Below are 57396 nucleotides of genomic sequence, written 5' to 3' on the forward strand. Positions count from 1 at the left end.
TCATTTTGTTGCATGTGGATTTCCAGTTTTCCCAGCATTATTTGTTGAAGAAACTATTCTCTAATGTATACTTTTGGTGCCTTTGTCTAATATAACTGTAGTTATGTGGGTTTGTCTCTGTGTCCTTTATTGCGTACCATTAGTTATTTATTTTTTATGTGGTGCTGAGGATTGAACCCAGTGCCTCATATATGCCAGGCAAGCATCACTGAGCCACAACTCCAGTCCCATATTTTATTTACTTATATGTGGTGCTAAGAATCCAACCCAGTGCCTCACACATGCTAGGCAAGTGCTCTACCACTGAGTTATAACCCCAGCCCTAGTAACACATTTTATTAATAAATCTGAAAGAACTTCAAAAGTGAAAGGCTTCCTCCCGCCTAGCAGTCACCAGGCTGGGTGAATAGCACCCTCATGTGGGAATAGCACACACTACTTTGCAATATTGTGGTTTTAAGCAGTACTAGAATTGAGAGCCCAGCTCTACACCGAGCTAGATCTACAGCCTTTTTTTGTGTGTGTGTGCTGGGGATTGTACCCAGGGCCTTGTGCTCGCGAGACAAGCACTCTACCAACTAAGCTATACCCCCAGCCCCACTTTTTTAAAATTTTTGAGACAGGATCTTGCTCAATTGCTGAGGCTGGCCTCTAATTTTCATCTTCCTCTTGCCTCATCCTCTGGGGTCACTGGAATTAAAGGCCTACACCACCACGTTCAGCTGTGCCCTGAGTTCTTTTTAAGATTTTAAGTTCCTTGATGGCAGAAGTATTGTCCCCTACAACTTTACTGCGCTAGGCTTAGGATATTTTGTAGAAAGAATAGACCCACTTCCACCCTAATGAGGTTCCCTCCCTCACCGGACCGAGAGTCATAGAGATGTCTGGCGCAGAGAGGCCTCCTAGCGCAGCCATAGAGAGGCTCAGAGGAAGGCTAGAGCGCTGTTCGCCCAGCCGGCTTCCTCGTCCGTAGTCCTCCTTTCCAACATGGCGCAGTCAATTAACATCACGGAGCTGAATCTGCCACAGCTAGAAATGCTCAAGAACCAGCTGGACCAGGTGGGGACGGGCCCCAGACACACCTTTCTCCCGCTTCACATCCCCGTTGCCCGCGAACTCCCTTGCCCCCAACTCCTTCCTAGTTTTAGGAGGCTTCCTTTTCCAGGCGAAAGCCCTATCAGGTCCCAGGACCCGCCCCCTCTCTGGCTGCCCCTCTTCCCCCACCCTCCACACTGACCCTCTTTCCCGTCCTGTATAGGAAGTGGAGTTCTTGTCCACGTCCATTGCCCAGCTCAAGGTGGTACAGACTAAATATGTGGAAGCCAAGGACTGTCTGAACGTGCTGAACAAGAGCAACGAGGGTATGGGGTAGGCGGGAGAGGGCAACTGGGCATGTGGCGAGTCCGCTCCTCTAGACCCACTTCCTAATCCAATTTTTCTTAGAGAAAAAAAAAAAAATCCATTACTCCGTCACGAGCCCTTTGCATGTTGTCTGCGGAGAGTTGAAATTACAGAACATTTTTCTCTTGTGGCCCCTTTTTCTGTTCTTTTACACGAACTGTGGGCGCTGTGCCCTGTTGGAGCTGCCAACCTTCCCCCAGGTGTTTGTGTTTGCTTTCACAGGGAAAGAATTACTTGTTCCACTGACGAGTTCTGTATCCTTTCCATAGGAAATGCTACCATATCTTCTCTCTCTCTCTCTCTCTCTCATGGGGGTTAGGGGTAGTTTAGATTATAGTTACCCCATGATTTTGAAAATACTCTTACTATACACACTTCGAAGCTCTTCTGTCTAACCTTATTTCAATATCCAGGTAATGTCAGTACCAAAGAGTATGAAGAGTTTGAGTGATGGGGCTGGGGTTGTAGTTCAGTGGTAGAGCGCTTGCCTCGCATGCATGAGGCACTGGGTTTGATCCTCAGTACCACATAAAAAATAAAGATATTGTATCCATCTACAACTAAAAAAAGTATAAAAAAAAGAGTTGAAGTGATAGTTCCCTTTCTTGTATGACAATATTAATCTAATACTTATGCTAATAACTTAGAAGATATAGCAATAGAAGAGTGGGAAAATATAGAAACGGGTTGGCTCTGTTTTTTAATCATCAATTTCAGCTTAATTGTCCTGCATTCCTAAAATACTTTAAGAAACCTGGATTGTGGGGGCTAGGGATATAGCTCAGTTGATAGCATGCTTGCCTTGCATGCACAAGGCCCTGGGTTTGATCCCCAGCACCAAAAGAAAGAAAAAGAAATCTGGATTGTGGCCATCTGTTTTATCATGAGCGAGCAAGTTATGGCAATAGAGCACCTACAATCTGTAGTCTGAGAACTGACAGGTTAAAAGAGAAGTACAGGCCCAGCCCAGTGGCACACATCTGTAATTCCAGTTGCTCTGGAAGCTACAGCAGTAGGATCATAAGTTCATAGGTCATCCTGGGCAACTTAGGGAGACCCTGTATCAAATAAATTTAAAGTGTTGGGGTTGTAGCTCAGTAATAGAGCGTTTGCCTCTATTACTGTGAAAGGCCCTGGGTTAGATCTCTAGTACTGAAAAATAAGACAAGAAACCATACAGAAATCGCAGTATAGTGGGGAGTGGTTAAATAGTAGAGATTAAATCCATCAGGAGTTAGCTACTTCATGGCTGAGAGTGTTGAGGGGAAATGAAGCTAGCCTTTGACTTGTACTAGAGCTGTAGGAAAACACTGTATTTGGTATTTGTGGAGGGGTTAATGGGAAGAATTACAAGAAGTGCCTGCAGAGCAAAAGATGGGATCAGCACAAGAGTGTCCCAGCATATATAATTTTCTGCATACAGAACCAACCTGTCTCTCCCTCTGTGAAGTTACAAGTATAGTTCTGAGGCTTCCAGCAATCTTCATGCTTGATAGCTTTTTAGAAAAGGAAGGTCTTAGATCTGTCAGACTGCTTAACAAGGAATCATGGCTCATGCGGAGCTAGTCTTTCCCTTAATCCTGGCTTCTCAGATGTATGTTCCTGGGAAGCTACACGATGTAGAACATGTGCTCATCGATGTGGGAACTGGCTACTATGTGGAGAAGGTGAGTAGGAGGAAGCATGTGGATGTCCCTTTAAATAAAGAAGGGGAGTTTAAGGGAAAATCTAGAGTATAGAATAGGGTCTCCTTTTACCCCTTCATTCACCTCTGATCTTGCAGACAGCTGAGGATGCCAAGGATTTCTTCAAAAGGAAGATAGACTTCCTCACCAAGCAGATGGAGAAAATCCAGCCAGCTCTGCAGGAGAAGCATGCCATGAAACAAGGTGAGTGCTGCCTAGAGCACCTCTTGATCTTTTCTTCCTGCATAGTAAAAGTACATAGAGAGCTGGGCATGGTGGCACATGCCTATAATCCCAGCTACTCTGGACGCTGAGACAGGAGGATCACAAGTTTGAGGCCAGCCAGGTCAACTTAGTGAGATCCTGTCTCAAAAAATAAAAAAGGGCTGGGAATATGACTGAGTGGTTAAACACCCCTGGGTTCAATCCCCAGTACAAAAAAAAAAAAGAATAGCCTGGGCCCACTCCAGATCAACTACTAAATCAATCTGAAAGTTGGGGGAGGCATAGTTGTCCCAGGGGTCAGTGTATTTTTAAAAGCTACTGGGTGGGGCTGGGGTGGGGCTCAGGTAGAGCACTGGCCTAGGATCTGTGAGGCACTGGGTTCAATCCTCAGCACCACATAAATATAAAGATATTGTGTCCATCTATAACTAAAAAATAAATATAAAAAAAGTCTCATCTGAAAATATTTTTAAAAGAAAATTAAAAAATAAAAAGCTACTAGGTGACTATGTTAGGGAGGATTGAGGACCACTATTGTAAAAGCAAAAAAATATATATATTTTTTTGGTGGGGTCTAATCCAGGGCCCTACCCATACTAGGCATGTGCTCTACCACTGAGCTATGCTCCCAGCCCTCAAAAGACTTCCATATTACAATTTTCTGGATGTGTCAGACTAATACAGTACTGTATTTTGTCTCAACGTTTAGCATATTGACTGACACATGGTAGACTCTAAATTCGTGTTAGTGTGTGTCCCCTACAGTAGATTGCTTATTAAAAGTTTTAAACAGGGGCTAGGGTTGTGGCTCAGCGGTAGAGCTCTCACCTAGCATTTTCGAGGCCCTGGTTCAATCCTCAGCACCACATATAAATAAATAAAGTTATTGTGTCCAACTACAACTAAAACAAATATTTTTTTAAAAAAGTTTTAAACAAACTGATTTGGGAGTCTGAGGCAGGAGGATGGCAAGTTTGAGGCTAGCCTCAGCAATTTAGTAAGGCCCTAAGCAAGGTGATGAGACGTTGTCTCAAAATAAAAAGGGCTGGTGATGTAGCTCAGTGATAAAGTGCCTCTGGGTCAGTTTTCCAGTACAAAACAACTGTAGTTGGTAGTTCACCTGTTTCTTTTCCTTTAGCTCCTGACAAGGATGTGACTCTTCCTTTTTTCCCCCGTAGCTGTCATGGAAATGATGAGCCAGAAGATTCAGCAGCTCACAGCTCTAGGGGCAGCTCAGGCTACAGCCAAGGCCTGAGAGTATGTTGCAGAAATGGAGCAGAGGGACCCTGCTTCAGGGGATTGGGACTTTGTGGGAGTGACCTCCTGGTGTCCGGGGAGGGGAAGGATCTTGTGTTTAATGCTAATAAATGTGCCAGCTGGGTAGAGTGTTGGTCTGTTCTTGCATTAAGCAAGGGCCTGGTGATGAGATGGGAGAGGGTGATCGAGAGGGTGACCCCCTTCCCAGAGTCTGATAAACAAAGGTAATGAGAGCTGCAGAGAAACTGCTAAATTGAGTGCTCCGCCAGAGGGCCGGTTGCCATAGGAACAGTACGCAAGCGGAAGTGGAGCTGCGTGGGCGCTTTCCCCTTCCGGGTCGGCCCTTCCGACTCCCGCCGGAGTAGGGGAGCCACATGAGACGCACGTTCTTGCACTGTTTCTTAACGCTGTTGCTTCCGAGATCAACCCTCCAAACCCGGCGCTGTATGCTAAGCCCAGAGTCCGGCCCGCCCCCAAAAAGGTCCCGCGGCAATATGGTACCACCACGAATCGGGACACACAACGGCACCTTCCACTGCGACGAGGCGCTGGCATGCGCTTTACTTCGCCTGCTGCCTGAATACCGGGTACGGTCTGCGAAAACTGACCCTGGGACTGCTTGCGGACCCGACGGGGTCCCTCTGGTGGCTCCAACAGTCCGAGCACTGCCCTAGGCCTGATGGAAAACCTGCATTAATCCTCTACCCGCACGACCGCGTCCTGATAGCCTCTTTGCCTGCTGTGTCCCCTGTAGGATGCAGAAATTGTGCGGACTCGGGACCCCGAGAAACTGGCTTCGTGTGACATCGTGGTGGATGTGGGTGGAGAGTACGATCCTCAGAGACATCGATATGACCATCATCAGAGGTGAGTCCTTAGATACCACTTGGTTTTTGGGTTTTTGTTATTGGTTTTGGCGGTGCTGGGAGTAGAACCCTGGACTTGCTCAGCAAGTGAGCGCTTTGCTACTGAGCTACACCCTCAGTCCTAACTTACTTAACTTACCCCTGTGCTCCATTTCAACCTTTCACTGCTCAGGTCCATGTTAGGGAACAGTTCGACTGGAATCGAACTTGCAAGGCTTTTTGGAACTATACAGCCTTACATCCCTCCTGTTCTCTGCCTGCCTTGTACCCATCTTCCTGGCCTTGGACCTCCCTTGGCTCCTAATAACTCCCTCCAGCTCCTCCTAACTCGACTTGTTTGGCTTATTTAGGCTTCTATTCACCATTGCTGTCATCAGCCCAGCCAATACCCCATCTGGGATTAATGTGTCCTGTGCCCTTGGTGCCCCACCTCTGACTACTGGGCTTACTTGATTTTGGCAGTTAATTACAGTTCAAATATGTGTAGTGTTTATTTCGTTTATACTCTTCCACTGGGAATTCCTCTTGTTCAAGGGTAATCCATTATCCACAGTACCATTCCCATCCTTTTCCCTCACCTCAAACCCCTGTTCACATCCCAGTGGGCTCTTCCAGTGAGCATTTCTTCAGTTTTCAACCTGGAAACATCCTCAACCCCTTTTATCAGTAGAGGAAATATTGTTTCCTTCTATTGGGAGGTTATTTCTCTGTCCTATTCCAATCTGTAACTTTCTCTTTTGGAACTTCACATCACAATTCTGCCACCAACCTTTCTATTTTTCCTTCATTAAAGCCAAAACTCTGCTCAAGCATCTTCCATCTTGAAAACAAACAAAGGAAGAAAAACAAAACACTATCAGTGATACTGTAATATAAAAGTAGTTATTGCTGAGGGATTATAAAGATGTTCGGGGGTTGCTGAGGATGGAACCTAGGACCTTGAGCATGCTAAGGTAGTGTTCTACCTCTAAAATTTTTAAAAGACTTTAAAACCATCTGAATCAAACATGTACAGAATTTTTTTTTCTTTATTCCCTAAACAATACAGTATAACAACTATTTACATAGCATTTACATTGTATTGGTATTATAGGTAACGTAGAGGTGATTTAAGGTACACAGGACAAAATGTTTATTTAAATAAGGTACTGATGATCTGAGGTTTGGTTCAGGGGTAGAAAGCTCACCTAGCATGCGTGAGGCACTGGGTTCGATCCTCAGCACCACATAAAGTAAAATAAAGACATTGTGTTCACCTATAATTAAAAAAAATATATTAAAAATAAATAAATAAGGGCTGGGATTGTGGCTCAGTGGTAGAGCGCCCGCTTAGCATGGGCAGGACCCGGGTTCGGTCCTCAGCACCATATGAAAATAAAGGCATTGTGTTGTGTCCATCTACACCTAAAAAATAAATATATTTTAAATAAATAAATAAGATATTTGAGCATCAGTGGAATTTGTTATCCATAGGGTGTCCTGGAGCCAGTCTTGCACAGATTCTCAAGGACAGTTGTACTTGTTTGGTTGCTTGTATTTGTCTTCTTGCAGCAAATAAAACACAAAACCCGAGATATGGTAAACATTGAGTTTTAGTCATTGTTCAGTGAATGCATGAATGGAGACTCTAAGCCGAGGTCTATGTTAATCTCTGAGGAATAGCCAAGCCCCTCCCGGCTGGGCTTTCTCCTCCCAACTTCTGCAGTGGCCCCCACCCTCCCATGTCTGCACAGGTGAGCACTCACACAGTATTCACTGGGGCTGGCTTCTTCACCTCAGCCCTACCTCCCTGTGCTCCTCAGGTCTTTCACAGATACCATGAGCTCCCTATGCCCTGGGAAGCCATGGAAGACCAAGCTGAGCAGTGCTGGACTCATCTATCTACACTTCGGGCACAAATTGCTGGCCCAGTTGCTGGGCACTAGTGAAGAAGACAGCATGGTGGACATCCTCTATGACAAGGTGGGGATCTGAGGACAGAAATGTCCCCAATATGCATCTCTACCAGGCCTTCTAGGCATGTTACCATGCAGCATTCAGGGCTGGGCCTCAGGGTTCCTGGACTATTTACCACTACCCCATATCCCACCCCATCCCCATCCATCTCATTTCACAAAGGGATGATCTCTCTCCATCTGCATCCTGGGGTGTCTGTGAGAAGTGGATGACATACCACGTGGAAAGGGCTTTGGTGTTTTTATTCTATGGTGATTTTGTTTTTCAGTCTGATCTCACTGTGATGCCCAGGCCAGCCTTGAATTCCTGGGCTCAAACCACCTTCCTGAGTAACTAGGACTAAAGGTGTATGCCACCATACCTATTATCGCAAAGCAGCATTTCCCAGTCCTAGTACACGTAAAAATAATTACTCAGAACTTGAGTACATAGAGGAAGCTGCTTATATTTGGAAGCATCAAGCTCAGAGGTTCTCCCTGCCCTGAAGTTTGAGGAGTTCATGTCTCGTCGCCACTCTAATTCACTTGTAACACGGGAGTTGGGAAGGGACTAATTTTGAAAATATCTTCAAGTTCCACCAGGTTCCCTACAAGCAGCTTTCTGCTCTTGGGGAAGGAATAGGACTCACAGCCCTGGGTTCATCAGATCAAACATATTTTAGTGTCAGAGATTGAACCCAGGGGTGCTTAATGACTGAATCATATCCCTAGCCTTTTTTATTTTTATTTGGAGACAGGGTTTCACTAAATTGCTAAGGCTGTCTTTAAACTTGGCAATCCTCCTCTCTCTGCTTCCTGAGTTGCTGGGATTACAGGCATGTGCTATGCCCAGCAGATAGCAGCTTTTTAGACTGCCAGGGTCAATTTTAATTTCCATTCCTGAGAGGTTACTAAGCAGCTTACTAATTTAAATGTTTTTTTGTTTCTTTCTTTTTGTAATGGCATTTGAACCCAGAGGTGTAGCTTTACCACTGAAATACATTCCCAGCCCCTTTTATTTTTTGAGATAGGGTCTTGCTACATTGCTTAAGGCCTAAGTTATGAGGCTGGCCTCAAACTTATGATCCTACTGCCTCCCCCAGTTGCTTGGATTACAGTCATGCACTGTGCTAGGCCAAACCTGTGTTGGGGATCCAAGCATCAGATTAGGGTCCTGTCTAGTCTAGGTCTCATTCTTCCCTACTCAATTTATGTGCTTACAGACCTTCTTGTAACTCATTTACTGCCATTGAATAGACTCTATAGCCCACTTAGAGCTCTACCCTCCACCAGTGATAGGAATCTACTCCCATAGTCCCCTTTAGGAACTGAGATCCTTCTTATTCAAAAGCCAGCAGTGCCCTCCCCACACATGCTGGCCATGGCTTGGGCTTGGTACAGTGAGCAAGCCCTGGGTTAGAGGTCAGGTAATTTGAAACCCCATCCCAGCATTATTAGCTCTCTGATCTTTGGGCAAACCCGGTTCCCCCCCTCTTCATCCAGTGAGTGGTAAGATCCTTAAAGGGGTATTGTGAGGATTAAGTGAAATAGTATGTATGGACATACTTTGAAACCTATGTGACTTTGCACAAATGGTAGGTATCCTCAAGAGCATTTCCCATGCTGCTGCCATAGATGTATGAGAACTTCGTGGAGGAGGTGGACGCAGTGGACAATGGGATCTCCCAGTGGGAGGAGGGGGAGCCTCGATATGCACTGACCACTACTCTGAGTGCCCGGGTTTCTCGACTTAATCCCACCTGGAACCATCCTAACCAAGACACAGAGGTAAAGAGGGCCCCTGGGAAAGAGACCCTGAGATGTAAAAACCTCAGAGGAAGTTGGAACATTTGCTCCTCTTTTTTTCTTTTGCACCAGGGATTGAACTCAGGCACTAAATCACTGAGCCACATCCCAGCCCTATTTTGTATTTTATTTAGAGATAGGGTCTCACTGAGTTGCTTAGCACCTCACTTTTGCTGAAGCTGGCAATCCTCCTGCCCCAGCCTCCCAAACCTCTGGGATTACAGCATGCACCACCACACCCAGCTACATTTGCTTCTCTTAAACTCTAGCAAAGTAAAGTTTGGGCCAGCACCATGGTTCCAATTCCTACCATTCCCAGGCAGGGTTCAGGCGTGCAATGGATCTGGTTCGAGAAGAGTTTTTGCAGAGACTTGACTTCTACCAACATAGCTGGCTACCAGCTCGGACCTTGGTGGAAGAAGCCCTGGCCCGGCGATTCCAGGTACAAGTCTAGGAGAAGGCATTGGGGATCAGTGGTGGCTGGCAGGCTGATGGTCATCTGAAACTCCCATTTTTATCTAAATATTCTAGCGTTACTTCTCTTTCAGGTGGACCCAAGTGGGAAGATAGTAGAACTGGCAAAAGGTGGATGCCCCTGGAAGGAACATCTCTATCACCTGGAATCTGGGCTGTCCCCCCCTGTGGCCATCATGTTTGTTATCTTCACTGACCAGGCTGGACAGTGGCGAGTTCAGTGTGTGCCCAAGGAGCCCCACTCATTCCAAAACCGGTGAGGCACCAGGGAATGACCCTGCACACCTTCAGGCCTGTTTTAACCCTATCAGGGAATGCTGCCAACCTTGGCCTCTGATCTTCTCCCCTTTCCCAGTTTCTCAGGTCTGTTTGCTCCCACAAACTCCCTTTTTCTCTTCATTTGTAGGCTTCCTCTACCAGAGCCGTGGCGGGGTCTTCGGGATGAGGCCCTGGACCAGGTCAGTGGGATTCCTGGCTGCATCTTTGTCCATGCCAGTGGTTTCATTGGTGGGCACCACACTCGAGAGGGTGCCTTGAGCATGGCCCGTGCCACTCTGGCCCAGCACTTAACACCTAGGCCTGCCTCAGATCCCCCAGTCCAATAAAACAACTTCTCTTATGGATCCAGTCCTTTATTCATTATTACCCTACATTATCCTGGGAACTTGCTCAAACCTGGCAAAAGCAAAACATCTAATATGTGCAACTCCTTATGCTACAAGTTTTCCTCAACACTAACTTCTTGGTTTTGATTTTCCAGTCATTTTTTAAAAGAATCTAGTTCCTAGGGTTAATAACTGAAGAATTCAAAAGTAGCAGATAAAAAGCAACAAAGCAGGAACTTATTCCCAAATCCTTGCCCCCTGCCCCACTGCAATTCCCCTAGAAAAGACAGTCCGATAACTGAATGGAAAACAAACCTTTAATTAGAGGTGGGGATGAGGAGAGTGGGGCTGAAGAGTTGGTGGCCCTGGGAGAGGGTCCCAAGGGGCAGAGCTTGGGGATGTCTCAGTAAATAGTGGCAGATCATGAATAGAGCCTCCACCAGCTAGGGGCTCTTGGCTCCGGCCAAGCACTGGACTAAAACGTGGAAACTGGGCATTTACAAAGTACAAAGGGATGTGGGCAATCCGGCCTGTGGACCAGCACTGCAGAATAAGGAAAAAAAATATTAAATCCTGGGTCCCAAGGCAGCCTCATGGCAGAGCCACACAGCAGCCAAGGGCCCTCAGCTTCTCTACCCCAGTCCCCAAAATCCCAGCAGCCTGGCCTACTCACCACACTTAGCAGGGCCCCTTTATTGAAGGAAGGATGGAAAGTGATGAGCTGGGCCTGGGCTCCTGGCTCACCCTGGATAATGCCACTAGGGGAAGCATAGAAATAGGTGAGAGGCAACAGGAGGTTGTGCCTGTAGTGGCTTGTGGGTTTAGTGTGTGAGAGTGGCCAGGAACCCAGACCTAAATGCCTGCCCAGCACTTACCAAGGAAGCAGCTCAAACACAGGGCTGTTTCGAGTGCGAAAAAGGAGGATGACTGGTTTCCCATCCTGTACCCGTGGGTTTCCTAGAAGAAATAGGTCCAGTGCTGGGGGTGTTGTTCAATGGCAGGGCACTTGCCTAGCATGCATGAAGCCCTGGATTTGTTCCCCAGGACCACAAAAAAAGAAATGGATCCACTGACAGAGGGAACTCGAGTAGCAGTGGAGTTCCAGAGCAGGGGCAGAAAACTAGAGGCTTGGACACACTTGATTAATAGGGAAAACTGACCTAAGCAAAGCCCTTCCCTCTGTCTCACCTTTCATAAGCACAGCAAGACGCTCCCCGCTGGGGTCCCAGACCATGGAGTGGGCCTCTCCCCCGAGCCTACAGGCCAGGACAAGAAGTGTTAAGTGTGGCCCTTGCCACCTTCCTTTTTCACACTCCCTCCTTTCCTCCCACACTCAGCTCACCTCTCCTCACCATCTGGTGTCTGTATTGTTGTTTCAGACAGATCTGCCACAATCGTTGCTGACTTTGCACCTCCAACGCGCCCTTTCCCCTCACCTGTAGATAATGGGAAAGGTTCTGAGAAGTACAGAAAACACCCTTCCCATTGATCCCCAGTCAGCTCATCAATATTTCTGAAGTCTCCTAAGCTTCTGTACTTCCCTTTACCCATCACGTTACCATCCTACAGGTTGCTGCCTCCCTCCGATTGTCCCAGACATTCTGCATTCTGAAGTGTTGCCCTAACTCACCACAATGTTCTGGGAATAACAAGGAGTAAATCAGTGGTTCCCCCAATACAGTGAACAGCAGTCGTTTTCCATCTGGGCTCCAGCAGCCAGTCTGGGGTCAGGAGGCAAAAGGCAGGGGAAGGGAAGTCTATAGGGTGATGCAGAAAGGAAAGTAGTATAGGAGGTAGGGAGCCAGGCTTGGGGAATTTAGAGTCTATTGGACATACCACCTCCCCAGCTTCTGTGAATCACAGCCTCCTTACCTGACAGCGCCCTGATAGAGTGGGCCATCTCTCACAAGTCCACATCTGGGCCTCCCAGACTCTGAACCAGAGAGATAAATTATAGCTTAGGGCCTCCAGGCTCCTACACCTGGACCCCCTCCCTCTGGCAGTCCCAGGGTCAGGTTCCAGGTACCAAGTGCCTTTCTCTAGGTCCTTACCCTTACCCTTCCCTCATACCGAAAGACAGCTGAAGGAGTGGTAGCCAGGACTTTGCTGCCATCTGGGGACCACAATAAGTTAGTAACTCCGCCTCCTCGAAACCATGGAAGTGGGACACAGATCTCTGTTGAGATGTCCCATACCTAGGTGAGGACGCAGGAGAGTGAGACAAAGGAAACTCAAGCACCCCATCAGCTTACAGTGGGCTACCCTCTTTAATGTACACAAAAGAGAATGTTAAACATGAGGACATGGATTTATGTTTACAATGAAAGCAGACACTTAAATCTGTGAGGGTGCCAATGGTAAAACTGCTTCCATGATAAGTTAAAGATTGGACAAGGATCCCACTCCCTCCCACATGATATTTTCCAACACCAGGAAAAAACTTCTTGCCTCAAGTCAAGAGTAGAAGCTGAGATGGCATGAGGGGTACAAGGTTGGGGATGTGGCTCAGTGGTATAGCATTTTTCTAGCATATGTAAGACCCTGGGTTCCATCCTCAGCATGGCAAAAAAAAAAAAAAAAAGCAGGGGTTAGGGAGAGGATAGGACCAACTCACCAGGATTGCAGCATCCACAGGTGAGGCTGAGAGCAGCCGCCCCCCACTGGGGGCCCAGGCCAAGCTGGTGACAGGTGTGTGTCCAGGATGAGACAATACCTGGGCACAGCCAGAAGAAGGTCTGACAAAATAGAAGATATGGGATCAGTAGATAGAAGAAAGCCCTGTGATTGCGTTTCTTTGCTTCTCCTAACACCTCCCAATCTCAATAGTACCTCCCAGCTCAAATCTAGGTTGGGGAAAAGGGGTAACAATCATGGAAATTAAAGGGGGAAAAAAGGCAAAGGAAGGAAATCATTGCCATTAATGGGTGATGTGTAATGTCAAGGCCAGAATGAAAAGAAGTAAGCTTTCACTCCTCACCCCAGGAGACAACTTCTGACCAGTAAAGGCAGACAGAATAACACTGAGTGTCATGCTCCCCCTAAAAGACAGCCCTGTCCCCCAGGCCATCCAGCCCAGTGTTAGGATCATTGATGACATTATCTAAAGGTTCCCAACACTTCTCAGAGTTACCTCACATTCCCCAAAGCTCCAAAACTGCTTTTCTGCCTATCTTTGTTAGGATGTCTCCTATATCTGTGCCACACAATGATTTTTGCTGGGAAATAAGTGATGGCACCTGCTGTCCCTTTTCTTTCTTTTTTTTTTTTTTTTGTACTAGGAATTAAACTCAAGGGCTCTCTACCAATCACATACCCAGCTCTTTTTATTTTTCATGAGACAGGGTCTCACTAAGCCAGCTGAGGCTGGCTTCAAACTTGCAATTCTCTTGCCTTAGCCTCCCTAGTTGCTCGGATTACAGGCATTCATCACCATGCCTGATTTTCTGCCCGGTCATTCATCTCTATTTTCAGAGCCATGTACTTGGCCTGACAGGGACAGGCTACTACCTAATTAATACCACAATACCACACTTTCCCCTTTCCACCAAACTACAATCACCTTTAATCCCAATGAGGCCATAGGCCACTGATGTACAACTATTTTCAACTTTAAAATTAATGTCACAGCTGGATGTGGTGGTACATACCTATGATCCCAGTAGTTTGGGAGGTGGTTACAGGGGGATCGCAAGTTAAAGGCCAGCCTCAGCAATTTAGTCTGGCCCTAAGCCAGTTAGCAAGAATATATCTCAAAATAAAAAATAAAAAGGGCAGGGATTGTGGTTCAGTAGTAAAGCCCCTATAGGTTCAATCCCTAGTACCAAAGAAATAAAATAAAGCATAGCAGCTGGGCACAGAGGCACACATGGCTGTAATCCCAGGGACTCAGGAGGCAGAGGCAGGAGGATCACAAGTTCAAGGCCAGCCTCAGCAACTTAGCAAAACCCTGTCTTGAAATTAATTTAAAAAGGGGAGAGGGGGAGCCTAGGGACTTCGCACAGTGAAAAAAGCACTTAAGTTCAATCCCCAGTATAAAGAAAAAAACATTTCAGAGCTATCTTTTCTAATCAGTTTATAGAGCTCTATTCTCATTCTTTTTAGGGCTCTGCTTTATACATCAAATATAATTTGTTTAGATGTGCTTCTACAAATGGACATTTCATTGTATAAAATATTATATAAAATATTTTCTATATTCAGCCTACTGCAGTTGTGCAAGCCTGTAACTCCAGCTACTCTGGAGACTGAGACAGGAGGATTCCAAGACAAGAGGATTCAAGGCCAGCCTCAGCAACTTAGTGAGACTCTGTCTCAGAATAAAAAATAAAAAAGGAAGGAGTAACTCAGTGATAAGAGCATCCTAGATTCCATCCCCAGTATCACAATTTTTTTCTTTATCCACATCTCTTGTATTGTCATTTGTGTAGAGCAGAGTTTTAACTATAATTCAGGAATAAAAAGCTTACAACTTTAAAAAAATAATTATAAATATTTTATTTAGAGAACTTAGGTTGCTTAGCACCTCACTTTTGCTGAGGCTGGCTTTGAACTTGCAATTCTCCTGCCTCAACCTCCTGAACCACTGGGATTACAGACATGCGCTACTGCACTCGGCTTCTTTTCTTTCTTGAGACTGAGTCTTGCTAAATTGTTCAGGTTAGGGTTGGGATGTAGCTCAGCGGTAGCACACCTTTACCTAGCAAACATGAGGCCCTGAGTTCAATCCCCATTATTACTGGGGAAAAAAATTGCCAAGATTATACCTGAACTCAAAATCCTCCTGCCTCAGTCTTCTGAATGTGTGATTACTTATACATGCCATGTAATCATTTGAGACAGGGTTAAACTTCTTAATTAACTGATTGATCAACTGGTACTGGGGACTGAAACCAGGGGCAATCTACCACTGAGTCACACCCAACCCTTTTTAAAAAATATTACTTTGAGATAGTAAGTAGCCCAGCCTGGGCAACTCCTCCTGCCTCGGCCTATCAAGTTGCTGGGATTACTGGTGTGTGCCACCAGGTCCAGGTCATTTTTTTTTAATGGCTTTTTTTTTTTTTAATGGACACAGTATCTTTTTATGTCTTTATTTTTATATGGTGCTGAGGATCAAACCCAGTGCCTCACACATGTGAGGCAAGGGCTCTACCACTGAGCTACAGCCCCAGCCCCATCATTTTTTGCAATGAAAACCCAACTTTATCATACATTAAAGTTCCATATATCCTAAAATCTGTTCCTGAATATTATTCTGTTACATCAATCTATCTTTCTTTTTTATTTTTGGTAGCACTGGGGATTCAATCCAGGGTTCCATGCATGCTAGGCAAATGTTCTACTACTTAGCTATACTCCCAGGCCCTGTTTTTCTATTGTGCCAATAACTCAATAACTTTCTTTAATACCTGGTAAAGCAAGTCATCCTTCACTATTCTAACTTTTGAAAGTAATTGTTTCACATTTATTCCTTAAGAACTCTAATTATCATTTGCCAATTCTGATTGGAAGTATACTAAATTTGCCAGGCACAGGGGAACACATGTAATCCCAATAACTATGGAGGGAAGTTGAGGCAGGAGGGTCTCAAGTTTGAAGCCAGTCTCAAAAAATAAGGACTGTGGATGTAGCTCAATAGTATAACACTTGCCAATAATGTGCAAGGCACTTGACTCATTTCCCATCACTGTAAAAAATAAATAAACAAATAATAAAATTTTAGGGCTGGGGATGTAGCTCAGCAGCAGAGTGCTTGCCTCACACGTGTAAGGCACTGGGTTCAATCTTCAACACCACATAAAAATAAAACAAAATAAAGGCATGCTGTCCATCTACAACTACAAAAAAAATTAAAAAAAAAAAAGACAAAATTTTTTAAAATGAAAAGAACTGGGGATGTAGCTTAGTGGTAAAGCATCCCTGGGTTTAATTCCCAGTATGTGCCACCCACCCCCCCCCAAAAAAAAAAAACCCTCTCTTGTATTACCTATTGTCAGGTAGGGGGCTGGGATACAGCTCACTGGTAGAACACTTGCCTAACATGTACAAGGCCCTGGGTTCAATCCCCAGCATTGAAGGGGGAAAAATCCAATCTGTTGCAGGTAGATGATAGGGTTACATTAGTTTCAGAAAAATTAGTTAGGGCGGGGCTAGGTTGTGGCTCAGTGGTAGAGCACTTGCCTCGAATATGTAAGACACTGGGTTCGACTCTCAGCACCACATATAAATAAAAAATAAAAGTCCATCAATAACTAAAATGAATAAGATAAATAAAATTTTTAAAAAATATTAGGATGGATCCTGCAACTTTCTTAGAAAGAGGGTATTAACAGAAAAACTGATGAAATCCAAATAATGTCTGGATTTTGGTTAATAACAATGTACATATATCAGTTTCCTGGGTTTTTTTTATTCCCACATTTTTTTTACTGGTGCATTATAGCTGTACACACTAATGGGATTTGTTGTGACAGTCATACATACACACAAGTTTCTTAGTTTTATTTGTCATCAATGAAACTGAGACCAGTGGTACACTGGTGGTACACCTTTGGTACATGTCCATTATCCCAGCAACTCTAGAGGCTGAGGCAGGAGGATCCCAAGTTCCAGGCCAGCCTCAGCAATTTAGCCAGACTCTTAGAAACTTGATGTTGCCTCAAAATAAAAAAGATTTTTAAAGGGACAAGTGTGTAGCTCAATGGTAAAGTATTGCAGTATCTGTCTCACATACACATGCAATCAAGTTTTCCAAAATTTTCTTTGATGTGGAATAGTCCAAATAACAGAGATTATCTATTCTTGGGACAATTTCATATGACTTTCATAAAACCATCTCAGTATAGCATCTTTTTTAGTGGCAGAGTTTATCCTTTTCTTCTACAATCCACTTTCATAACATTTTACTAGAAATCAAACATTTATACTTTTCCAATTTGTTGGTCTTTTTTTTTAGTTGTAGTTGGACACATACCTTTATTTTATTTATTTTTATGTGGTACTGAGGATCAAACCCAGGGCCTCGCACATGCTAGGCAAGTGCTCTACTGCTGAGCCACAACCCCAGCCCCCAATTTGTTGGTCTTAATAGGTACAAAATATTTTCATAAATAGAATCTAGAGAAAGGGATGGAACTTTCTAGCACACCACCTTGACCTTAAATGCTTCTTTATCATACCCCAGAGAAGTACTGTGAGGACAAAGAACTTCTTCCAAAACTCTCACCACCCACCACCCGTGGGATGGCCAAATTAAGACAGGTTGCCAAAGCAGGCTGCCAGGACTCACCGGGTAGACAAGGAAGTGGGGTCTAGAGTCCATATGAGAATACAGCTCTGGCAGGCCACAGCCAAGACAGAGGCACTGAGCGGCTTCCAGGCCAGAGCTGCCACATTTCGCTGTAGCCGATGCTTCAGGGAAGGAATTATAGTGCTGGAATGTAAAAGTAGGGAACTGAATCAAAGCAGGGACATTAACACTCAGGAGACCTGAGTGTAGTTAAGGAGGGAGAATCACAGAGAAGAAAGCTAATCCATCCAGGGCCCAGGAGAATCAGGGATATTGTGGGTAAGATAAAAGCTAGATCTAGAAAAAGGACACATCGGGCTAGGGATATAGCTCAGTTGGTAGAGTGGCTTGCCTCACATGCACAAGGCCCTGGGTTCAATCCCTAGCACCAAAAAAAAAAAAAAAAAAAAGGCACATCTAGTTATGAAACATCCCTGAACCCAGTTTTGGAAGGAACCCTGTGGACCAGGCTCAAGAACTATACACTCCCCTGGGATCAAGGCTGGAAGGAAGGGAGAATGACAAGTCAGAGCTGGCCTCATACACCTACACACACCTGTTGGCATTATACACACGAATGGTGTCATCCTGCAGGGCCACCGCAAACTTGTTGGTGTGAGGATGCCATGCAAAGACCCTCAAGCAGCAGCTGGACCTGGGCAGAAATGAGTTCGGTTGACATTTGTTCTTCCCACACCCCAACCCAACATTCCCTTCCATATGAAAAGATGTTTGTTATTTACTTTTCCTTTTACTCCTTTTGTGGGTAGGAAGAATGAAAATGTGGTGAACAGTCAGGAAAGGAATGGAAGAAGTCTCCATCTTGACTTCCCTATCCCCAAAAGAAGTTCCAAGGTTCACAACTCCTCCAACAAGGCCCCAGAACTTGTGTACTCACCAATTTGTGACTTGGGCAAATTCAGCAATCAGATCTTCACTCCTGAGCTATAAGAACAAAGCAGAGGGCTGGGTTGTAGCTCAGTGGTATAGCACTTGCCTAGCACATATGAGGCACTGGGTTCAATTCTGAGCACCACATATAAATAAATAAATTGAAAGTCCATCCAAAAAAAAAAAAAAAGTATGTGTGTGTGTGTGTGTGTGTTAAAAAAAAAAAAAAGAAAGCAGAGAGAGTACACACTGGGACAAAAGGAGTCATCCCTCCCACAGGGTAACTGGACCACTTCTGCCCTCTGAAATCACCCCACCCAACTCTGATCTCAAAGAATAGGAAAGGGGTGATGAGGGAACAATGCCCAGGGAGGGCCAAAAGGAAGTCAAACTTACAGACAGGTGAGGGAACAGGGACCCATGGAGGGAGGAGGCCCATCGACAGAGTGCCAGGGCCCAGCTGGATGCCGTCTTCACCCATTCAAAAACTGTGGGGTTAAGGAAACAACTCTGATACACCATTCACAGGGCACTTACTAAGCAGTACTCTCTCAGGTGAGAACAAGCAAGAACAAGCACTTCCCAGGTCCCTCTGCCCAGTAAGGACTCTGGACACCTCCCTCTTTACACCTATTCTGGGTTATAAGGGTAGTAGAAGGGGAGAAAGATGACAGGAAAAAATGGGGCTAACAGGAAAAAGGCCGGGCAAATGGGTACTGCGGTGAATTCAAGAAGAATATGAGGAGATAGGCTGATAGGAGATACCAACCACAAAACTAGAGGAAGCTGGAGGGACAAACACTTACCCTCTTCCTCTGAGTTTGCAATTTCATTCAGCACCCCAAAAAGGCCCACATCACGCCTGATAAGGAAAGAAAACCATGACTCAGATTATTCTGATCCCAAGTCCCCCTATATGCATTTCATTCTTTCACTAAACATGTATTAAAAGTAAGGGTTCGATCCTCAGCACCACATAAAAATAAATAAACAAAATAAAGATATTGTGTCAATGTATAACTAAAAAAATATTAAAAAAAAAAAATAAGGGCAGGGATGGAGATGTAGCTCAGTTGGTAGAGTGCTTGCCTTGCATGCACAAGACCCTGGGTTCAATCCCCAGCACCACACACAAAAAAAAAAAGTAAGGGCACTCATGCTTAATCAGTGCCAACTAGGTACCAGGCACTTTATGTTTTGTCCTTTCATTTACCTATCACAAAAATCTTCTAAATAGTATTTTGCCCATTTACAGATGAGGCAACTAAGGCTCAAAGGTCTTTGGGGCTTTCTGAGCCAGTCAAGAAGTCTGAACTTGTGCTAAGACAGTGAAAGGGAAACCCTGGAAGGGTTTGAAGCAAGAGAATAAAGCATTAGCATTTCAGAAGGATCAGTGTGGAAAGACATTAGAAGGAACCAAAATGGAGAAAAAGGAATCAGTTATGAAGTTACTTCAGGACTTCTCCAAAATAAAGATGAAGTGGCCTGAACCAGTAGGAATGCAGAAAAGGAGATAGATCTGACAGATTTAGGGAGTAGAATACACAAAATTTGAGAAATAATTAGACATAGTAAGGGCAATACCAAGCAGCAACTACAACAGTTAATACGTTCATAATGTGCTAGGTTTGGGTTAGGTGCCTTGAGTGATCTCCTTTGGCCATTACCAAAACCCTACACAGGGCTGGGGTTGTAGCTCAGTGATAGAGCGCTCGCCAAGCATGTGCAATGCGCTGGGTTCAATCCTTAGCACCACGTGAAAAAAAATAAATAAAATAAAGGTATTGTGTCCAACTACAACTAAAATAAATAAGTAAATATATATATATATATATATATATATATATATATATATATATATATATATATATAAAAAAAACTTACATGGGCTGGGGTTGTAGCTCAGTAGTAGAGTACTTGCCTGGCATGTATGGGATACTGGAGTCGATCCTTGGGGCCACATAAAAATAAATAAATAAAGCAAAGGTATTGTGTTCATCTACAACTAAAATATATTTTTAAAAAGCCTACAAAATAGGCATTGTAAACAGAAATTTTAGACAAGCAATCTGATTATGAAGAGACTAATATGAGCAAGGTAGCAGAGACAATAACACAAGCTTGTAATCCCAACCACTTTAGAGACTGAAGCAAGAAGATCACAAGTTCAAGGCCAGCCTCAACAACTTAGGAGAACTTCTCTCAAAATAAAACGGGATGGGAGCTGGGATTGTGGCTCAGTGGTAAAGTACTTGCCTAGCACGTGTGAGACACTGGGTTCAATTCTCAGCATCACATAAAAATAAATAAAAATAAAGGTTCATCACCCATGTATATATGGTTGTATATACTAAATTTTAAAAAAATAAAAAGGGCTGGGGATGAAGTTCAGTGGTAGAGAGCCCTGGGTTCAACACCACTATAAGTGATGGGGGAGACATCTGATCAAGTGCAGGAAGCCATCAGTGAATTACATGAGGGTCTTCTATCAGTATGGTGGCCAGGGAGATTTAGGTTTGGCATCGCAAACTCTTTAACTGTCTGTGGCTCTCCCAGGGCAACAGATTGCCCAATGCACGTGACCTTTATCTCTGCTCTATTAGGAAAATCCCTCATAGTAGCTCCAGAGATGGGGAACTGGACAGCCCAACTTTAACCTTTTTTGGTGAAGAACATTCTATGGAAGGGCTTTGATATTTCCCAATATAAATAAAGCAGGCGCAGGCTCCATTTTGCCAGAGTATAGAAGCTCAATCCGTCTGATCAGCTTGCTCGACCTGCCCCAACTTTTGAAACAATTTTCTGCAACCTGTGGTTTTTTCATTGGTTCTATTTTTCTTAGCTTTTATTTCTCAGCCAGTCCATTCCACCAAGGGGAACCCCATTTCCACCGCCTGCGCAGGACACGGGCAGGAATCAAGGTGACATAAATGGGGAATAAAAGAATAAGGAAGGGGCTGGGGATGTAGCTCAGTTGGTAGAGTGTTTGCCTCACATGCACAAGGCCTGGGTTCAATCCCCAGCACCTTAAAATAAATAAATAAATAAATAAATAATTTTAAAAACTGTCTATTTGCCTCAGAGCCTACCTTAAAACCTTCTGCTCCTGAATAATACAGCCATTCCTTGAAAGAAAAACCCCAGGGAAGAAGCCTGATTGAAGAGGGAAATGGAGATACTGAATTTAAACAGGCTTAACATGCAACATCTGTGGAGTATCTAATCGGGAATATGTGACAAACAAGTGAACACCCAGCTCTGCTGCATCAACTGGAAGTCCAGCCCCAGGAACATCAACATTTAAGGGACATCAGGAAGGGAAGCCAACAAAAAGAATGAGAGGACTGGGGCTGTAGCTCAGTGGCAGAGCGCTTGCCTAGCATGTGCGAGGTACTGGGTTCCATCCTCAGCACCACATAAAAATAAACAAATAAGGGGCTGGGATTGTGGCTCAACGGTAGAGTGCTCCCCTAGCACGGGTGGGACCCGGGTTCGATCCTCAGCACCACATAAAAATAAACAAATAAAATAAAGATATTCTGCCCATCTACAATTACAAAATAAAATAAAATAAAATAAAATAAAAAGAATGAGAAGCAACAACCAGAGGTAGGAGCCAAAAAAGAGCCGGGGAGCAAATGGCTCAATGAATTGATGTTCAACTTCACTTACACATGCAAATTAAACTGTACTGCAATATCAAACATCACAGTTTAGTAACACACAGGTAGGGAACTCATGTGCTGTTCATAGAACCATATATGTATACAATTTTAATAAAGGACTATTCGGGAACAGCTCACAAAATAAATGAATGAATATACCCTGGAACCCAGCAACTTAATTTCTAGGAATTTCTTCCTATAGATGACAATGGTAATAATGATGATGACTGAAGGGATTAATGTGTGCTAGGCCTTGTTCTATAAGTAATTTATACGTGTTAACTCATTTAATCACCACTACAACCTTGTAAGACAAGTTCCAGCCCATAAATGAGGAAAATGAAGGACAAAGTAATTAAGAAACTTGCCCAAGTCACACAGTTAAAAAATAGCACAGTCAGAAACTGAACCCAGGTAATGTGGCTCCACTCCTAAATATGAATGACATATGTATGAGATTAATCCATACAAGCTGACACTAACCTTGCTGAGATTCATATAAAAGCTCAAAAGCGACAATGGCATGAGTTGGAAGAAAAGAGCAGGTTCACAAACCAGAAAGCAAAACAAGTCAACAGAGATGAAATGGAACCACTGTTGCACAACCTTGTGTTCCACAATAAGAACCAGAAATTTGACATAATTTGATAATCAAGCCAGGTACAGTGACACATGCCTGTAGTCCCAATGACTCCAGAAGCTGAAGCAGAGGATCACAAGTGTGAGGTCAGCCTCAGCAACTTACCAAGACACTGTCTCAAAATTAAAAATAAAAAAAGGGCTGGGGATGTGGCTCATGCAGTAGCACGCTCGCCTGGCATGCGTGCGGCCAGGGTTCAATCCTCAGCACCACATACTAACAAAAATGTTGTGTCTCCCGAGAACTAAATAATAAATATTAAAATTCTCTCTCTCTCAAAAAAAAAAAAAAAAAAAAAGGGGCTGGGGGCACTGGGGCTGTAGCTCAATGGTAGAGATGGTAGAGCACTTGCCTTGCCTAGCATATGTGAGGCACTAGACTCAATCCTCAGCACCACATAAAAATAAATAAATAAAATAAAGTGTTCATCTACAACTAAAAATATTTTTAAAGAGGGGGCTGGGGATGTAGCTCAATGATAAAGTACCCCCGGGTTCAATCCCCAGCACAAAAAAAAAAAAAAAAAAAGATTTTATATTATAGACTGCTTTCATGGAGAGAGAGCCTGAATAAAACAGCCTTTTGGGGCTGGGATTGTGGCTCAGTGGCAGAGCACTTGCTTCGAACATGTGAGGCACCTGGTTCGATTCTCAGCACCACATAAAAAAAGTAAATAAATAAACAAAATAAAGATATTGTGTCCATGTATAATTAAAAAAAAAAAACAAAACAGCCTTTTGAAGAGGAGCTCAAGGCAGAGGAGTGGTGACCTCAGATTCTCCAGGATCTGTAGCCCATGGTCCAGGAAACCTTTGCCATGCCTCACCAAATGTTGATACACCGCTTCCACACTTGTTCCCGGTGATGGATGAAAGCAGTTCTTGTGCTTTGGTCCAGCCTCCCAGGGGTCTTTAGCAGATCCTTGTTAGGTTGTAGAATAGGAAGATCGATCCACTATAGCCCAGAAATGAGGGGTTTGACAGTGAGTCAGACTCTTCCCCAGATCTTTGCAGAACTCCCTGTCATCTCCAACCCATGGTTGAGCTAAGAAAAACAGGCTCCAGAGGCCTGTTTTCCTATTTGCACAAAATAAATACTTGTGAGAGAGAAACAAATCTTGGCTCTCTTATCTGTAAAACTAGAATACTTTTTCACAGGGTTCATTTTAGAAAACACCTGACTCAACCTCCTCTTAGCAAACACTCGATAAACATCAGTTTCCCTTGCTTTTCCTTCCAAATAACTCCCCTGGAAAAAAGTTCCGGAGTAAGCTTTCCCAGTTCTCCTAGACACTGTCCCCTATTTTTTAAATAGTTCTCCGGCATCCTCACACGTCCCAGATCCATCCTCATTTTCCGCATCCTTCTAACGCCACCCACAGCTCCTTGGCATCTCTTACAAGCCAAATTCAGCTCTAAAATATACTGCCACCCTACAACTCTCCCGTGCACCCTGGCTGTTTCCTGACCCCACCGACGCCACAAGCCCTCGGGTCCCCATTTCTCCCTGCTCCGCCCCCACGCCTCTGGTCCCTCTATGCCTAGACTACCTGGCCCCGGAAGTCGGGAGGCGGGCTCTCGTAATCATTGCCCGTTACCAGCTCGTTATTGTGCTCATACTGGGTGACTTGACCCCTAGGCGGCGGCGGGGGAAACAAGCCCAGGGAGCACATCTTGCTAGTCAGGAGGACGTCAGAAGTCGGCTAGCTCCAGGTAAGTAACTGCACAGACCGCGCCCCTCCGACTCAGTTCCCGGGTTAGATTCGTATGCGGACGGGTAGTCGCACAGGACAAACGACGACGCGAAGTTCAACGGAAATGAAGGGAAGAGTAACAAGAAGGCCCCGTTGGCGGTCTTGGGCCAGACTTCCGGAGTTTTCTCGCGCGCCTCCTAGTGGCCGGACGGTAGCAGCGCGCAAATGTTCGTAGGGCCAACCTTTAAGAGCCCAGTGATTTTATTTTTTTTGTTTCCTATGAGACTACTATTTTTTTTCCAACTCTGAATTCTCCAGCAATCTCCCACCCACTCAGCGCTGAGAAAGCCCAAAGTAAGCCATGTATATGGAAGTACCTAATTAAACCCTCCCAAGCCTGTGGATCGCCCAAACACAAATACAGACCATGTCGCAGGCAACTGGCTGGAAAAATCAGGAAAAGCCTCCAGAAAGAAGAAAAGTCAGAGGGAAGACCTCTGGAGGCAGGCACAGTGCTGTGCTCACCAGAACTCCTGGAAAGAGTGGTGGGGACACCTGGAAAACTAAAATTTCCTGAGCACATTACCGGAAGCACTTTTACAATTCTTACAACCTCAAGAGGTGCGCTTTTATACCATCACGAGGAAAGTGAGGTACAGAGAGATTTAACCTAGATTTACCCAAATCAGGTACTAGGATTTAAGAATGAAAGTGAAGCTGGGCACAGTGGTGCACGCCTGTAATCCCAGCGACTCGGGAGGTTGAGGCAGGAGGATTGCAAGTTCAAAACCAGCCTCAGCAATTTAGTGAGGCCCTAAGCAATTTAGTGAGACCCTGTCTCAAAATAAAAATAAATAAATAGACCTGGGGATGTGGCTCAGTGGCTAAGCACCCCTGGGTTCAACCCCCAGTACCAAAAACAAACAAACAAAGTGAACCAGTTGGTTGTGGTGGTGCAGGCCTGTAATCACTGTAACTTCGGAGACAGAAGCAGGAGATCAAATTCAAGGGCAACCTCTGCAATTTAGGGAGACCTTGTCTCAAAACAGAAAACAAAAAGGCTGAGGATGTAGCTCATTGGTAGAGCACCCCTAGGTTCAATCCCCAGTACAAAAAAAAAAAGATGAAATCAAGAGATAGGGGTATAGATAAGTAGTACAGGGCTTGCCTAGCATGTGCCAGACCCAGGGTTCCAACCCCAGCACTGAAAAAAAGTAAAATGAGATTAACCTTACTCTAATTCCAAGAGCTGGAAATAGAACTGGACTCTAAAGCAGAATGGGAGCTCTTCATCTTGCTGCCCAGAGACTGGAAAAGTCATTGAATTTTTTGAGCCTCAGTTTCCACATTCCTAATTATCTCACAATGGAAATAAAGCTATTTAAAGTTGTAAAGTGCTAGGCAGATGTCAGGTTATTAGACATAACTCTGTCATCAGTGGCTGGGGTGCTATAGCTCAGTTGGTAGAGTACTTGCCTTGCATGCACAAGGACCTGGATTCAATCCCCAGCACACACACACACAAAAAAAAAACACTACCAGTAGTGGGAATGGAACCCAGAGCCTAATACTGGCTAAGTGCAAACCCTATCACTTAGCTACACGCCCAACCCCTAATAAGAAATTCAGTGATATAGCCATATATGGTGGCATATGCCTATAATGCCAGCTATTCAGGAGGCTGAGGCAGGAGGATTTCAAGTTTGAGGCCAGCTTGGGCAATCTTTTAGTGAGATCCTGTCTCAAAATAGTAAAGTAAAAGGGCCGGGGATGTAGCAAAATCCATAATAATATTTTTCTTTAATATTTATTTTTTAGTAGTAGTTGGACACAACACCTTTGTTTTATTTATTTATTTTTTTATGTGGTGCTGAGGATCGAACCCAGGGCCTTGCATGCGCTAGGCGAGCGCTCTGCCTCTGAGCCACAACCCCAGCCCCCACAATAATATTTCTTAAAAATAAAATTAAAGTGCCACGGATGTAGTTCGCTGGTAAATACTCCTGGGTTTAATCCCCAATATTAGGGGGAAAAAGAAAAGAAGTTCAAATTGTTTTGAAGCATAGTCCCCACACTCAAAAGCTGACAGTCTCATTTAAGAATCTAGGAGACATTCTAGTTCTTGAATTCTTGGATTCTGTGTCTTCCCTCCTTTCTACCTGAAAAATTCTCTCCAAGAGAGTTATTTCCAGGTCAAAAAACAAAGCATTCCAAGCCGGGCGTGGTGGTGCACACCTGTGATCCCAGCAGCTCTGAAAGCTGAGACAGGAGGAAGATGAGTTCAAAGCCAGCCTCAGCAATGGCAAGATGCTAAGCAACTCGGTGAGACCTTGTCTCTAAATAAAATATAAAATAGGTCTGGGGATGTGGCTCAGTGGTCCCAGAAAAGACAAAGGGTTCCAGAAGTTTACTGAAAAGGCACCTCACCTGTGACAAGGCAGGTGACTCACCTATACTCTAGTACTTCTCAAATTTTTTGTTTTGTTTTGCTTTGCTTTTTTTGTTTTGTTTTGTTTTGTTTTTGTTTTTCTGGTACTGGATTAAACCCAGCGGCACTGTACCACTGACCTATATCCTCAGCCCATTTAATTATTATTTTTTTTATTTTTTTAGGCAGGGTCTTGCTAAATTGCACAGACTGGCCTTGAATTTTCAATCCTGCTTCAGTTTCCTGGTAACTAAGATTACAGACATGCACCACTAAGTATAGTACATGGCTGGTACTTCTCAAATGTTAAGGGACATAGGAATCACCTGGGGATCCTTTAAAATAGTGGATTCTAGGGTGGGATTCAGAGGCTGTAGTTCACAGAACCCCAAAGTGATACTGTACAGAACTCATTTTAAGTGACCAGGCTCTAAACCTTTCCAGTAGCCAGGTTAATGAACCCACAGGCACTCAACCAGTGAACTACATCCTCAGCCCCTCTTAAAATTTTATTCTGAGATGCTGTAATCCTAGGGATTGGGAGGCCAAAGTAGGAGGATAACAAATTTGAGGCTATTGGGTTGGGGATATAGCTCGGTTGGTAAAGTGCTTGCCTATCATGCACATGGCCCTGGGTTCAATCCTCAGCACCACACATACACACACACACACACACACACACACACAAAAGGGACTATTGTGGGCAATTTAGGAAGAACCCTGTTTTAAAATTAAGAAAAAAAAATTGGAGAGGATACTGGGAACTACCACAGAGCCCTGTTTTTTATTTTGATAGAGTCTTGCTAAATTGTCCAGGTTGGCCTTGAATTTGGGATCCTCCTGCCTGAGCCTCCAAGTAGTTTGGATAATAGGAATGTACTACCAGACACACCTAGGTTGGTTCACTGTTGCCTGGGAAGTCACATAAATTTTAAAGTGCAACTGGGTAGGTGTAATCCCACAGAGGCCTGTAATCCGGGCAGCTCAGGAAGCAGAGGTAGAAGGATCCCCAGTTCAAAGCCAGCCACAGCAATTTAGCAAGGCCCTAAGCAACTCAGTGAGACCCTGTCTCTAGATAAAACATAAAAATTAGGCTGGGGGCGCTGGGGATGTGGCTCAAGCGGTAGCGGGCTCGCCTGGCATGCATGCGGCCCGGGTTCCATCCTCAGCACCACATACAAACAAAGATGTTGTGTCTGCCGAAAACTAAAAAATAAATATTAAAAAAATCTCTCTCTCTCTCTCTTTAAAAAAAAAAAAAAATTAGGCTGGGGATGTGGCTGGTGGTCAAGTGTCCCAGGGTTCAACCCATGAAATAAACAAACAAAACGCATCAGCAACAAACTGGGGATATATACCCTTGGAGAACCTGGTTGGAAAATCTCTCCCTGAAACCAAGCAGGTTTGAAGGAAGAGGGAGTCAACGATGCTGACAGATTACTGGAGAGCGCTGAGGACCTGCAGGCAAAGTTTTTGTTTGAATCTGGATCATAACGCCATTCATACCCAAAAACCCCCAAGAAATTACTCCCGCCTGCAATTTCCACCACCCTTTGATAAAGACTGGATTTTCACCAACAGGTTATGTCATAATTATCAGTTAGGTGTCTACCTTTTTAAAAAAATATTTTTTTAGGTGTCAATAACATTTATTTTATTTATTTATATGTGGTGCTGTGAACTGAACCCAGGGCCTCACAAGTGCTAGGCAAGTGCTCTACCACTGAACCACAAACAGCCCAGGTGCTTACCTCTTATCCTGTAATGTGAAGTGGGGGAAAGGAGCAATGATATTCTGTCCCCTGACACTGCCCTGGCCTGACCCAAGTACCGTGCCCTCCCCCATAATGCTTCTTTAACATTTGTTGGACGTTTTTCACAATTTGTGGGTTCTGGGGAGGCCAAAGTTCAGGTCTATTGTCTTCCCTTACTAACTTCACCAGGGGGCGAGACTGCCCGGCGACACAGCGACTGTGATCCGCCGTCCCAGGTCTCTAAGGGCTTAGAGGGCGGTCTCCACGGCCCCTCCCAACGACCTGGGCGAGAAACCGAGGCAGCTCGGAAGCCGCTGCCCGAGACTTCTAAATGGGGGGCCCCACTTTGGGAGGCATCGCCGGAGCCTGGGTCGCCTGGAGCTTGGCTCGCCAAAGCAGGGCGCCCGGAGCCGGGGCCGGTAACCAGGCGCACATGGCCCGCCCGGCCCTGTTTGTCCTGGCAGTGCGCCGCCGCTATTTGAAGCGGTTTTTATCTCCCAGAAACCAGCAAAACCCCAAGCGGAGTCTAGGGAAGATGAAAGGAGCCGAGGGGCCGGGGAGGGGAGGACCGCGAGGCTGCGGCGGGCAGGAGCTGGCACCCGACAGGCGGAGACCGGGAGGCGAGAGGGCCAGACCCTGGGGGGTCCCGAGGAGCCTTCCTTCCCCTGGGTGGGGGTGGGAGCTTGGGTCCGCTCCGGACCTCTCTCTCAGACCAGCTCCGAGGCGCCCCCCCGCCACTCATCTCCAGCCTCCTCTCCCAGACCTCTCTTCCGCCACAGCCCCCAGCCCACTAAAGAAATCCTCGGAACTCGGATTTCTTCAAAGGGACTTTGAAGCTGCGCGCCCCGCCAGAGGGCAGGAGATTTCGCACCTGGGCGGGGGCAGGAGCGGCGGCAGGGTGGGGAGGGGGCTCGTAACCCGAGCCCGCCCTGCTCCCGGCCTAGGACCGCCGACTCCCTCCCACCAGCTCCTGCGCCGCTCGGGACCGGGAAGGGTGGTCAGTCCGTCGTAGGGCGCGGGCGGGAGACAGGCCCAGGCCTCGAGGAGCGCCCAGTGGGGACGCTCTGGGGGGCGGGGGCCGCACAAAGCCCTATTGTGGCTTGGGGATGGCCGCCACAGAGTGGCTTTTGTTCCTCCGATAACTCCGTGGCGGGCACGACTGATTGCAGGCTCGGGGCAGGGGGCGGGTTACGTGCCAGGCGGGGTCCGCCCGCCGGGAGCCGCAGCTTGGCGAGGCTGGGGCCGCGCGCTAGTCCGCTTTGCGACTGGGGTGCCCAGACCGGGTCACTGCTCTGGCCAAAGTCGGAGATGTAGTGTGAGAATACTACTAGAATAGGGCCCTGGAAGATAACACCTCTACCTTCCCCACTCTGCGGACAGTACTGGACCGTTAAAAACAACCCCGCTTGGAGTGCGTGGCCGACAGAGTGTGTTACCTCGAGCATAAAATGCAAACGAGCATAACTGAATATCGCACATAGAGTCCCTGGCTTTGCTAAGGAAAAGCTGTGGCCCACCCTTCACCCTTCTCTTCCCTTTTTCTCACCAGGACACGATTTCAAATTGAAATTTTATTAAATTAAAAAAAGAAAGGACTCCACAAGGGGATGATTCTTTGCCTTCCACAATGTTACCCTCTCCCCAAGTTCCAGCAGCTTTACCCTTTAACCTGGGGACTTGTGGGAGCAGGGCACAGAAAAGGAGGATCCAGAGTCTCAGAAAAGGTATTCAAAGGCACTAAGCGGCTTTAAAAGTCACTGGAGGTGGAGTTGGAAGTCCCAGGTTGGGGCTTGCAAATGCACCCCCAAATCAGTTTGGGGACATCTTTCCTCCTAAGCTCTATAAATTCTTTCTCATGGTTTCTAGGCACCAGGCCTAGCACAGTGCCTTGCACAGGATAGGCACTCAATAAATACTTGATTTATTTTAATCTGATCCCAGAGAAAGACTTCCCCCTCCATTGTTCAGGAGGAGCATCTCCAAATCAATGTCCTCCTGTTAGGTGGGCTTCCCCAAAGAGCACGTTTTAGATGGCAGCTGTAAGCTCTCCCTAACCATGACAACAGGGAATTAGCCTGATGAGATCATGGTGTCTGAGAGAAGGGGCAGTGGAAGAACCTGCTCTGGGGTCAAGGGAGCTGGGATACATTCCAGTCCTTCTCCCCTCCATAGGACTTGAGGTTTCACAGCTTCTGACTGGGGCTGGGGATACTAGGGATCTCCTAATCGAGAGATACTCACATCAACTCTTTTAACAGAGATCTAGCTAACCAACCCAATTTGTTAAAAACTCCATTGAAAGAGAAACCCCACTGAGACCCTGATGATAGAAATTCTATTAACAAGACCTCCACTACCATTTGTCTATACAGCAATACATTTGGCTAGAATTTCCTTAGCAGAAATGGATCCCCTTCCCTCCCCAGCTCATTCTACTGGACCCGTCATCATAACTTAGATAAATAGAATTATTATTACTAGTATTCATTACTCGGGGTGCATGGAGTTAAATATATAGGCCTGAGGGCAGCCTCCCTGACCCAGGGGTTACCCCATCTTTGGGATCAGATCCCCACTGGTTTGCCCCCCTCTTGGCACCCTGCTCCCAGCCAGGTCAATAACCCCAAGCCTCCTATAACTGGGATCTATAAGGAAGAAGCCACCAGGGGGCAATAAATTATCATCATCATCAACATCATCATCTTGTTTGTGAAAAGGAAAAAAGCTCTGCAGAATGGAAAGCCGTGGAGTAAGTTGGGAACACAAGCCTGGAAGCTGAGTGATAGCAGTAAATAAGCTTGTGAAGCAGAAAGGAATTAGTAAGAGGGAGAAATAGTGTTGGGAAACTAAATGGAAAGAAAGTGAGTTGGCATGACAAAAGCCAAGGAGAGAAAAACTGTGAACAAGGGGTGAAGGAAAACCTAGGAACCAAGAGCTCAGGAATCGGGCACAAAGTGAGGGCCTGAGATGAGAGTTTGGCCGAAAGCCAGGCTCATGGCAAAAGGAGGAGGTGAGCTGAGCAGGCGTGCAAGGAGATAACCAGGTCCAGAATGGCCAAGGTAGAGCCTCAAAAGACAACATGCATGGAAAAGAGTGAGGGACAATAGTCCACAGAGCCAAGAGAGGCTGGCAAGGCGGCCCTGGCACTGGAGACCCTCCACCCAGCTCAGATCTCCAGCAGGTTGCTCTGCTCCGGGCTGCCTCCAGGGGCTTTCTCTGGGGGTGCTGGTGAGGCCGAAGGTCGGGGTGTCTGATTGGTCTCCTCTTCTCCCACGCCACGGCCCTCCCCTAGCTCCTTGGGGCCACTAGCAGGGGGTCCCGGGCCTGGCTCGCCATGGGTGCGCTGGTGTTTGCTCAGGTGGTCACTTCTGGTAAAGCGCTTAGAGCAGAGCAGGCAGGTGAACTTCTTCTCCCTGGTGTGAGTACGAACGTGGCGCTCCAGCTCATCGGAACGGGTGAACCTCTTGCCACAGAAAAGCCAGTTGCAGACAAAAGGCCTCTCTCCTGTGTGCCAGCGTAAGTGCGCCTTCAGGTGTGAGGCCTTGCCATACACTTTGCCACAGCCAGGGATGTGGCAGCTGTGAATGGGCTTCTTCCGCAGCCCAGCTGCTGCTGCCCCTAGCCGCTCTAGCTCCTGGCAGTTGGGGCAGTCACAGGAGGAGCGCCCTGCCCCACTGCCCCCATATCCACCGCTGGCCCCAGTGCCTGCACCCCGGGGTGGTTTGGCTCCACCACTCCCTTCCAGCTGCCCACTATTGCCAACAGCCTTGGGCTTATAGACATCTTGGGGCAGGACGTGCTGGGGCCCTGGTTGCAGGAGGTGGGGTGCTGGATAGGGGGCTGGATTAAGGGGGTTAAAGTCAGATGGGTAGGTAGGTAGCTGGGGGTTCAGTGGAGGCTGAGCAGGGCCTGTGGGCAGCGTCCCTTGCAGCCCATCACCCTGGCCCTGCCCACCACCTAGCCAGTTGCCCCCAGGGTGCATGTCCCACCAAGGAGCAGGAGTGTTGCCTGGGCCTGGAGAGATGCCTGCATGGATGCCCGCCTTGTACCAAGAGCCGTATGGGTGTGCCATGTCCAGAGAGGTGTAGACACTGGGCAGGCAGTCAGAAGAGCTGTGTCCCTTGGGCATTAGTAGCCCAGGGTCCTGGGTGCCTGTGGGCCCAGGGAATGAATGAGAAAAAGGTGGGTAGTCATTGGCATAGCCAGAGGTGGGTGCTGGAGGACTGCCTGCAGGTGAGAGGAGCCCGTTGGTGCTTGAAAAGGGGGCTGGGTAGGCATCCCCCATGGTTTTGGGAGCTGAAAGATCAGAGTATGGCTTCTTTGTGCCTGCTTTGCCCAGTGTTGTTGAGTCCCGCAGAGGGCTGGAGCCACCAAATTTGCTGCATGCAGCTGTCAACATGGCCAAGGGACTGGAGCCATAGTGAGCATCCTCCTGTGGAAAGAAGGAAGCACTGCTTAGGAGAAGAGGAGAAGGCAGAAGAAAGGGCAAAACTCTAGGACTGAGACCTAGAGACATGAAGAATGGAGCAGAGGGGTCAGGGAAGAGTTGGAAAGGATAGGGGATTAGAGGGAAGAGAGGTGCGCTAGTGAGGCTTGGCATCCAGGCAGAACTAAATTAGAGTCATGAGGGCTGGGGTTGTGGCTCAGTAGTAGAGCGCTTGCCTAGCATGGGTGAGTCACTGGGTTCGATCCTCAGCACCACATAAAATAAATAAATAAAATAAAGGTATTGTGTCCACTTGGGGGGGCTGGGGATGTGGCTCAAGCGGTAGTGTGCTTTCCTGGCATGCGCGGGGAGCTGAGTTCGATCCTCAGCACCAAATAAAAATAAAATAAAGATGTTGTGTCCATCGAAAACTAAAAAATAAATATTAAAAAATTCTCTCTCGGGCTGAGGATGTGGCTCAAGTGGTAGCACGCTCGCCTGGCATGCGTGGGGCGCTGGGTTCGATCCTCAGCACCATATACAAATAAAAAATAAGGATGTTGTGTCCACTGAAAACTGAAAAATAAATATTTTTTTAAAATTCTCTCTCAAAAAAAAAATGGGGGCTGGGGATGTGGCTCAGTGGTTGAGTGCCCCGGAGATCAGTCCCTGATGCTGCCCCCACCAAAAAAAAAGGAAAGGAAAATGGAGGCCCAAGACTTCAGCCAAAGAGGCAGGAAGCAGAGACCATGTGGAGTTGTTAGGGATATGTAAAGGCCTTCGAGGAACAGGAGACTCTAAATGACTGAGAAGAGCTGGGATAGAAGCAGCAGCTAATACTGGGCATGGTGGCACATGCCTGTAATCCCAGCCACTTGTGAGGCTGAGGCAGGAGGATAGTAAGTTCAAGGCCAACCTCAGCAACTTATGAGAATCTGTCTCAAAATAAAAAATAAAAAGAGCTGAGAATGTAGTTCATTGGCAAAGTATCCCTGTATTCAATCACCAATACCAAAAAGAAGAGGAAGAGGAGGAGGAAGAGGCAACAGCTTAGTGAGGTGAAAATTATGATCTCAATGCTGGGAAGCAAGTTTATAACAGAAAGAAATTATAGTCAGGGACTCAGAAAAAAAGATGCAACTCAAACAGCAGCATGGAGCCAAGCACAGTGTCCAACACCTGTAGTGCCAGCTACTTGTAAGGCTGAGACAGGAGTATCCCTTGAGCCCATGAGTTCAAGACCTGCTTGATTTAGGACAACATAACAAGACCTTGTCTCAAAAAAAAAAAAATTTAAAAGGTAGAAAAAGAAGTATTAGGAAATCATATCTGCCCCCCATTCTAGATTTTGCTGGCTTCACCCTTTATTCCACTTGCTGCCTCTGCTTCATCTCCTCACTTAGGCAGTGACCTGGTCTCCCTGAGGTCCCAAGTCCGCATGTCCCTAGTAAGGAATCTCTTGGCAGGCACTCTGGGACTGGGAGACAAGAGGAAGCAACAGCAGAGACACTGGGACATTGAGAGGCAATAGGGCTGCCGCCAAGCCAGGACTGTGGCTGAGGCAAGAATGTCTTTCATGCAAGCAGTGGGCACCTCCTGCTTCATGGTACCAGCTGGTGGGTGGAAGAGCCCAAAGTCTTCAGACCCCTCCAAGGCAGGGAATTGGAGTAGCTAAGATACTGACTCACAGCCATATCCCTCCATGCCTCAATATTCCCCAACATGTAGCCTATGTCACTAGTTTCTCTTCACCTTTCCAGTGTAGTGAGTGAAGGAAGACATGCATGTTGTACTTGAGAGGATCTTTTGGAAATGCAGAGGTATCTCCTTAATGCCCATCAGGCTACTGCTATCAAGTCATACCACACTTAAGACCACCTCCCTCAGGAGCTCATGGTAACCCTCCCTAGGTCAGACTTAGGACCTCCCAGGAGGAGATGCCCTCCAGTATCCCTGGCTAACATACACATGTTTCTATTACTAAGAATTTGACAAAAAAAAAAAAAAAAAAAGCATTCAAAAGCTGATCCTGTAGAGTTCCCTGCTTGAGTTTCTCAAAAGCCAATTGCCTGGTGTCTTTCTAGTAGAGTTAAGAACCCCAAAGGGACTGCATATATAGCTCAGTGGTAGAATGCTTGCCTAGCACACACAGGGGTCCTGGGTTCAATCCCAAGTACTGTTTAAAAAAAAGAGAGAGAGAGGGCTGGGATTGTGGCTCGTGGTAGAGTGATCACCTAGCATGTGTGAGGCCCTGAGTTCGATCCTCAGCACCACATAAAAATAAATAAAATAACGATATTTAAAAAAAAAGAAAGGGAAAAAAAAAAGAATCCAGGGGTTTTAGAGCTGTCTAGCAGCTCCAAGCATGTGGTAAGTGTGTGTGATACCGAAACTAGAGATAGGTCTGGGATCTCAGGGTTGCAATGAGTGGAGTGGACACTCACTACTGCTGTATTATTCCCCAAGTACAAACCAGCTGTTCCCCCTGTCTAACCAATTGGCTCCTTGGGATCCCAAATTTGAGCCACTAGTAGGTTTGTTTACTAGTCAGAGGCTTCCCTGGAGCCTCTGATACCCCAGAAGGTTAGTTAAGGCAGGATCTGACTCCTGCCCCACTGGCAGGACAGGTGGGAACATGGAGTTAGAAGGACACCTAGACACCAGGGTGCAAAGGACCCCTACAAAGAATAAGGAAGTGCCATAAAAGCCTCAGAGGACAGGGACAAGAGGTGAGAACTGGAATTAAGAGGCAGAAATGGGCAGGACCTGAAAAAGCAGAAAGGTGAAAAGACAAAAAGGAGGGAGAGAGAGGAAAGCAGAATAAACAAAGAAGGAGAGGTGGTGGAAATGAGCCTTGGCTAGAAAAGCTAAGGAAAACAGAGGCAAAGACAGAGGGGGAGAAGAGATGCTGGGAGTGGGGGGCGAGGCAGCGTACTTCCTACCTAAGAGAAAACCACCGTGGTGCTGGGCCCCAGAAAACCCCCAGACCAGGCCACTCCTCCCTCCTTCTCCCCCTTGACCGCCCCCTCCCCCTCTGCCCAGCCCGGCTCCGATGGTTTCCCTGTGGTCGGTTTATTTTTAAAAACGCCGACGCCGTCCCCCGCCCGGCCCTCACACTGTGGCCACAGGGGCCTCAGCCAAGCCCAGGGACCCCACCCAGTTGTGGGGAGGGAAGGAGGGGTGAAAGGAGGCAGCCGGCCTCAAGCCAATAGGAGACCCCAGCCCTGGGTTGCTGAGGCCCTGGGGCCCCTGCAGTCAGGGAAGGAGAGGCAGGGCACCAGAGCCACCAGACTCTCCTGGGGTGCCAAAAGCAGTGCATGTGGCTGAGTTTCACCATAGTCTCAGTTTCCTTTTCTGGCTGATTGCTCTCTCCTGAAAACTAGAGGAGAGGGTCCCGCTTTAGGGGTCTGAATATGTGCCCCATACCCCATCAAATGTCTTGCCTTCCAGGACCCAAGATTCCCACCCTACATTTATTTGTCTCCTGCCCACAGCCTTGAACCCAGCATCCAAAAAAAAAAAAAAAAAGAAGAAGAAGAAGAAAGAAAGAGCGACACCCGCACCCCACCCCACCCCCCAAAAAACACGTTTAAAGTACTGAAGGGGAGTCCTTGGAGAAAGAACAAGATAGAAGCTGTCCCAACTCTCTCACCCAGACATGGAGTGGGGCAAGAGGACCCCCTCTTCCAAGGAGCTTACAGTGTAATGCCCAGCCCCACCACCCAATGGAAAAGTCTACTATAGGGCTGGGGCTGTAGCTCAGTGGCAGAGCACTTGCCTTGCATGTGTGAGGCACTGGGTTCCATCCTTAGCACCGCATAAAAATGAAACAAATAAAATAAAGGCATTCTGTCCATCTACTACTACAAAAAAAAATTTTTTTTTTAAAGAAAAGTCTACTATACATCTGACAGCTGGCTGGCCTTAGGTTCTGACCACCCAATGTCCCCATTCCTAGTTTTTAACTTTCTAGTCTTCTTCCAAGTTTCTTAGTTCTCCTGGCTTCCCAATTCTTTTCCTCTTTCTTTCTATCTTTTCCTTTTCCTTTTCTTTCTTTCTTTTCTTTCTTTTTTTTTCTTTTTTCTTTTTGGAAGAAGGTGATAGTGTATGTAGGGTGCTGATGATCAAACTCAGGGCCTCACATGTTAGGCAAGTGCTCTATCTCCCAGCTCTATCTCTAGTCCATTGCCCAATTTTCCATTCCTACCTCCCCCCTCCCACATATCTCTCTCTCCCAGATTCCCCTGCTTTTTACTGTATCCAGGTGAGCCTCCCATCACACAGCAGCTGCTTCCCTCTCTGCACCCCAGGTTCTTCCCACTGCCAGGCAGAAAGATTCCCAAAGAGATAGGGAAGAATTTGAAGGCCCAGGTAACCAAAGACCAGGTGAAAGAGATGGAGGGACTGGAGAGCCTTTGTGCTGAGGGCATCTTCAACTCACAGGGAGTGATGGGACTTGAAAACCTAACTTCCACAACAGACTCCTCCTCTTTCCACATGCACCCCCAATCCTGTCTATCCAGCAAGCCTCTGGGCTGCCCTTCCCCCAGGCACCACTGCCATGCTGGCAACACTGGCATGATGCCTATGCCCACTGACACTACCCCTGCCCTGACTGGACCCAGGATTTTCATGTACATTCTTCCAGCTTCAAGGCTAATGTTGCAATGATGGCTCAATAAAAAGTCTACTGGGGGGGCTGGGGATGTGGCTCAAGCAGTAGCGTGCTCGCCTGGCATGTGTGCGGCCCGGGTTCAATCCTCAGCACCACATACAAACAAAGATGTTGTGTCCGCCAAATACTAAAAAATAAATATTAAAAAAAATTCTTTAAAAAAAAAAAAAAGTCTACTGGGGAGATGGTAAGAGGACAGCTGTCCCCATTGCCTGAGGGTAAAGAATAGCACTTGGGGACCCCTCATTGGATACAGAATAGTAAGAAGCATGGTGTCTGCCTCATTGGCATGCATGCCATTCCCTCAAACTCAGCCACAAACTCACTATCTCACAGTCTTACACAGATACCATTCCTCACTTGAACTATCACCACCCAGATGCCCAGTCTCTCTCTCTCTCTCTCTCTCTCTCTCTCTCTCTCTCTCTCTCTCTCTCTCTCACACACACACACACACACACACACACATACACACACCACCTGTAGTCTCACAATTCAGCTGTGTAAAGTCACACTTGACTGTACTCTAACACTTCCATGAAGCCAATAGACACAAGTGTCAAAGAACTGCTGTTCCATCTCACACACACCTCTTCTTCAGGTTGAATGAGTTGACTTCCTGTTTGGCCCATCACCCTGGGATTTGTTAGGGCACCAGAAACAAAGATTGGAATTTCTGAATGCCAGAAGAACAGGGGAGATTTAAGGCTACTGAAAAGAATTGACTCTCAAGGAGGGCTCTTTAACCCCAAATTCCTTCAGAGGGACCCAGAAAGCAGGACAGAGATGGTGACAGAGAAACAGAGTCAGAGAGCCAGAAGCTGGGAGAACTCAGGTCCTGAGCAGTTGTGAGTCCTCCAATTCTGTGCTTTAGGTTCCCCAGAAGCCCTGGGAGAGTCAGTGATTTCTCAAGACCCAAACCTCCATGGTACCCTAGTTCCATCCATCCCCAGTGCCAGAGGCAAGGGATACTGGGGTCCCAGCCTAGAGGGGAAGTGGCCCAGTCCGCCCTGGAGCCTCCCACTCCCAAAATAGAGCTGAGTTTGTCTTTGGCTGAAAGCTAAATATTTGTGAGCTGGGCAGGCGGCCTCAGACCCTGTCCCTCCTCCTTGGTTCCCTCTCAGGCCTGGGCTCAGTTCCCCTGGTCAGTCCCCCCCACAGGCACACCCGCCCTTGCAGGGCTGCCCTCCTCCTCTCCTTTCAGCCTACCTCCTCTCCACACACCGGCTCACAGGCCCAGCCCCTCCCCCACACAGACCAAACAAGATCCTACTTAGGCCAGGAATCCTAGGGCACCAGAGTCCCCAAAGAACTATAGCCAATTGCTACTCCATGCCCACTCAGCCAGTCCTCTCTGCCTTCCCTTTCTCCCATCTGCTGGTGTCCGTTTGTATCTGTTTCCACCCCTCTCTTCTTCCTCCTTTTCTCATTGCTTTTCCACTCCTCAGTTAGTGGCTTAGTTGACCTTAGGGGTCCATGCCTTCCCACCCAATGTTCTCTCACCCTCCTCTGACTGTCCTTTGACTCCTGACCCTATACTTCCCGGCCTTTTCTCCTGCCCCCTGCTGGCCCCTCCATGGAGCCCACTCCTCTCTTCTCAACAGAAGGACCCTGGAAGTGACAAGCACCACAGCTACTGTCTATGTGAGTTGAGGGGGTGGGGTGGGCAGGGATTAGGACTTTAGGGTTGTGGCTGGTTTCCTAGGGGGAGGAGGGGGCAGTTACCTCAAGCAGGGAGGACGCCATCCTGAGGCTGGGGAACGGGTCCCAAGGAGCCAGGCAGATGGAGAGAGCCGAGCCGGAGAGAGAGGGAGGGGAGAGGGAGGGAGAATGGGAGAATGGGAGAGAAGAGATCTAAAGTTAGAAGGGACTGGGGGGTGGGGGGTGGGGGGGCTGCTCTCTGTCTGTAGGGATCCACCCTCTAATTACAGCTTTCCCAGCGGAGAAGGCTCCGGATCCAATGAGGAGGGCGAGAGAGGGAGGCAGAGGGTCCAAATTTCCTGCTCCATTTGCTGAGCTCCCCAAAGAAGGGATCTGGGAGGGAGAAGAGAAAAGGGGCATCCAGGGAAGGGGTGGGAAGGAGGAAGGGGGAACAGGAGCATGGACAAGTTGTCAGGGCTTCTTTGGGGGTGCCCTAGGGAAAGGTTAAAGGGATGGTGGACCCAGGTGTCCTATACACCCCCGACAACCCCATAGGCTTCTGTGGGCAGCCCTCCCAGAGCTCTTAGCATCTTGTACCTGGGGGAACCTGAGGCTGGCTGTCCCAAGTCTCTCCTCGCTGGAGGTCTGGCAGGGAGAGTGCAGGCAACGGGTGGCCTGAGGGTGCTGGGAGGGATCCGCTCCTCTCCCAGGCCAGCTCCACTCCTTTTCCCACTGGGCTCTGATCTTACAATCCTACTCTGACTCCAGAGTCCTTGGTGCTGCTCGGCGGCGACGCGGCTTCTGCTGCTGCTGCTGCTACTGCTGCTGCCGAGGCTGCTGCCGCCCGCCGCTGCTGAGGGAAGGAACAGGAGGGAAAAGGAACAAACCCCAAACCACTAATTAGAGATCCAAGGGGGGGGATGGGGGACTGGGGACGACACTCTCAGAGAGACTGGAACACACTGACATACACACTCATGGACAAACACGGGGATGATGCATGCACACCACATGTATACACGCGGCACTACCCACACAGGTACTGCCAGTGTCATGAATGAACACAGAAAAACTCACATACAAATGAACATGGGGACACGCTGGGGGCACATACCCCCCCCACACTTGAGCTCACCAGAAAGATGCTTACCTCCCCATTCACCCACATCGAACTCAGAAGGGCTGTGTGTGTGTGTGTGTGTGTGTGTGTTGTGTGGGCCAGGAGGGAAGGTGTGCCCAGGGGTGGAGGCTTCTGCTGCCCAAACTTTTAGGGTCACTGAAGTAGGTTTAAGAGCCAGACCTGGAAGAAAGGGTGTAGAGTAGGAAAGGGCTGGGCACAGGCTTAAGGATCCCTTAGTCTTCCTCTTTCCAGTGCCTCAGTTTCACTGCTAGGAAGCGATATTTAGGCTCACCTTGCTTTTTATGGCAGAACCTTGGAATCTGGCTCTAAAAAAACTTAAGGCAGGCCGGGGATGTGGCTCAAGCGGTAGCGCGCTCGCCTGGCATGCGCGCGGCTCAGGTTCGATCCTCAGCACCACATACCAACAAAGATGTTGTGTCCGCCGAAAATTAAAAAATAAATATTTAAAAAAAAAAAAAAAAAAAACTTAAGGCAGGCAGGAATGAGGATTAGGGCAGAGCTCTTTGGGTCAACTCATACATGCCTATGCTTAGCCCCTTTGGGTTACCCCCCTACAAAAAAAAAAAAATGTGCCCTAGCCTCTCTTATTCCTTAACAGTTACCCAGTTGCCATTCTTGAGTGGGGTAGTTCTTTTCATAAGTGATCATACTTCCCAGGTTCCACTGCTCATTGCCTTGCACCATTCCCTCAGCAACAAAAAGAACTGAAGTGAAAGCTTAATCAGGACTTCCTAACTCTGACTTCCCATCAAAATGGGATAGAAGAAAGCTGGCCATAGTGGTGCACACCTATAATTCCAGTGGCTTTGGAAACTGAGGCAGAGGATCGCAAGTTCAAGGCCTGCCACAGCAATTTGTTGAGGCCCTGTCTCAAAATAAAAAATGAAAAGGACTGGGCATATAGCTCAATGGCAGGGCACTGCTGGGTTTAATCCCCAGTACCAAAACACATACACACACACACACACAAACACACACACATACACGCATACACACATGAAAAGTAGAGAAGGAAGGTGAACCATATTGGGAAAGGGGAACCCAAAAGGTCTGTTAACTGACAGATGGGTCCTGGGGTAAGTTTATGGGAGAAAGAAGACTGGGCCACCAAGTGGTAGAACCAGCATCTGTCCCACTGTAGTGTGTGTGTGTGTGGGGGGGGCTAGCAGGGGTTGTTAGGCAGGTTTTTTCTCCAACACAACCCTGGGTCCCCTCCCAGCCCTGCCTGTCTTTCCCCACTTTCTTTCCTTTCCTCACTTTCTCTTCCTAACCGTGCTTCTTTTGTACTCCCAGCTCTCCAAGGAAAAAGTTGGGAGGTGAAAGGAGCAGATAGAGGTCCAGGGAGGGTACACAGCAGCTGAAGCAGCAAGCAGGAACCAAGTTCAGGGTAGGACCAGGAGTTCTGGATTCCAACCATAGGACGTATTTCCCCACAAGGAATCCTGTGAGCCCAACTTTGCAGGAAGGGGTTAGGAACCAGGTGGCCCTCAGACAAAGGTAATGAAGCAAAAGGAGAAACACAGAAGGACCAAGAGACATAAGAGCAAGTGATACAGTCCAAGAGAATCAGAAGAGACATCAAAAGTCGTAAGAAAGAGGGAAAAGGAAAACAGAAGACCAGATATGTGGCTTTGGAAAAGCCAGAGAGAGCAGAAAAAAAAAAAAAAACTAAAAGAGGAACAAAGATGGAGAGACAATGGCTTAGAAGAACAGAACAGGGGAATAGCCAGAGGCTTGGCCAGGTCTGGAGGAGGTGGAGGGTTAAGTAGCCAGCAGGTGGGGGGGGCGGGGAGGGAGTATAAATAGCACATAATTGTGTCCCATGATTACATGGGCCACCCCACCCGTCTGCCCTAGAGGAAGTGCCCGTGGTGGGGTGTCCCTGTGACCTTGCTGTCTTCCCCTGGTTGCCTGGTTGGGGGGGTAGTTTAGCCTGAGCCTCGGTGCTAGTTGGATTTCTGGGGTCCCTAGATCAGAAGTTGGGAGAAGAAAGGCAGGCATTAGAGAAATTCCTGTATTGCCAATAGAAGAGAGTCAAACCAGTTAGATCAGGCAGGAAACTGAGGCAGGGGAGAAATCTGAGACAGCAGGTATGAGAGGGGATGGTGCTCAAACTAGATTGGAGAAGAAAAAAAAAGACTGAAAGGGAAAAAGAAAAAGGGTAGGGCTGGGGTTGTGGCTCAGTGGTACAGTGCTTGTCTAGCATGTGTGCGGCCCTGGGTTCGAGTCTCAGTACCACATAAACAAATAAATAAAGGAGTTGTGTCCATCTACAACTAAAAATAGTTTTGTTTTTTTTTAAGGGTAAAAAGATGAAATGAAGGACAGGACTGGGGGAGGAGATTAGGAGAAGGATCAACCTTCTTTACTTCCCTTGTGGACTTTAGTAACCCTTAATCCTTCCTGGGAAGTGGCAGAAGTGTTCAAACCCAAAGAATGCTAGAAAAGAAAAAGAAGGAGCAGGGTCCTGGGAAATGTGAAGCAGAGCCCTTGATGTATCAACCCCAATAATAGGATAGCCCCTGGACTCAGACCATGACCCCCATCAAAGTTCTGCACCAAACTGGCAGAGTGGCTGCCCAAAGCCCTCTGTAGCCCTCAGTCCTGCCTGCCTTAGGTCCTGGCTTCTGACTTCTTCCACACCCATTTTAAACATAGTACTGCAGCCGAGCTGAGGTCCTGGTATTCCTGGGTCTTGTTCCCCACCCTACTTCCCCAGTGCGTAGAGGGTAGGGGCAGCAACTGGAATCCCTTACCAAGGACCCACTTCCACCCTCTCAGGCCTCCCTCAGCCCAGCCTCCCAGGGGGTGGGGCAGCCCAGGCAGAGGCGCCATGTGGCAGGGGCGGGTAGAGGCTGCGGCTCTGGTCCTTCCAGTATAAACCCCCTAGGCATCTGGTTTCTATCCACCACCCCCCACCACCCTAGGGGCCCCTCAGCCTCCGCCCATGGCCACCCAGACACTGAGCTCCCAGCGATGGACGCCCCTGAAGGAAGGGGTGGGATAGTACCTTTCTGATCTCCCAATGCCAGGACTGGGTTGAACCGCAGAGACCACTCCCTTCTCTCCCTCCCCTGGGAGAATCAGGGTGGGCTTTCTAGGCTATAGGAGTTGAATCTGGACCCTACCTCATTCTGTCTAATGATTTTGGATCTTTTTGGAAAGGTCAGTGGGAGTAGAGAGAGAGCAAAACCTTGGGAGAGTGAGAGACCTCTAACTGCTACCCTGGAGGGAAGCTCCCTCCTTCCTCACCCACTGATGTCTGAATGTGTCACTCATCAGGTATGTATTACAGTATGTGTCAATCTCTATTTCAGGGGTTCTGCTTGCTGTTCACTGGTGAGTCTGTCTAGGGTAGACAAACTTATAAAGCATCAAGGGAAAGGATGGATCCCCTTGGATTAGGGCCCTCAGAAGGAGCCTAATCAAAAGAGTGGACAGAGGACAGTGGGTGAGGAAGGAGGGATCTTTCCTCCACAGTAGTAACATGACATGCGTTCAGATGCATACATTTGCACACATGCTAGGTAACATGCTAGGTAACTCATTCACATATATGAACTATGCAGACACCCACGTGATATGTACATACCACTCTGATACATACATATGCTATACACATAATATCTACCTCAAGCCTTTTAATCCTTAATTATAAAAAGGCACACACCATTGTATGTACAAGCACATACAAACTCATGGTTACATAATATACTTCATGAATCCACACATACATTTATTACATACAGCTTTATTTTATTTATTTATATGTGGTGCTGAGGATTGAACCCAGGGCCTCACACATGCTAGCCAAGTGTTCTACTGCTGAGCCACAACCCCAGCCCCCCCCACCCACATACTCTTATCAATACATACAGCTCTACCCACAGAAAAATGTCACTTGCATACACACTGGCCTATCACCATAACTTTACTGCTTGAGAAATTCCTGAGGACTATTTTTTGGGATATTTTGTTTTGTTTCATTTGTGATTCTGGGGGATCAGATGTGCTTCATCTCAAGCCCTTTTTATTTTGAGATAGGGTCTTGCTAAATTGCTGAGGTTGGACTCCAACTTGTGATCCTCCTGCCTCAGCCTCCTGAGTAGTTGGGATTACAGGCATGTGTCATCATACCCAGTTCCTGTGAACTCCTAATTTAGGAACCCCTCTCCCTACAAGAACCTGGGGATGAGGGTGATGTGAAAACAACTGCCAGTCCTACAAATTGCTGCCTCCACCTCCTACTATTTTAGGTACCTCCTGTGTTCCTTTGGGTATCTTTGATCCTTTACTCCTCCACATCTACCAGAGTTCAGAGACTCAGATGGCCCCAGCGAACTCCTTGGCCCTGGGGAATCCCAGCATGCCCACCCCCACCCAGGCCAGTTCTGCGGCCCTGCTGACTCATCTCTCCCTCTGTGGAGCTCCCCAACCACAGGGGCCTGGAAGAGAAGCTTGGAAAGTTGCACTCATGTCCCGGGCCCTGGGTCTGGCCACTACCCCCCCATGCACCCAGGCCCAGCCCTCATCTCCAGAGATGACTCCAATAATAGAGAACATAGAGGAGATGAGAAAGAAGTCTGAGTGCAGAGAAACAGAAAGACAAGGGGAGAGACAAGGGAAAACAGAGATGGTGGAGATATAGACAAGGGACCTGAGAGTAGTTGCTGATCTGGTAAGGTTCTCCAAGAGCAATGGTCCTAGTGACCAGAGAAACTTGTTTGGTTCAGGCCATCTACTTGTGGTCTCAAGACATGCAGACTGCATGGTGACACAGGCCTATAATCCCAACAGTGTGAAAGACTGAGACAGGAGAATCACAAATTCCAGGCCAGCACTGGGCGCATGCCTGGAATCCAGTGGCTCCGGAGGCTGAACCAGGAGGATTGCAAATTCAAAGTCAGCCTCAGTAACAAGGAGGCACTAAGCAACTCAGTAGGACCCTGTCTCTAAATAAAATACAAAATAGGGCTGGGGATGTGGTTCAGTGGTTCACTCACTGGGATTACATGTATGCACCACTGTCCCCAGCTAACCAGTATTAATTCAATGCTGACATTGTGCATACCTGTAATCCTAGAGTGCACCTGAGTTCAATCCCTGGTACCAAAAAAAGAAAGAAATTTAAGGCCACCCTGGGCAACTTAGAACTTCAGCAACCTAGAGAGACCCTGTCTCAAAATAAAAAAATAAATGGAACTGGGAGAACAGCTCAGTGGTAAAGCATCCTTGAGTTAAATCCCTACTGGGAAAAAAAAAAAATGGAGACTACTCAGTGCCCTGACCCAGCATTCTCAGCCTAGGGTTCAGGCAACTTGAACTGTAAAAGACAAAACTGAGGACTCAGGGAAGACAAGGCTGATAAGTGCCATATTTGACAGTTTGGAAAAGGAGCTCCCCACCCCCACAAATATGTATACACATTTGAATGCACAAGCATACTCCATCACTCTCTCTAAATCTTGCCATTCCCTCTTCCAGCACCAACCTTGCAAGGCAGTCCTGTCTCCTGTCTTCCCTGAACCTCAGTCTTCTTTGTTGACATTTGAGCCCTTAGATGATACAGCAGTTTCAGGAGAGGCAGAATCCGAAAGAGAAGTGCTATGAAAGGAGAAGGAAGGAACAAGACAGCTGGGGACAGAAAGGACAGTGGAGGGAAAGGAAAGACTGAGGTCTAATCCTGGAACAAGGGAGCCTACCCTGACTCAGTGGCTCACATGGGTCAGCACTGAATTAAGACTGGTTAGCTGGGGACAGTGGTGCATACCTGTAATCCCAGCTACTCAGGAGGATGAGACAGGAAGAGCATAAAATGAAGGACAGCCTAGACCACTTAGCAGGACCTTGTATTAAAAAAAAGAGAGAGAGAGAGAGCCAGGCGCAGTGGCACAGGCCTGTAATCCCAGAAGCTCAGGAGGCAGAGGCAGGAGGCTTGCGAGTTCAAAGCCAGACTCAGCAATTTATTAAGGCACTCAACAACTTAGTGAGACCCTGTCTCTAATAAAATACAAAATAGGGTTAGGGATGTGGCTCAGTGGTTGAGTGCCCCTGAAGTCAATCCCAGTACAAAAAAAGAAAAGAAAGAAAAAAACACTGGGGACTGGGGATGTAGCTCAGTGGTAGAACATTTGCCTAGTATGTGCAAAGCCCTGGGTTCAGTTCTCACCATAAAAAAATAAAATAAGACCCTGGTCATCTCTAGGAAATGTCCCTATATTAAAAAGATATGCTGGAATATGATATTGCAATATATTAGGCTCTTTAAACAAATAGAACATGGGATGTTGGAGTCCCAATAACACCTTCTATCCCTAGGAATGGGACTGAACAAACCAAGGGAATGATCTTTCAAAATCCTAAATATAGCTGGGTGTGTGGTACATGCCTAGAATATTAGTAACTCAAGAGGCTGAGGCAGGAGGATCACAAATTCAAAGCCAGCCCCAGAAACTTAGCAAGGCCCGAAGCAACTCAGCAGGACCCTGTCTCAAAATAAAAAAATAAGGGGCTGGGGTTGTAGCTTGAAGGTGGAACACTTGCCTAGCATGTGTGAGGCACTGAGTTCGATCCTTGGCACCATATTAAATAAATAAATAAATGTATCGTGTCCATCTACAACTAAAAAAAAAAAAGTTTTGTTTTGTTTTGTTTTTTAATAAAATAAAAAGGGCTGGGAATGTGACTCGATGGTTAAGTGATCTTGAGGATTCAATCTCTCTCTCAAAAAAAAAAAAAAAAAATCCTAAATACAGCCAGGTACAGTTGTACATGCCTGTCATCCCAGCGGCTCCGCCTCCGGAGGCAGAGGCAGAGGCAGGAGGGTTGCAAGTCTGAGGCCAGCCTGGGCAATTTAGCAAGATAATGTCTCAAAAATAAAAAAAGGGATGGGATGTAGTTCAGTAGTAGAGCACCCCTAAGTTCAGTACCTAGTACCCTGCCCCCACAAAAACCCTAAATACATATCTCTCCCTACTCTCTCTGACCTGCTCCAATTCTTGGAAGCAATAGGGCTGGGGATGGGGCTCAGTGGCTGAGTGCCCCTGAGTTCAATACCCCATACCTCCCCCCACCAAAAAAAATTAAAAAAAAAAAAGAAGATCCTTAATTCAACAAATGCTCAGAAAGCTTCCACTCTGTGTCCAGTACACAAGGCTAGACTGCAGCATGCAACCATGACCAAGCTAGATCCAGCCCTTTGCCTCACTAACTAGTAACTAACATAAAAGAGGGAGGAGTATCTGGATAGAGTAAGGTACTCCATGTTAATAAGAGACAAAGTGAATCTAAGATAGTGTGGGGAGATTCAAGGAAGGCCTCCTGGAAGAAGGGATAGTCAACTACAAAAAGAAACTGAAAGATAAATTAAAGTTAGCCAAGCCAGGGCGCAGTGACACACGCCTGTAATCCCAGTGGCTTGGGAGGCAGAGACAGGAGGATCTTGAGTTCAAAGCCAGCCTCAGCCTTTGTGAGGCAAAAAGCAACTCAGTGAGACCCTGTCTATACATAAAATAGGGCTAGGGGGGCTGGGGATGTGGCTCAAGTGGTAGCGCGCTCGCCTGGCATGCGTGCGGCCCGGGTTCGATCCTCAGCACCACATACAAACAAAGATCTTGTGTCCGCCGAAAAACTAAAAAAAATAAATATTAAAATTCTAAAAAATAAATAAATAAATAGAAATAAAATAAAATAGGGCTAGGGATGTGGCCCAGTGATCGAGTGCCCCTGAATTCCATCCCTGGTACATAAATAAATAAATAAATAGAGCCAGGTAAAGACTTATAGACTAAGGGAAGAATATATGCAATATCCCAGAGGTATAAGGGATTAACAACACTTTTGAGGTGCTGATAAATGAGTGTGACTGCAGCACAGAATGGAGGCTGATGGAGGTCTAATCAGCTATGCAAGTGGTCTGAACTTGATTCTATAGGCAACATATGGGAGCATGTGTATATTAGAAAGATGAGCCTGGCACTGGGCATGGTGGTACATGCCTGTAATCCCACTGGCTTGGGAGGCTGAGACAGGAGGATTGTGAGTTCAAAGCCAGTATCAACAAAAGTGAGGTGCTAAGCAACTCAGTGAGACCCTGTCTCTAAAAAAAAAAAAAAAGGTGGGGGATGCTGGGGATGTGGTTCAGTGGTTAAGTGCCTCTGAGTTCAATCCCCAGTACCAAAAAAAAAAAAAAAAGGGGGGGGTGGGGTGTGGAGATGTGACTCATTGGTTAAGTGCCCTTGGTTTCAATTTTTTCTTTTACCATAGAAAAGAAAAAGAAAGATGACCCTGGCTGCAGAGAGGAGAGTGATATAGGGGCTTACATTCAGGCAATTCTAGATAAATTGACATTTAGTAAACTTGGGACGCTATTTAACCTTTGATGCCTAAGATGATTTCTCTACTGTAGTACTGTAGAAAGGGAAAATGTAACACAGTAACCTCCCAATATTGTTATAAAGATTAGAAATAACATATAGTTTAAAAAAGTATATTTTTTTTAGTTGTAGACAAACACAATACCTTTATTTATTTATTTTTATGTGGTGCTGAGGATCGAACCCAGTGCCTCACACATGAGAGACAAGCACTCTACCACTGAGCCACAACCCAAGCCCCCAGGAGTAGTTTTGTTTGTTCATTTGTTTTTGGTACTGGGGATTGAACCCAGGGGTTTCTACCCCACATTAATTGATTGATTGATTGATTGATTGATTGATTTTTGAGACAGGCTCTTACAAAGTTGCCTGGCTGGACTCAAATTTGCAATCCTCCTGCCTCAGCCTCCCCAGTAGCTGGTATTAAAGGTGTGTGTGTGTGACCATGCCCAGCAGATGCATGTGGAACTCTTAACACAAGATCTGCCACTTAGTAATTGTTCCATAAATGGTGGAACATTAGTATTGTCATGGTTTGGAAGAGGACAAAATTGGAAGCAAGTTGACTAATGTTGCAGCAGTCCAAGTAAGAGCTGAGATGTGCCCTGCAACAGCAGAGAATTGAGGAGAAGTAAATTAAGGAGTGATACTTAGGGGGAAATATAGACAGAATTTGGGGCCTGACTAGATATGAAAGGTGGGCCTGCATGTGGATATTTTAGAGGTAACTGCTTCTGAGAATGGTGCTTGATAGCCTCTGGTTCTGGTCAACAGGGTGAAGAGCAAGTGTATTATCTGAGGACCTCGCCCCCAATCTGCCAGGAAAACCCCCCTGTACTCTGCTCTAATCCCTCCCCAAATGCTTGCCTTTCTCTTTGTCACCCATTCTGGCCTTTCCCATTCCCTCCTTTTCTCCTCCCCAATGAGGACTCGCCAGAAAGTTCTAAGGAGCCTTCCTGGGACAGCCATCCCCACCCTTCCTTTTTCCACTGCCTGGGTTAATAAGTACGTCCCTGGGACTTGAACACCACCGCTACCACCTCCTCCCCACACATCCTCAGTCGGATGCCCCCCTGGATCTCAAAGCACTATTTGACGTGGAGGTTTGCAGCAATGCACGTGGTTAAAGCAAAAGTCGGATTGGGGGCCTCAGCGCCCAGCAACAACTGTTGCGGAAATAGGTTCCCTGAGATGGACGGGTCTTGAGGTAGAGGGATGCTGGAGGTCTCTTGCTGCTTGGGCTGTGCTCACCCCTGCCAGGGACCCCGCCTCTCTGTCTTGCCTCAATGTCCCCGCCAGGCCAGCAGGCCGAGGGGCGGGCCGGCCGGGGGCGGGGCGGGGGCGGGGCCGGCCGGGCCAGGCGCCCGGGCAGGAGGCAGCTGCATATCTGCGGTCCTGACCACAATTGCTGGGAGTCGCGTCCCGGAGACTGGCGGCGCTGACTCTGCCCGCTGCGGCCGCCGCGCCGATTAGAGCCCGAGAGGGAGCGCCAACCCGGGGGAGGGGGGAGCGGCGGCGGGGGAGCTCCGGTGCCCCTTTCCCTCCGCCCAGCCAGCGCCCCCAGCTGCCCAGCCCGGTCGTTTCTTAGCAGCATGAACCCGGGATGGGAGTCCTGTCTTCCCAGTCCTGGTTTTCTAGAGACTTCCGCCTTTGGGCCCTGCAGTTCCCGAGGTCCCGACGGTGCTGACATTCTCTTGACCTCAGGCTGCCAGCCTCTCGTGTTCCTTTTCTGTCCCATCGTTCCACACAGAGGAATCTGAATCGCAAGACTCCTCGGTTCTCTTATTCCACGTTCCCCAGAAGCACTCCTAGTCAAAAGCAGCTCTAAGAGGAGAAGGGGTCAGAGACGCGTGATGGCATTCCCGGGCCAGAGCACCCCCTGCTGGCTGGCCCCAAGTCCTTGCCCCTCCCCCTCCAGCTGTGACCTCCAGCTGTGGTGGTTGGGAAGAGCTGGCCTCTTTGATCTAGGAGCATGGCCACCCCCTCCAGGCGCCCCATTAACCTCCATTATCCCAATTAGGCAGCCCTCCCAGTCCTGGATCCAAGCTTCAAAGCCCCCTCAGTGGGGAGAAGGGTCTGAATCCAATGTCGTTCTCCCCCAAGCCACACCACTTTCAGACAAGACCCAGGTGTCCTGGTCCCTAGCTTGACTATATGATAATAGAGCTAGAAAAGAACACTCAAGGACCACCCAGATCCCAATCTTTAAACTTCACTAAAAAAAAAAAAAGGACAAGATAGAATGGGGTATAGTGGCCTGCCTGTGATCCCCAGCACTGGGGAGGCTGAGGCCTGAGGATCCCTTGAGCCCACAAAAGGAGTTCAAGACCAGTCTGAGAAAGAGAGAAACAGAGAGAGTGAGAGAAGAATAGAGGAGGGAACCCTCTTTTTCTGGCTATCAGTTATCCTGCATTAAATGATTTAGTGAGCCGCATCCAGGGTCCTGGCTGACCTGAGCTTCCCATCAATTTTTGCATCTTTACTCTGTGGTGAGGGGAGCCAAGAGCCACCCCCTCCTCCCTTAATCCTATCTCCATACTCCCTTCCCCCCTCCCTCCTGGAACAATTTCCGCTGGGGGAGCCTGAGCAGGGCTCAGCACAGTGGCCGCTTCCTGGAACATTTTCCTGTATCCGAAACCGCGGCTCCCTCCCCAGGGACAGGCTGATCAAGGCCAGATGGGAGCAGGGATGGGATGGGGGAGGAGAAGAGGGAGCCAGGCTCTCATCATCACCCCCTCCCAACACATATGCACACCACAGGGAGCCCCTGCCCTGTCACACAAAGGCTGACACAGGCATACACCACATGCCAGTCAGACAACCATGGGCATTCTTGGGGACACAGGAACCATGAGGGCCAGGTTTTAGGAATCAAAGTCATCATATACATAGATATGATCATACTCTCTCCACCCAACACCTTACCCCTTCAAAGTCTCCTTGGGCCCTTGTCTTCTTTGGAACTGGGGTAGGGCAGAAAGGAGGCCTTAGAGAGGACAGGCATTCCTCTGTTAAGGAGGCCTTAACAGAAGGGACAGAATACATCTAATGTGCCCTATCACACAACACCAACTGCCCTGTTCCTCTTCTGATTGACAGTCAAGCCTGACTCCCCTCTCCAGGATCCTGGGCAGCAGGGTAGAGGAAAGAATAGGATGCTTCTCCTTGGGTGCTACACTTAGAGCACTTTCTAGTTGCTTCCAGATTTTTAGAGAAGTATATGGTATCCAGTGGATTCACTAATGGCAGCCAAAGAGAGGGACAAAGAGGGCAAGAATGTGAGCTGCAGGGAGTTCTGGGAGCCTGGAGGAGGAATAAGAATACCAAGCTAACTTGGGAGAAAACAGAGAGCCAGGGAACATGGAGACTTGTGGTCTCATTGGTAACAGCTCACCACTCCCCAATCTTTAAACTTCACTAAAAAAAAAAAAAAGAAAGAAAGAAAAGAACAAGGTAGAATGAAGTATAGTGACCTGCCTGTGGTCCCCAGCACTGGGGAGGCTGAGGCCTGAGGATCCCTTGAGTCCATGAAAGGAGTTCAAGAACAGTCTGGGAAAGAGAAAAACAGAGACAGTGTCACATCCATTTTGAGATCCTTCCTTGGAGTTGTTTCTTAGAGTGAGAATGAGAATTGTTTTGATTTGCAAAGAGGAAAACTAAAGATGCAGAGAGGTTGGGGCATAGACATTAGGCACTCAGCAAAGCTGTGACATGGAAGAGATGGTTTCCCCAGCATCCTGACATCAGCCACCCAGCCCTTTGTTTCAGATAAAAACTAAAACACAAACACTGATTTTTTTTTCCCCCTCCAAGAACTGGGCTTGAACCCAGGGCTTCCACATAGTAGCTCTATCATTGAGCTACATTCCTAGCCTCTGTAATGTTTTTTTTTTGGTTTTTTTTGAGGGGGGGTTACTGAGGACTGAACTCAGGGGGCCACTGAGCCACATTCCCAGCCCTATTTTATATTTTATTTAGAGACTGGATCTCACTGAGTTGCTTAGTGCCTTGTTTTTACTAAAGCTGGCCTTGAATTCAAAATCCCCCTGCCTCAGTGCCCATAGCTGCTGGGATTTCAGGCGTGCACCACTGCACCCAGCCTTAGCCCCTTTAATTTTAAGACAGATTCTCCATAAATTGCTCAGTACAAATTTGAATTTAGGATCCTCCTACTTTAGCCTCCTGAGTGAGTCCCTGGGATTACAGGCATGTACCACCACAACTGGCTCACAGTACTGTTTCTGTCTCAAAGCCATTCTGGTAGAGGTGTGTGCCATAACTTTTCTTTTTTTGTGGTGTTGGGGATTGACCTCCCACATGCTGGGTGAATGCTTTACCACTGAGCTAGTTGCCCCTACTCATCCCTTCAGTCTTTTTTTTTTTTTTTTTTTTTTTTTGTCTTTTTTAGTTGTTGATAGATACAATGCCTTTTTTATTTTTATTTATTCTAGAAGCATAAACATTTTTATTTTTATGTGGTGCTGAGGATTGAGCCCAGTGAGCTACAATCCCAACTGCCCCTTCAGTCTTTTAAGAGCTTAGAATCTTTGAAGGTCTTTGATAGCTCAGCTCAGTGTGTTGGAATAGCAGGAATGTCAGGATCTGCTGAGAATGAGAAGGAATTCCAGAGAAAGAAACCCTTCTGACTAAGGACAGTATGCAAAGAGCTTCTAGCCTTTTCCAAAAGAGATCTTCCCTAGATCCACAGCTTGGAGAAATGAGAATGAACAATGCTTCTCAGTACCAGCAGGTGGAAGCAGTGAGCTACTCAAGACTTCACCTATTACCCTGGGGCTCCCAACTTAGTGCCAGAGCAGTACATTTCTATATCAGGCAGTCGCAGAACTCTCAGGGCTGATGCAAGGGCAGGGATAAGGAAAAGTCCCAGGGTTATGGTACTGATTCTAGCCCTTCCCACAATCTTGACCTAGAGAAGGCAAGGCACTTATCAAAGGTCCAAAGGTATCCTGCTCTCAGGCCCAAATTCATCAGTGCCTGTGTATTTCCTGCTCCACCTGTCTGCCTGCTTTCCAAAGAATTTCCTGCACCTTTACTGTGAGCCAGGGATGTGCTAGAAGCATACTATGCTTAACAGAAGTGTGCAATTTTGTGGAATAGAGTCTGGTAAATGATTACGTTTTTATGATACTTGGAGACACTTAAGCATACCACCTGGGAAGTCAGAGAGACTAGGGTGTGAATTCATGCTACATCCCTTGCTAGTTGAGCAATTTTTTTGAGCTTTAGGGTTTTTTGTTTGTTGTTTTTTTAGTTTTACATGACATGTAGACTGCATTTTGACATATTATACATAACATAGAGTATAACTTAAGATCTATTAGGATCTTATTCTCCGGGGCTGGGGTTGTGGCTCAGTGGTAGAGTGCTCGCCTAATATGCAAGGGGCCCTGGGTTCAATCCTCAGCACCACATAAAAATAAAATAAAGATATTGGTCCACCTAAAACTAAGAAATAAATTTAAAAATATATTTAAAAAAAAGATCTATTAGGATCCTATTCTTGTGGTTGTACATGATGTGGAGTTTCACTGATGGTATATTCATATATGAACATAGGAAAGTTATGTCCGATTCATTCTACTGTCTTTCCTATTCCCATCCTCCCTCCCTAAATTCTTTGTCCATAAAAATGACAAAGGTAAATGACCACAGAATAACAGCAAGATGATACATAAAAATTCAATACATAAAAATAAATAAATAAAATTCACCTCTTGCCACATGGCAGTTATAAATGCTGAACACCAGGGAAGCAACACCCAGCTCAGTCCTCAGGAGACTTCCCAGAGAAGGTAACCATTGCAACGAAACTTGAAGGATGAAGACAGGTATGGTGGCATACAGCTGTTTTCCTAGCAACTGGGAGGTTCAAGCAGGAGGATCATAAATTCCAGGCCAGCCTCAGCCACTTTGCAAGATCCTGCTCAAAAAAAAAAAAAAAAAAAAAAAAAAAGCCAGGCATGGTGGCACACCTGGAATCCTGGCTCAGGAGGCTTAGGCAGGAGGACCTCAAGTTCAAAGCCAGCCTCAGCAATGGTGAGGCTAAGCAAATCAGTGAGACCCTGTCTCTAAATAAAATACAAAATAGGCTGGGGATGTACTTCAGTGATTGAGTGCCCCTGAGTACCCCTAAAAAATAAAAATAAAAAGGGCTAAGGTTGTATCTCAGTGGTAAAGAGCCTCAGTGCCAAAAAATAAAAGAAGGAAGGCAGGAAGGGAAGGAGGGAGGGAGGGAGGGAAGAAGGAAAAGAAATTTTAAGGAGAGTAGGAGATATACAGGAAATGAGGTGGGGGAAAGAAAAGGTGGGAGAAGGTGAGGAGGAAAGGAGTAAGGCAGATAAACTTTGGAGAACATGGATGCGTAGTACCTCCTTCACCATCAACAAGAATAAGTTTTTCTGGACATGGTGGTGCATGTATACTAGGGAGGCTTAGGTAGGATGATCACAAATTCAAGACCAGCCTCAGCAACATGGGAGACCCATCTCAAAATAAAAAATAAAAAGGGCTGGGGATGTAGCTCTGTGGTAGAGCAACTCTGAATTCAATCTCCAGTTCCAGAAGAGGAAAAAAAGAAAAAAGAAAGAAAGAAAAAATAAACCTAGTTTCCCAGATGGGAGGCTGCATGGTCTGGATCCTTTCCATAAATTAACACACATTTAGTGAGCACCTGCTATGAGCTTCTTTCAAGAATTGTGAAAGACAGGGCTAGGAGAATAGCTCAGCAGTGGTGTATATGCATGCTTAGCACATGAGAAACCCTGGGTGCAATCCCAGCAAACACATACACAAGGAGTTGTAAGAGATAATAAAGATAAGATTGATGTAGTGACCCATTATGTGCTTCTGGCTTTTTTTTTTTTTTTTTTGTAGTCCTAGGGATTAAACTCACGGTTTCACACATGTGAGGCAAGCACTCTACAACTAAGCTAAATCTCCAGTCTCTCCAGATACTTTTGGAAGCTGAAGCAGGAGAATTGCATGAGCCCAGAAGTTTAAGGTTATCCTGGGCAAATAAAATAAAAGAACAGAAACAAAATAAGAGGTAATAAAGATAAGCGAAAAAACCAAAAATCTCACTTCTTGTTTTCTGAAAGCCTACAGAAATTGGGAAGAATAAATGGGGGGTGCTGGGGTTGTGGCTCAGTGATAAAGTGCTTTTCTAGCATGTGAGAGGCACTGGGTTCAATCCTAGCACCACATAAAAACAAATAAAGGCATTGAGTCTATATACAACTAAAAAAATAAAAAATAAGTGTCCATCTAAGAGGCTGGGATTATAGCTCAGTTGGTAGAATAATTGCCTTGCATGCACAAGGCCCTAGGTTCAATCCCCAGCTCCATTAAAAAAAAGAGAGAGAGAGAGAGAAAAAAAGAAAAAAGAAAAAAAATTGTCCATCTACAACTAAACATATATATGTGTGTGTAATATACCCCAGTACCAGAAAAAAAGGAAAAATAAGATCCTGGCATGGTGGTGCACATCTGTAATCCCAGCAACTCAGGAGACTGAGGCAGGAGTCTTGCAAGTTCAAAGCCAGCCTTGGCAACTTAGTAAGACCCTATGCAACTTAGCAAGGCTGTGTCTCAAAATAAAAATTAAAAGTCTGGAAGGTGATTCAGTGGTTAAGAACCCCTGGTTTCAATCCCTAGTGCAAAGAGAAAAGAAAGAATAAACATCAGTGGAGAGACTGGTTTTGGTCTGGGATGTAGGTAGGAAAAGTAGAGAATGCTGGGGGTGGAAACAGTCATATGGGTTGGAAGTTATTAAGTTCTCCATCCTATTCACTCATCCTCAGCCTTGTAGGAAACCTGCTCCAGGGAGGATTACTTGGCTTTTCTTGAGTCCTTTCCTTTTCTGAATTGGCCAAAGTATAAAAATGCTGACTTTCTTTCATTCAGTATTGAACATGCTATGTATAAGACAGGGGAAGGGTCTCATCCAAGTCCTATTACCACTACTTAGAAATATTCTAAGAAGGCACTGTGCTTCCAATTATACTATAGAGCTATAATAACAAAAACTGCATGGTACTGGCATTCAAACAGACAAATAGGCCATTAGTACAGAATAGAAGACACAGAGACAAACCCACATAGATACAGTCATCTGGTCCTTGACAAAGGTGCCAAAAACAAACATTGAAAAAAAGACAGCCTTTCTAGCAAATGATGCTAGCACAAGTGGTAATCCATATGTAGAATGAAACTAGACCTTTATTTCTCACCCTGTACAAAAATCAACTCCAAATAGATCAAAAATCTAAGACTTCAACCAGAAAATATGCACCTCCTAGAAGAAAACATAGGGTCGCTGTATTCTTCAGAATACAGTGCCAGGCAATGACTTTCTCAATAGGAACCCTAAAGCTCAGGAAATAATGCCAAGGGTTAAGAACTAGGACAGCATCAAATTAAAAAACTTCTGCTCAGCAAAAGAAACAATTAGATTGTGAAGAGAGAACCCACAGAATGGGAGAAAATCTTTGCTAGTTACTCTTCTGA

The 57396-nt window shown here is 46.7% G+C and overlaps 4 protein-coding genes and 1 non-coding gene across 7 annotated transcripts; 3 read left to right on the forward strand and 2 right to left on the reverse strand.

Annotated features, from left to right (window-relative positions):
- Positions 1–903: 903 nt before the first annotated feature.
- On the forward strand, positions 904–4694 carry Pfdn5 (prefoldin subunit 5). The gene is made up of 6 exons (XM_046436275.2): positions 904–1059; positions 1259–1361; positions 1624–1655; positions 2994–3068; positions 3185–3290; positions 4490–4694. Exons 1-6 carry the CDS (start codon positions 988–990, stop codon positions 4564–4566), a joined length of 465 nt encoding a protein of 154 aa, XP_046292231.1. The 5' UTR covers positions 904–987; the 3' UTR covers positions 4567–4694.
- Positions 4695–4761: 67 nt separating this feature from the next.
- On the forward strand, positions 4762–10271 carry Myg1 (MYG1 exonuclease). Of its 2 annotated transcripts, XM_046436273.2 has the most exons (7): positions 4762–5155; positions 5323–5435; positions 7237–7396; positions 9004–9156; positions 9494–9616; positions 9723–9904; positions 10055–10271. In XM_046436273.2, exons 1-7 carry the CDS (start codon positions 4943–4945, stop codon positions 10251–10253), a joined length of 1143 nt encoding a protein of 380 aa, XP_046292229.1. In that variant the 5' UTR covers positions 4762–4942; the 3' UTR covers positions 10254–10271. The 2 variants fall into 2 exon arrangements, with proteins under 2 accessions (XP_046292229.1, XP_046292230.1); XM_046436274.2 differs by lacking the exon at positions 9004–9156.
- A 281-nt stretch (positions 10272–10552) lies between these two features.
- On the reverse strand, positions 10553–24558 carry Aaas (aladin WD repeat nucleoporin). 2 transcript variants are annotated; one of them, XM_058576267.1, is made up of 17 exons: positions 24287–24558; positions 23564–23691; positions 20317–20382; positions 19239–19294; positions 18829–18920; positions 18440–18486; positions 18098–18196; positions 17542–17685; positions 12868–12988; positions 12324–12448; positions 12126–12186; positions 11884–11974; positions 11596–11689; positions 11442–11509; positions 11129–11210; positions 10927–11011; positions 10553–10796 (listed from the first exon to the last, which is right to left on the reverse strand). In XM_058576267.1, the coding sequence occupies exons 1-17, from the start codon at positions 24407–24409 to the stop codon at positions 10575–10577; spliced, it is 1704 nt and encodes a 567-aa protein (XP_058432250.1). In that variant the 5' UTR covers positions 24410–24558; the 3' UTR covers positions 10553–10574. The 2 variants fall into 2 exon arrangements, with proteins under 2 accessions (XP_058432250.1, XP_046292261.1); XM_046436305.2 differs by lacking the exon at positions 20317–20382 and having other exon boundaries at positions 24287–24556.
- Positions 21391–21463, forward strand: Trnav-cac (transfer RNA valine (anticodon CAC)). Its single transcript has one exon. It is a non-coding gene; the product is annotated as a tRNA-Val (tRNA).
- A 5652-nt stretch (positions 24559–30210) lies between the features above and the next one.
- Positions 30211–40199, reverse strand: Sp7 (Sp7 transcription factor). The gene is made up of 3 exons (XM_046436132.2): positions 39952–40199; positions 39439–39466; positions 30211–33044 (listed from the first exon to the last, which is right to left on the reverse strand). The coding sequence occupies exons 2-3, from the start codon at positions 39457–39459 to the stop codon at positions 31779–31781; spliced, it is 1287 nt and encodes a 428-aa protein (XP_046292088.1). The 5' UTR covers positions 39460–39466; positions 39952–40199; the 3' UTR covers positions 30211–31778.
- Between the last annotated feature and the right edge of the window lie 17197 nt (positions 40200–57396).

This window comes from Marmota monax, unplaced genomic scaffold (assembly GCF_021218885.2).
Source record: "Marmota monax isolate L192 unplaced genomic scaffold, Marmota_monax_Labrador192_F-V1.1 WCK01_AAM20220418_F8-fsc00012, whole genome shotgun sequence".
Classification (NCBI taxonomy): domain Eukaryota; kingdom Metazoa; phylum Chordata; class Mammalia; order Rodentia; family Sciuridae; genus Marmota; species Marmota monax.

Excerpts from the sequence above, each read along its gene's own strand:
- Aaas (XM_058576267.1), bottom strand. The coding sequence starts at position 24,409 with ATGTGCTCCCTGGGCTTGTTTCCCCCGCCGCCGCCTAGGGGTCAAGTC. Across the intron at positions 11,510-11,595 it reads ACACCAGATGGTGAGGAGAG|GCTCGGGGGAGAGGCCCACT; the intron begins GTGAGCTGAGTG and ends CCTGGCCTGTAG. Across the intron at positions 11,211-11,441 it reads TCTTGCTGTGCTTATGAAAG|GAAACCCACGGGTACAGGAT; the intron begins GTGAGACAGAGG and ends TATTTCTTCTAG.
- Pfdn5 (XM_046436275.2), top strand. The coding sequence starts at position 988 with ATGGCGCAGTCAATTAACATCACGGAGCTGAATCTGCCACAGCTAGAA. Across the intron at positions 3,069-3,184 it reads CTGGCTACTATGTGGAGAAG|ACAGCTGAGGATGCCAAGGA; the intron begins GTGAGTAGGAGG and ends CTGATCTTGCAG. Across the intron at positions 3,291-4,489 it reads GAAGCATGCCATGAAACAAG|CTGTCATGGAAATGATGAGC; the intron begins GTGAGTGCTGCC and ends TTTCCCCCGTAG.
- Myg1 (XM_046436273.2), top strand. The coding sequence starts at position 4,943 with ATGAGACGCACGTTCTTGCACTGTTTCTTAACGCTGTTGCTTCCGAGA. Across the intron at positions 9,157-9,493 it reads ATCCTAACCAAGACACAGAG|GCAGGGTTCAGGCGTGCAAT; the intron begins GTAAAGAGGGCC and ends TACCATTCCCAG. Across the intron at positions 9,617-9,722 it reads CCCTGGCCCGGCGATTCCAG|GTGGACCCAAGTGGGAAGAT; the intron begins GTACAAGTCTAG and ends CTTCTCTTTCAG.
- Sp7 (XM_046436132.2), bottom strand. The coding sequence starts at position 39,459 with ATGGCGTCCTCCCTGCTTGAG. Across the intron at positions 33,045-39,438 it reads TGGCGTCCTCCCTGCTTGAG|GAGGATGCTCACTATGGCTC; the intron begins GTAACTGCCCCC and ends TTCTTTCCACAG.